At 36.4% G+C, this 72089-nt stretch overlaps 3 protein-coding genes across 6 annotated transcripts; 2 read left to right on the forward strand and 1 right to left on the reverse strand.

Moving 5' to 3' along the window:
- The first annotated feature begins 3568 nt into the window (after positions 1-3568).
- Positions 3569-7811, forward strand: LOC131642577 (uncharacterized). Of its 2 annotated transcripts, none has more exons than XM_058912809.1 (3): positions 3569-4241; positions 5305-5436; positions 5874-7811. In XM_058912809.1, exons 1-3 carry the CDS (start codon positions 3861-3863, stop codon positions 7428-7430), a joined length of 2070 nt encoding a protein of 689 aa, XP_058768792.1. In that variant the 5' UTR covers positions 3569-3860; the 3' UTR covers positions 7431-7811. The 2 variants fall into 2 exon arrangements, with proteins under 2 accessions (XP_058768792.1, XP_058768793.1); XM_058912810.1 differs by having other exon boundaries at positions 3570-4241; positions 5308-5436.
- Positions 7812-21717: 13906 nt separating this feature from the next.
- LOC131642579 (protein MAIN-LIKE 1-like) lies at positions 21718-22677 on the forward strand. Its single transcript, XM_058912814.1, has 2 exons — positions 21718-22391; positions 22480-22677. The coding sequence occupies exons 1-2, from the start codon at positions 21801-21803 to the stop codon at positions 22675-22677; spliced, it is 789 nt and encodes a 262-aa protein (XP_058768797.1). The 5' UTR covers positions 21718-21800.
- Positions 22678-31132: 8455 nt separating this feature from the next.
- On the reverse strand, positions 31133-37058 carry LOC131642578 (uncharacterized). 3 transcript variants are annotated; one of them, XM_058912812.1, is made up of 19 exons: positions 36768-37058; positions 36223-36410; positions 35820-35927; positions 35640-35711; positions 35373-35520; positions 35086-35168; positions 34662-34717; positions 34326-34462; positions 34130-34223; positions 33973-34038; positions 33584-33806; positions 33351-33452; positions 33165-33250; positions 32222-32344; positions 32057-32126; positions 31872-31963; positions 31688-31792; positions 31486-31602; positions 31133-31256 (listed from the first exon to the last, which is right to left on the reverse strand). In XM_058912812.1, the coding sequence occupies exons 1-18, from the start codon at positions 36917-36919 to the stop codon at positions 31489-31491; spliced, it is 2019 nt and encodes a 672-aa protein (XP_058768795.1). In that variant the 5' UTR covers positions 36920-37058; the 3' UTR covers positions 31133-31256; positions 31486-31488. The 3 variants fall into 3 exon arrangements, with proteins under 3 accessions (XP_058768795.1, XP_058768794.1, XP_058768796.1); XM_058912811.1 differs by having other exon boundaries at positions 31133-31401; positions 36768-37057; XM_058912813.1 differs by having other exon boundaries at positions 31133-31401; positions 35820-35924; positions 36768-37056.
- Positions 37059-72089: the final 35031 nt, after the last annotated feature.

Genomic DNA, 72089 nt, shown 5'->3' on the forward strand with positions numbered 1-72089 from the left:
CCTGAGGGGCCATGTTGTGTTAAATTTTCAAAGAGGCTCTCCTAGGACGATGCCCTTGGACTGCCCTAGAAAAGGTGACGATGAAAGGTTGTTTGAAGGGATGCATCACTTGCCATGTAATCTTCCCTCGCTCTTATGTGAGAAACGAGACATAAGACATTTCTTGGGTGGAGAGAAAGTCAACGTCAATAACTGAATCACAACTCCCTTGGAAATAGGGATTCAACTCTCCATTGTTGACTAAGTGTGTGGAAGCCCTTTTCGAGAAAACCCTAGGCCATAGAGACCCCTATAAATACATAGTCTCTCAAGGAGAATACGTTCCCCAATTAATACACACTCTCACACCCTAAGGAGCACAACACTCACTACGGTGTTAACACACTACCGCCAAAGATTGTACGTTTGGTGCCAAGCATCACTGGCCATTAACAGAAGTTCTCACCTCACGTAAGCAGCTCTTCTATATCACCTAAAAACACCACCGTACAGAGCTTTTTGCCGTCATGGACAAGCCCTCACTATATAAATATATTATAAACTTACCAAGGCCTCTGAGTCTCTCTGTCCTTGCAGGGAGAACACACACTTGTACTTTTTGACCGATAATATATAGTGAGAATGTGTAAGTTATATGAGAATGAATAAAAATCATCGTATTTAAAAGAAAAAGTGGAGATTAAACTGTGATTTTTATTGAATCATATGCCAGAAATTTTAAAAATTTTATGAGAAAAGAAAAATCACATTTAAACTTAATTTTTCAAAATAGTATCTAAAATAATATTTCAAAAAAACATTTAAACTAATAATAACTTAATTTTTTTTATAATACTATATATATCATTTAGAAAAAACACTCTATAAATTTAAATCTTAACAAATAAGCTTTTCAAAGTCTTTAATTTTAATATTTTATTTAATAAATAAAATCAAGTTAAATTTTAAGTAGATCATACCATAATTTATTTGTTAGAGGGCTTGACTTATACTACCTCTGTTCCTTTATATAAGAGACAATTCACTTTTCTAGATTCATTAAATAATTAATGTATCTAGTCAATATACATACCAGATACATTGATTATTCAATGAACCTAAAAAGGTGAATTGTCTCTTATATAAAGGAACGAAGGTAGTACCACTTATTAATTATCTATAATATAAGAAAATTAATGGTTGTGGAAAAGTCAAAAATACCCTTATTTGATTTTTTGCCACCACATTAAAATTGTGGTTTTTTGGTCTTTGCACCATAAAGTTCTTAATTTTATTATTAAAATAATACAACTCTTATATTTTATCAAACTTATCAAATCTTTTTCCATTCTCTATTTCTTTTCTCTATCATCACTTTCTCACTTCTTTCTTCAAAAAAAAAATCTATTATTGATATATATTTTTTATATATGAAAAATGGTATTTATGATCGAAATATTTTTAGTCAAAAATGATATACGGAAAAAATTTATTCAAAAAATCTATTATTGATCTAAATATTTTTATATACGAAAATTTAATATTGATCCAAATATTTTTGTAAATGATACCTAAATAAAAATAATATTTGTATACGGAAAAACTCTATTATTTACGAAAAATGGTATTTATGATCCAAGTATTTTTTACTCAAAAAATGATATACGGGAAAAATTTTACTATTGATCTAAATATTTTTATATACGAAATTTATTATTAATCCAAATATTTTTGTAAATGATACCTAAACAAAAATGAAATTTGTATACGGGAAAAAATCTATTATTGATCTAAATATTTTTATATACGAAAAATGTTATTTATGACCCAATTATTTTTAATTCAAAAATGGAATAGGCCAAAAATATATTATTGATCTAAATATTTTTATATACGAAAATTTGATATTGATCCAAATATTTTTGTAAATGACACCTAAACAAAAATAATATTTGTATATGGAAAAAATCTATTATTTACGAACAATTGTATTTATGATCCAAATATTCTTATTCCAAAATGGTATACGGGAAAATAATCTACTATTGATCTAAATATTTTTATATACGAAATTTACTATTGATACAAATATTTTTGTAAATGATACCAAAACAAAAATGAAATTTGTAAACGGGAAAAAATCTATTATTGATCTAAATATTTTTATATACGAAAAATGTTATTTATGACCCAATTATTTTTAATTCAATAATGGAATAGGCCAAAAAATATATTATTGATCTAAATATTTTTATATACGAAAATTTGATATTGATCCAAATATTTATGTAAATGACACCTAAACAAAAATAATATTTGTATATGGAAAAAATCTATTATTTACGAGAAAAATGGTATTTATGATCCAAATATTCTTATTCCAAAATGGTATACGGGAAAATAATCTACTATTGATCTAAATATTTTTATATACGGAATTTACTATTGATCCAAATATTTTTGTAAATGATACCTAAACAAAAATGAGGTCTGTATACGGGAAAAAAAACTATTATTTATCTAAATATTTTTATACACGAGAAATGGTATTTAATATTAAATATTTTTGATCAAAAAATGGTATACAGGAAAAAATCTATTATTTATCTAAATATTTTTTATACGAAAATTTAATATTGATCCAAATATTTTTGTAAATGATACCTAAATAAAAATAATATTTGTATTATTATTTACGAAACATGTTATTTATGATTCAAATATTTTTATTCAAAAATGGTGTACGGGTAAAAATATACTATTAATGTAAATATTTTTATATACCAAATTTACTATTGATCCAAATATTTTTGTAAATCATACCTAAACAAAAATGAAGTTTGTATACGGGAAAAAACCTATTATTGACCTAAATATTTTTATATACGAGAAATGGTATTTATGATCAAATATTTTTGATCCAAAAATGGTATACGTGAAGAAATATATTATTGATTTAAATAATTTAATATACGAAAATTTAATGTTGATCCAAATATTTTTGCAAATGATACCTAAATAAAAATAATATTTTTATACAAAAAAAAATTATTATTTACGAAAAATGGTATTTATGACCGAAATATATTTTATTCACAAAATGGTATACGGTAAAAAAATTATTATTGATCTAAATATTTTTATATACGAAATTTACTATTGATCCAAATATTTTTGTAAATGATACCTAAACAAAAATGAAGTTTGTATATGAAAAAAAATCTATTATTGATCTAAATATTTTATATACGAGAAATGGTATTTATGATTAAATAATTTTAATCCAAAGATAGCATACGGGAAAAAAAATCTATTATTGATCTAAATATTTTTATATACGAAGTAATCAATTATTTATTTTTTTTTCTTTTTTAAGATTTTTATTTAAAATAAATTATGTATTCAAATTCACGTAACCGAACAGAACCCGTGCGTATGCACGGGTTTGTTACTAGTTATCTCAAAGACGTCAATTTCTTGTATTTTCAGCCAGAAAAAAAATACAGTTTTCAATAAAATAACACCGGTAAAAAAAGAAAAAGAGAAAACTAACACAGCTCTAAAAAAGTTAAAACGATAGTAGTAGCATCACGTTGACCGTACACAAACAACTTTTTCTTCTCTATCTCTTGTTAACAACAGTTCCAAAAAAAATCTTAGAATCTCTGCGCCTCATTTTCTCTTTCACACTAACAATCTCTTCGGATTCCATTTTTTTCTAACTTATTTCCACATACACAACACACTTCATAAACTCTACCACACTTTTACACTCAGAATTTTCTTTATTTCTGTTATTCCTCTTTCAAGCATTTCATCAAACAGAAAACGCTCCTACTAGGCTTATTACTATTTCTTAAAATGGCTGATACTCGGCGGCGATGATGAAGATCTCCGGCGACTCTCACCGACAGCTACCGCATTTCACGGCGAGCATTGCTCCCAGCCACTCTCCCGATTCAGATCTTCGACCTTATTGGAAAACCTCACGTAAGAAGTTTAAGACGCCGGGGAATCGTGTGAGGAGAAGCGGTTCGTCGACGGGGAGACGGAGCAGGCCTGAATCTCCTTCGTTGAAGTTGAAGATCCCTAATGGTGGTGTCGGTGGTGGCGGTGATCCAGTGGAGGAGGTTTGTCGGAAAAGGGAGAAGATGCAGGGGGCTGTGTCGGCGAGGAAGCTTGCTGCTGGACTTTGGCGGATGCAGTTGCCGGAAGTGGAGGCGACCGGTGATTGTGGAACTCGAGGTGGTTTGAGACTTCAGGTAATTAAACTCTCTTTTGTTGAAGTTTATTTTTTAATAGAAATTTCCTTTTGCTTGCATTTTTTCTATATCTGTTTGAAATTTTTTCTATATCTGTTTGAAGTTTTTATTTTTGATTCAAAATTGTGTTTTCTTTCTAGTTTAGCTGGTTTTTTATCTTTAGATTTTGCTTGAATAAATAATTTAATTAAGTGCTTATGAATAAGCTATTTCTATATAAAAATTTCATATATAAATTGTTTTTATACTCAAGTGTTTAGTCCAATAGATAAACTCAAAAAAAAAAAAAAAACACTGAATGAGTCAATTGAAAAAACCCTTTTTTGTTAAAGCTGTTTTGTTTGTATGTTTTATGCTTATTGGTGTTGCTTGATTTTGAAGTTTAAGTTTGACCTTTGTGATTCAGTTCCTTTTTTCAAGTTTTCATTATTCTGCATATTCCATTTCTGTGTTTTTATTAAGCTTTCACTTTCCATGATATGATATATCCCTTTTATAGGGTACTATTTATCTTTTGATTTTTGTTGGTTGGTTTTTTCTTCTATGTTAAGTTAGAAGCAAATGATTGATTGGTAATGAGTAAATATGCAAGAATGAAATGCGGGTGCTGGAGTAATAGTGATCCATGATCTTCAATTAAAGGGAAAAATAAAAGCATATATATGAACTGAGGCCTAAAAAATGCTGCGTTGTTGGTTGGTTCGTGATTGATTTTGGTCTATTGCAGAAGCCGTTGTTGTTTTTGGTAATAAGTAAAGAAATGAACAAGGGTTTGTCTTTTGAGATATTGAATTTGTGTTATAAATGCTGTTAATTATATCTATAGTGTAAACGTATTTGCATACTGAACTTATTCTGTTAATGCTTAAACTTAACTGAGCTGTCCACGGTTGAATCGTATCCCTTATTTACTAGATTCCTTAATAGAGCAATGCAAGTCTATTAGGTATGTATGCCAATGTCATGTAATTATCGTCATTATTTTCAGATCCTGGCAGTTTGTTTCTTTTGAAAATTTAATAGCTTTTCACTTCTAGTTTTTAACTGCAAAACTTGTATGCAGCAGAATGGAATTGGCTATGCAGACCACCCATATCTTAGTAATCAAAATGGTGTTATGCATGGATCTGGCATGAAGAATCCATCACAAAGGCGCCGTTCCATTCCTGAGACAAAAGATGGACATTTTTGTGAGGTATTACGTTCCCTATTTATTAACTAGAGATTATTGAGTGAAAGTCATACCAAGATAAAGAAAAACTTTAGACTGAATTAAAATTGCGCTGTTGCATGATAAGATAAGAGAATAATCCTACGAAAAAAACTAAAACACTCTATCCAAATATTTGTTATCCCAGTTCTATTTTATCCCAATATTTTCAATCAAGGTCTAATTACTGTTATAGTGTGTGTCTGCTGCTGGGCAAGCATTATCTTGATAGTGACACTTGACAGTCTAACTTAAGGAACTTTGCGTTATTGTGACTCTGAAACATACTGTTAAGATATTATAAAATATTTTCTTATAGTCTAACAAGCTCTTTAATGAACTTTTCAATTCTGGATGTTTTATGATTTCCAAAAGTATCACCTTTTAAGTGTTAGTCTTAAACCTTTTTTGTTCTTCTGCAGCTCGACCCTTCTTTCCAGTTTTCTTCAGCTGCAATGGAGGGAATGACAAAGTGGGATCCTGTTAGTTTAGAAACATCAGATGAGGGGCAGCATATTTACAGCCAGATGAAACTTATAGACCAAAAGGATAGCACTGTTTCTGCACTTGAAGCAGAATTAGAGCAGGCACATGTGCGGATTCAGGAGCTTGAGACTGAGCGTCATTCCTCCAAAAAGAAACTTGAGCATTTCTTAAAGAAAGTCAGTGAAGAAAGGGCCTCATGGAGAAGCAAAGAGCATGAGAAAATCTGTGCATATGTTGATGATATTAAATCAGATTTGAACCGAGAAAGGAAAAGTCGCCAAAGGATTGAAATTGTCAATTCCAGGCTGGTTAATGAGTTGGCTGATGCTAAGTTGTTAGCAAAACGTTGCATGCAGGACTATGAGAAAGAAAGGAAGGCCAGAGAATTGATCGAGGAAGTTTGTGACGAGCTTGCTAAGGAAATTGGAGAAGACAAGGCTGAAGTTGAAGCATTAAAGAGAGAATCTATGACAATTAGGGAAGAAATGGAGGAGGAGAGAAGGATGTTACAGATGGCTGAAGTGTGGCGCGAAGAACGTGTTCATATGAAATTGATAGATGCAAAAGTTGCTCTTGACGAAAAGTATTCACAGATGAATGAACTTGTAGCATATCTTGAAACCTTTCTCAAGTCAGTTAATATAAACTCAAATGCTAAGGAGATCAGAGAGGCACAATCACTTCAACAGGCTACAGCTGCTGTGAACATCCAAGACATCAAGGGATTTTCATATGAGCCATCCAATCCAGACGATATATTTGCCATTTTCGAAGATGTAAATTCTGGTGAACCCAACGAGAGAGACACCGAGTCATGCATTGCTTACTCTCCGGTGAGTCATGCTTCAAAGATTCACACGGTTAGTCCTGAAGCCAACTTGATAAGTAAGAATGGTCTTCAGAGACGTTCTGACATATATATTGATAACAACTGTGATATAGAAGAAGATGAAAGTGGATGGGAAACGGCGAGCCATGTTGAAGATCAAGGATCAAGTTGTTCACCCGAAGGGAGTGCCCCTTCGGTGACTAAGAAAGGTCGAAAGAGCAATGCCTCGGGGATAAGTGTGATAGAATGGGAAGGAAATGCAGGTGAGGAGACCCCATTAACTGAAATAAGTGAAGTCTGTTCAGTTCCAACTAAGCCATCAAAGAGGATATCATCCATAGCAAGGCTTTGGAGGTCAGGACTGACAAACGAGGACAATTTTAAGATTATCTCTATGGAGGGAATGAACGGGAGGCTTTCAAATGGAAAGGTATCTAATGGGGGAGTCATGTCTCCTGAATGGGGACTTGATAAAAGTGGACTAAGCCCCCAAGACATTATATGCCAATTAAGTTCTCCTGAGTCAGGAAGCGTGCATAATCGAGGCATGAAAGGCTGCATTCCGCGTACTGGACCAAAGGGTAGTTTGAAGTCAAGACTAATGGAAGCTAGGATGGAAAGCAACAAGGTTCAGCTGCGCCATGTTCTGAAACAGAAGATTTAGATCTGAGCTTAGCCATGTTCTGAAGAATGACACACATGCAGCATTTTGTTTTGAATTGTGGAAGTATAAATCTGCTGCTTTATAGAAAAATTGCTCAGAAATGATGGGTGGTCATAAATAAATTCAACTTTCCTGCCTCGGGTTAACCATGTTTTAATTCTTCATTTCACTCATTAAACAGATAGTATTTTCCTCCCACTAAGCCAATGCCTCAATAATCTCTTAGAAATAGCCAGTTTTGTAATATGCTTCATTTTGTGTAGGATCTTATGAAAATCATGAGAAGCATGTTGCTTTTGTTGTATCATAAAGTGTGAGAACAAATTTGCACTGAAACTAGATCAGCATAAAGTATAAATGATAGCATTTTCCTTTTCACAATTTTATTTTATTCTCTTTCTTTCTGACAAGGTTCTTCACTTAGATAATTCTCTGTGAGTTGTGTTGGAAATTAAATACCTGTCTCGGGCTCTCGGCCATGATTTAATGTTTGGTTTGTTATGTTGTACTGTAACACAAATGTGTAGATGTAGCTTAGAACGTGTCATAGATCTTTTAGGAGATTAGGTATGAAACCTACCTGAACAATGAGATAAGGGACCACTTACCCTTGTACGTCTCATTGTCATTTGGAATGATGAGGACTGTTTACTGATATAAATAATTAAAATAATAGTAGTTTCTTTTTCCTATTTATTCCCGTTTAATAACTAGAGTATGGTATTATACTGTGTATCTGCAGTACCTTTAGGTATCTAAATCTTCATATTCATTTTTAAGAAAGTTATTACAAAGCTGTAGAGGATCCACATCCCTCTTAGATGGAGTTAAATTCTAACTTGTATGTTCAACCATATCCGAGAAATACTAGCAACACTCTCTTTTGAACACTCTCTCAAACACTCACTTTTTTAGAAAATTTCTTTACCAACCTCTCAACCTTCTAGTTCACCTCTGGTGAAAAACCCAAACTACCCCTGACTTCGGAAATGAACTTCCGAAATGCAAGAAAAAGGTGTTTTCGGAGATGCATCTCCGAAAGCGCCTTTTATTTTAAAAAAATTTGACTTATTTCGGAAGTTCATTTCCGAAAACAGCATTTCGGAAGTTCATTTCCGAAATACTGCGCGTTTTGCAGATTAAGCAAAACGGCCCCCTCCCCCAAATCATTTACCCTAATCTTCTTCAAACTCAACCCCAAAGAGATTTTTGTGCAAACCAGTTCCAAGCTACCTCAAAGGCTCCATCTAGTTGCTCTATTACATTCTAAAGTCCTCCAATCTATTCAATAGGTAAGCATTTTGATTTTAAGATCTATGATTAAAATGTATATTAGGGTGTTTACAAATAGCAAAAAATGTATTAGGTTAGGTTTATACTGATATTTAGGATGTTTAGAATGTGTATACATAGGTTTGAATTTTGATTTTGGGGTCTGCCATTGAAGGTTGAAGAAAAGCTCTGCGCAGGGGTGTTTCGGAAGTTCATTTCCAAAAACACCTCCATCCCAGTTTCGGAAATGAACTTCCGAACTGTATCAGAAGTGCAATTTTTTTTTGTTTTTTCATTTGTCTCGCATATTAATCGATTTCAATTTCGATTGTTTACAGGAACATGACAGGCAACCAGCCAGCACGCATCAGACAGGGCAGGGAGTCCCAGACTGCGTCGGCTAGACGCGAGCGGGCGGCGGCGCAGCTGGCGTCGACACGCGGGCGGGGCCGGGTGTCGCACGCTTGCGAAAATAAACAGAGTCGCCACCAATATATTTATCCCAAAGAGGGAAAGGAATATCAGAAAACCTAAGATGAATAAGAACGAGGTCTTTCGACCAGAGATAGGGTACGGGAGTCGGTTACGCAAGGGGAAGGTACTAGCACCCCTCACGCCCATCGTACTCGATGGTATCCACCTATGTTTGTTGCTATCTAAAGGGTGTATAAATCTAAAGCTTAATTACTAAGGGAATGCATGCCAAAGAAAGAAAAAGAAACACGGGGAAAATAAGGTTTATAAATAGTTGTGCTCGCTTAGGCCCCACGACCTAATGCCTACGTATCCTTTTCAGGAATCAGAGCGCCGTAGTTCGGCTCCATATTTTTGTTTGTTTTTGTGTTTTTTAGTGGACGAAGTTACATTCGCACTCCGCTGCTCGACCTCTGGAGTCTTAAGCTGGGAATGGAGCGGAAATAACGTGTCCGATTAAAGAATGCCTCGGAGGCAAGGGAGAAAAGAGATTGGTTTGTGTCTTTTATGTGTGATTTCATGATGGACGAAAACCTACTACAAGGCATCGCATCACTTCCTCACTTTGATTAGCTCTGAGCCTTTATTAGATATTTTGAAGTGTTTTTGTTTAGGTGTCTTTTAAGGGAAATTAATTTGTGATTTAGATCATACCAAAAAGAGTTTTGTTTTGCATATTTAGAGAACACACATCGAGGCCTACGCCACAATCGTTTCTCTAAATAACGGTTAAGAAATACATCGAGGTTTCACACCTCAATCATTTCTTCTCCGCTAAGTAAAGGAGATACAAAAAGAGTTCTTTTGTGAATATTTAGAGAATGCACATCGAGGCCTACACCACGATCGTTTCTCTAAACAACGGTTAAGAAATACATCGAGGCTTCACACCTCAATCATTTCTTCTCCGCTAAGTAGGAAAGAACATACATCGAGGCCTACGCCTCAATCATTTCTTTCTTACTATGAAATATAGTAACGGTATGATCTTCATCGATATTTATTAAGTATTTTAAAAGTTGAAAAGAAAGGAAGGAAGACTAGCCTAAAATGAATAAATAGCCTAATGTCATGATTATACCCAATTGTTAGGATTTTAAGGGAAAAGACTAACCTAAAGGTTATGGAGATTACAGGTCCTAAAATCTAAGGAAACACACAAGTGAAACCACAAATACAAGTAAAAATTACAAGTAAACAATGGTACAAAATTAGTACAAAAATGACTAAAAGGATGACTTGAAAGTATAGCACAACATGAAAACAAATGGTTCAAAACAATTCACAATATAATGCAAAATTAGTACAAAAACATGAAACTAAACAAGTCAAAATGGATTAAAAGACTAATTATTTTCTATGATTTTTATATAACAAAGGCAAGAATTCTAATCAAGAAAAAGAATTAAAATAAAAGCCTAAACTAATATTTTTTGTGATCGTTTTTTATGTCAAAAATTATGTTAAAGTCTCAAAATTCATAGGAAAAAATTAGCTTTTATTTACTCAAAGAAATGGTAAAAAATCTAATTAGAACCTAACAATATCAATTGAAACTGGGGGTGTAAACTGAAATATATGGTGTGAAGAGTAAATGGGCGCAGGGCCCAGGGAACCGGCCCACACAAATTGTTTTTGTTCAGATTTTCTTATGTCAGAAAAAGATATGGGCTCAGAGGGGGTGCAGATTCTGAAATTCATAGGCCCGGTGCAAAGTGATCCATCAGATTTCAATCTCTATTACCTAATTTTGATATTAATTAAAATAATTGGATTAAATTTAATAAAAAAACTAAAAGGGAAATTGGGGGAAATTAGGGTTTATTGGTAACGATTCAGCTTTTCTCTTACTCAGACTCTCTCATCTCACTCTCTTCACAAACGGCGCCTCCGGCGGCCAACCACTCCGGCGAGCGTTTTGAACGCCGCCGCGAACCAAAAGACATCTCCTTTCGTGAAATCAGACTCCCCACCTCTCCATCGTCTCTTATCTCTCGCCTAAGAATCTAACAAGAGTGAACCCTAAGTCTAAGAGAGCAGATTCAAGCCTGAGCTTCAACGAATTCAAGCATCATAGAGAGAGTAATGAACGACACAGGGAAAGGATGAGTGATTCGAGAACTTACTGACCGGGGCAGCTTCCGGTGGCTCTTCGCACTGACGGCGCCGGAGAGGTGTCTTCGTGAAATCCAGGTAATAGCTATCGTCTTCCGCTTCGAATTCAATTGCTTGAGATTCTTTTTCTGTTACGCTTTTCTACTTCTTTAATTTCTGTTATCGATGCTCTATATCATTACCAGTAAATTGAATGGAGAAGGAGAAAGATACTGATGATATATTGAGGATGATGAAGAGAATTCTTGAAGTGGTGGTGAAGATGATGATGATTGACGGTTGAGAAGATGAAGACGGTTGGGGAGAGTGATAAGGATCAATGAAGAGAAAATGGTGGAGAAGTTTGATGAAGATTGAAGAGATTGAAGATGATGGAGATGATGATGGAAGGTGAGAAGTGAATCGGGAGAGAGATTGAAGGATGATGTGTATGGAGATGAGAGAATGGTTGAGAGGCTGAGAATTTGGAAGAATGGTAGAGGAATTGTGGTGAAGAAGCTGAATGAAGGTGGAGGTCCTGATTTTATAGCAATGAAGGTTAGTTAGCTCCTGATTTTGCAGTTAGCAGTTTGTTATATTTCTGTTTTGGTAGTTATAGAATCGGTTAGAGGTTGGTTTTTCTGTTAGGTTGCAGTTGGAAATCTGTTTGACAGTTAGTTGTATGGTTAGAGGCAGTTAATTGATTAACTGTTAGAAGGGGTTAGGGGCTGATAGTTAAAATTGGTTAGGAAAGGCTGTTATAACTGTTATGAGGTGGTTAAGTTATGTGTACAGGGACAGTTAGGAAGGTTAGAGAATTGTTTAGGGAATTTTGTTATGGTTGAATGTATGGATGCAGGACTGACTTGTTGTATTTCTTCACTTCTATTTTGTAGGGTTAATGGCTGCATTTTTTTCTCGTCTATTGGTGAGTTGTTGAAGGGCTGGTTCGGACATGAAGAAGTGAAGATGGATGCAGGTTTTATGATGAATACAGGGGCTGTTTTGGTATGGATGTGAAGATGTGATGCTGTTGTAGGAGAACTAGGATTTGTAGTAGAATATGCTATTTGAACTATGAAGTGTATAATGCCATGACTTTCATAAAACGTATCTCTTTGATTCTTGAAGTTGTAATAAACTTCTCTTTTTTTCTCTTTTTTTTGATTTGTTTGAGACACCGTCTTGTAGCGATTCTTGGGCTTGAGATCATGAATGATGTGGATTTGTAATAAAAATAATATCAGCATTTGTTGTAATGAAGTTTGGCAATTTGTAATGAATGGACCTTGTGGAATTTGGAGGATGTGGTATTGGCATTTGATTTGAATTTTGTATGATGACTTTTCCCTCCATTGGCCTTTTTTGAATTTTAATTTTCTAGCTTTATCAATTCTTGTAACCTTGAGTGCATGTTCATATGATGGGATAACTCCAAAATATAATATAGACTTGCTTAAAAGTCTCGGCCAAACACTTCCACTCTTGATAGGATTCATAATATACCAAGTGAACTCTAACTCTCATAAGGTCCAAAACATACGTAACTTGTGATCCAAGTAACCCAATATATTATACTTTTGTTGATGAGATGAAACCATAATCCAAGCTCCTTGAAATAGAATGACTTTGTATGATGATGACACGACATACCATGGATCCGAGCCTTAATCCCATAGTCCCATATTCAAATAAGAACCAAATGAATCAAGCTTGAGTGAGGTAGAACTCTTAATCTCCAAGACCCTTGATCTCATGCTAAGTTTTACGGATTAATGAAATATGGTGCATTGGATGACCTAATGAATGTATGCATGGAATGCGAATCTTAAGCCAGTTAAAATAAAATTAGGTGGGCAAATTTTGGGGTGCAACAGCTGCCCCTATTTAATCGTCTTAAACCTGAAAGTGAGATTGGCGCTAGCCTTTCGAACATTCAAGGTAGAAGAAGATTAAATATCAAGAGAACCCGAAAATTTGCCCGATGAGAGATAAGATCCACTGGGGAAGAAATGGCGTCAACTCCACTGAGGAAAAGTGTATCAATTCTGGATTGATTAAAGTAACTCTGGGTTAAAATGGAATAAAATTCAACTCTGGGTTGAAGAAGAATAGCGGGTCAACTCTGGGTCGAAGAATAAAGGGGAAGTCAACTCTGGGTTGGACGAGATGTAAACATCAACTCTGGGTTGAGAATAGAAAGGGAAATCAGTATTAATGGGACAAGATATAGGCATCAACTCTGGGTTGAGAAAGAAGGAAAGAAAATCAACTCTGGGTTGAAAACAAGAGATAGACATCAACTCTGGGTTGAGAGAAAGTAATTTAACTTTGGGTTAGAAATGAAATAAACGTCAACTCTGGGTTGAAAAAGCAAACGTGGGTCAACTCTGGGTTGAAGGATAAAGGGAAATCAACTCTAGGTTGAGGATAATGGGTAGACATCAACTCTGGGTTGAGAGAGGGTAATCCAACTCTGGGTTGAAAGAGGAAAGATGATCGATTAGGAATAACCATCAACTCTGGGTTGGATGGGAGAGAAAGAAGGTAACCGTCAACTCTGGGTTGAGCGGGAAAGGAGGAGTCAATTCTGGATTGAACAAGGGATAAACATTAACTGTGGGTTGAGAGGGAAAGAGAAATCAATTCTGGATTGAATAAGGGATAACCATCAACTCTGGGTTGAGAGGGGAAGAGAAATCAATTCTGGATTAAATAAGGGATAACTATCAACTCTGGGTTGAGAAGGGAAGAAAGAAAAGGGTCAACTCTGGGTTGAATAAAAGACAATCGTCAACTCTGGGTTGAGCGGGAAAAGACAAGAGATAACCGTCAACTCTGGGTTGAATGGGAGAGAGATCATTAACTCGGGGTCAAAATATGGAGGGAAAGTCAACTCTGGGTTGAACTCACAGACATCAACTCTGGGTTGAAGAAAGATGAACATGATTGACTTTGGGAGATGACACCACAATGGTAACTCCGAGTGATCCAGTGGAATATCAATTGAATGCTTGTAGAGAACCCATCTGATGAGTAACTTGGCTTATGCTTCACATGCAAATGTTTGACTTACTTAATGCACTTCTGATGATGCAATGTTATGGATTCTATATGCAGTGTACTGATTGATTATGATTTCTGCTTTGTGGAATAGATTAGGCGGAGTTCTGAAATTCTGTTTGAGAGTCAAGGTAGGGTAGATGCCCCTGCTTTATTGATGATTGGATCATGTGGAAAAAATGATAATGAGAATGCAATGATATGCATGATGCATGTATGACTATGGATGGAATGATTGTCTCCAAGATACAAGGAGTGGATGGAGGAATCCTTGCAGGAAGGTTGTTGCTTGAAGGATAGCCCTTGTGAAGGTGAGGTGTTTGGCTTGACTCCTCGACACTTGTCTCGATATCTGACACTTGATTGAAGATGAAGAGATGAATTGTTACTAGCTTGCCCCAGCTTGTATGATCTCTTGAGATAGAACTTTGATAATGCTTGAATCATGGAGATTTGCGATGGACTGCCCCAGTGTCGATCATGGAATGGATGCCCCATATTGAAAGGAACTCTTCCACCAAATGGATGTTTAAGATATTTGCTCGGTGGATGACCAACCTTTGCCTTTGTAAGATTATTCGATGGAATTTCAATGTTGAACTATCCTTGGTATCAAGTACTTACTTTCAAGTTAGAGACAATTCTGTTTTGAAAAGGATAATGAGAATGCAATGCACATGTTAATCTCAAAGAAAAGTTTTATTTGTCAAAATGTTGTACTGATACGAACACAAATGACACAGCAACATTAGGAGTCAGTTTGACATGATTTTACAGTTTGTATGCTTTCGGAACGAACCCTGCTTCAATTAGGACTTTTGAGGGTTGTAACGTGGCCGGGTTCACGGTTTGAGAAACAAAGGATAAAGGCTCAAGTTCTACTTAACCCACCCCTTCTTCGTGATGTTCTCCAGTCCTACGTTCAGCTAGTTCGACACGAGTATTCACTTTTCAGGAAGGATTGTGATGGATGAGGATCCTTTATGGCTTTGGCGGAGGTGGCAGCCACCCTTTGATTCTTTTGTTGATGGTCACAACAACTTGTCCCTTGGAGGATTTTTCTTTTGCTTTGTTTTTTTACTTTCCCTAACTTTTGCCTGGACAAAGAGTTTCTTTTGAATTTGGTTTTCGTTGTCCAGCGGGATATGCCCTAATTTTTGCCTAAGTCATTTGCTTCAAAGCTCTTCCTTTATTTTTGACTTAGCGGGCTATTATTTCTTTTTTGATTCATAACTTTTTTCATTCTTTTTTGTCTCGTTCGGGAACAAGTTGTATGACTTTTGTGACTGACTTGATGAAAAGGTTATGACTGCCTTATTCTCAGTGAATGAGAGACATCCGTTGTGGATTGTGCTCTTCTTCTTTGTTGTGAGAGATAGAATATGATTGATCCTCTGATGGAATACCTGAAATTTGAACGCTCGGTCGCACTAACTGAAGACTACCCTGCCCCTGGTTAATATTGAGGGTTTTGAATTTTTTTTGAAAAGAAACTACTACTCCTTAGGCTCAAAGGGGTTGACGAAGGTTTCACTCCCTTATAACTCCGGTGTTTAGGAATTGAAACAATGCCTGTACATCGTCAGCAGGATCTTGTTCCAAAAGCATACAATTAGTAGTTCGTGTGTTTTTGATTTTCATCATTCTCCTTTTTTGGTTGCTTAAGACAAGTGAGTTGAATATCAATGAACATAATGACAAGAATGGAATGATTTGAGAAAAACATGTATATTGCATTATTTTTATTTATTCAAACAGAATGAGTTTCTTACAATGAGAAGTACTTGATAACAACAAAAGTAATACAGTTGAAAATGCTTGAGAAGTCTAAACAATGGCAAGATTGGCCTTATTCTAATGCAAATGAGATGTTCTCTGACAAACATAAAGTCTTTAGGCTCCTTTGGTGGAAGGTGCCCCCTTTAGGGGGCATGGAGTTTTCTGATGGTAGCTTGATCTTATTTGTAATTCTCCATGATTCTTCTTCTGTGAGCTCTTGTCAGATATCGGTGTGGAGGAATCGTCTTGACTGATCTGATGGAGAGAAATAGGTAAGAGTATTGGTAGCCATGAATGCACATGCATGAATGCAAAATGTTAATGATGATGCAAATGCAACATAAATCAGGATCAAGGATCAAGGCCTCTTGGATAACAACTTCTCATGGTCAATAAGATATGGTCGAATCCTCCAGATTCAGAGGTTCGACGTTGCTTTCTGGATAAACAGCTTGTGCATAAGTCAAAGATGGTCGAACCCTCCAGATTCAGAGGTTCGACGTTGATTCTGATAGATAGCTTTTGCATAAGTCATATAAGGTCAAACCTCCATATTCAGAGGTTCGACGTTGATTCTGATAGATAACTGATGTAGAACTTCTGTATAAGTCAAATGTCCCAGGATCAAAGGTTCGACGCCTTTTTGAATGCCAGGAAAACCAATAGTCACCAACATAACATGTACCTGCACCTGTATAGAGTATGATTCCCTCCCCACTCACAGGTGTAGTCTAGGTCAGGGTAAGGTCATGAAACGCAGTATACGGTCCGCCCGAAGGTAAGCATCGTCACAGCGCGGATGCGGGTGACGATAATACCTCCGTTTGAAACCACTACTCTGCTCGTGGTCACATAATCCATCCCGAGACGTACACCTCGAGACAAACTATGCTCCCACTCTATCCTAGGGTCCCTAGAGTGCACTCATAGCCTGTGTATTGGGCCTTTTACCTCATAGAACATCCCACCCAACCTGCAAACAGAGAAAATATGTGGTCCCCACGGGGACCCATAATATAGTCCAGATGCATGCGGAAAGTAAATACGATATGCAAACAGAAATAAACATGATACGGAAACATATATACACAGGATGTAAGCATATAAATAAACAAATAAAAACACCCAAAGAAAAGAAACAAACAAAGGCTAGGATCGACTCGCTAAGAATGGACCAGCACAGGTCTATCACATCCCCAGCAGAGTCGCCAGCTGGCGCACGCTTGCGAAAATAAACAGAGTCGCCACCAATATATTTATCCCAAAGAGGGAAAGGAATATCAGAAAACCTAAGATGAATAAGAACGAGGTCTTTCGACCAGAGATAGGGTACGGGAGTCGGTTACGCAAGGGGAAGGTACTAGCACCCCTCACGCCCATCGTACTCGATGGTATCCACCTATGTTTGTTTCTATCTAAAGGGTGTATAAATCTAAAGCTTAATTACTAAGGGAATGCATGCCAAAGAAAGAAAAAGAAACACGGGGAAAATAAGGTTTATAAATAGTTGTGCTCGCTTAGGCCCCACGACCTAATGCCTACGTATCCTTTTCAGGAATCAGAGCGCCGTAGTTCGGCTCCATATTTTTGTTTGTTTTTGTGTTTTTTAGTGGACGAAGTTACATTCGCACTCCGCTGCTCGACCTCTGGAGTCTTAAGCTGGGAATGGAGCGGAAATAACGTGTCCGATTAAAGAATGCCTCGGAGGCAAGGGAGAAAAGAGATTGGTTTGTGTCTTTTATGTGTGATTTCATGATGGACGAAAACCTACTACAAGGCATCGCATCACTTCCTCACTTTGATTAGCTCTGAGCCTTTATTAGATATTTTGAAGTGTTTTTGTTTAGGTGTCTTTTAAGGGAAATTAATTTGTGATTTAGATCATACCAAAAAGAGTTTTGTTTTGCATATTTAGAGAACACACATCGAGGCCTACGCCACAATCGTTTCTCTAAATAACGGTTAAGAAATACATCGAGGTTTCACACCTCAATCATTTCTTCTCCGCTAAGTAAAGGAGATACAAAAAGAGTTCTTTTGTGAATATTTAGAGAATGCACATCGAGGCCTACACCACGATCGTTTCTCTAAACAACGGTTAAGAAATACATCGAGGCTTCACACCTCAATCATTTCTTCTCCGCTAAGTAGGAAAGAACATACATCGAGGCCTACGCCTCAATCATTTCTTTCTTACTATGAAATATAGTAACGGTATGATCTTCATCGATATTTATTAAGTATTTTAAAAGTTGAAAAGAAAGGAAGGAAGACTAGCCTAAAATGAATAAATAGCCTAATGTCATGATTATACCCAATTGTTAGGATTTTAAGGGAAAAGACTAACCTAAAGGTTATGGAGATTACAGGTCCTAAAATCTAAGGAAACACACAAGTGAAACCACAAATACAAGTAAAAATTACAAGTAAACAATGGTACAAAATTAGTACAAAAATGACTAAAAGGATGACTTGAAAGTATAGCACAACATGAAAACAAATGGTTCAAAACAATTCACAATATAATGCAAAATTAGTACAAAAACATGAAACTAAACAAGTCAAAATGGATTAAAAGACTAATTATTTTCTATGATTTTTATATAACAAAGGCAAGAATTCTAATCAAGAAAAAGAATTAAAATAAAAGCCTAAACTAATATTTTTTGTGATCGTTTTTTATGTCAAAAATTATGTTAAAGTCTCAAAATTCATAGGAAAAAATTAGCTTTTATTTACTCAAAGAAATGGTAAAAAATCTAATTAGAACCTAACAATATCAATTGAAACTGGGGGTGTAAACTGAAATATATGGTGTGAAGAGTAAATGGGCGCAGGGCCCAGGGAACCGGCCCACACAAATTGTTTTTGTTCAGATTTTCTTATGTCAGAAAAAGATATGGGCTCAGAGGGGGTGCAGATTCTGAAATTCATAGGCCCGGTGCAAAGTGATCCATCAGATTTCAATCTCTATTACCTAATTTTGATATTAATTAAAATAATTGGATTAAATTTAATAAAAAAACTAAAAGGGAAATTGGGGGAAATTAGGGTTTATTGGTAACGATTCAGCTTTTCTCTTACTCAGACTCTCTCATCTCACTCTCTTCACAAACGGCGCCTCCGGCGGCCAACCACTCCGGCGAGCGTTTTGAACGCCGCCGCGAACCAAAAGACATCTCCTTTCGTGAAATCAGACTCCCCACCTCTCCATCGTCTCTTATCTCTCGCCTAAGAATCTAACAAGAGTGAACCCTAAGTCTAAGAGAGCAGATTCAAGCCTGAGCTTCAACGAATTCAAGCATCATAGAGAGAGTAATGAACGACACAGGGAAAGGATGAGTGATTCGAGAACTTACTGACCGGGGCAGCTTCCGGTGGCTCTTCGCACTGACGGCGCCGGAGAGGTGTCTTCGTGAAATCCAGGTAATAGCTATCGTCTTCCGCTTCGAATTCAATTGCTTGAGATTCTTTTTCTGTTACGCTTTTCTACTTCTTTAATTTCTGTTATCGATGCTCTATATCATTACCAGTAAATTGAATGGAGAAGGAGAAAGATACTGATGATATATTGAGGATGATGAAGAGAATTCTTGAAGTGGTGGTGAAGATGATGATGATTGACGGTTGAGAAGATGAAGACGGTTGGGGAGAGTGATAAGGATCAATGAAGAGAAAATGGTGGAGAAGTTTGATGAAGATTGAAGAGATTGAAGATGATGGAGATGATGATGGAAGGTGAGAAGTGAATCGGGAGAGAGATTGAAGGATGATGTGTATGGAGATGAGAGAATGGTTGAGAGGCTGAGAATTTGGAAGAATGGTAGAGGAATTGTGGTGAAGAAGCTGAATGAAGGTGGAGGTCCTGATTTTATAGCAATGAAGGTTAGTTAGCTCCTGATTTTGCAGTTAGCAGTTTGTTATATTTCTGTTTTGGTAGTTATAGAATCGGTTAGAGGTTGGTTTTTCTGTTAGGTTGCAGTTGGAAATCTGTTTGACAGTTAGTTGTATGGTTAGAGGCAGTTAATTGATTAACTGTTAGAAGGGGTTAGGGGCTGATAGTTAAAATTGGTTAGGAAAGGCTGTTATAACTGTTATGAGGTGGTTAAGTTATGTGTACAGGGACAGTTAGGAAGGTTAGAGAATTGTTTAGGGAATTTTGTTATGGTTGAATGTATGGATGCAGGACTGACTTGTTGTATTTCTTCACTTCTATTTTGTAGGGTTAATGGCTGCATTTTTTTCTCGTCTATTGGTGAGTTGTTGAAGGGCTGGTTCGGACATGAAGAAGTGAAGATGGATGCAGGTTTTATGATGAATACAGGGGCTGTTTTGGTATGGATGTGAAGATGTGATGCTGTTGTAGGAGAACTAGGATTTGTAGTAGAATATGCTATTTGAACTATGAAGTGTATAATGCCATGACTTTCATAAAACGTATCTCTTTGATTCTTGAAGTTGTAATAAACTTCTCTTTTTTTCTCTTTTTTTTGATTTGTTTGAGACACCGTCTTGTAGCGATTCTTGGGCTTGAGATCATGAATGATGTGGATTTGTAATAAAAATAATATCAGCATTTGTTGTAATGAAGTTTGGCAATTTGTAATGAATGGACCTTGTGGAATTTGGAGGATGTGGTATTGGCATTTGATTTGAATTTTGTATGATGACTTTTCCCTCCATTGGCCTTTTTTGAATTTTAATTTTCTAGCTTTATCAATTCTTGTAACCTTGAGTGCATGTTCATATGATGGGATAACTCCAAAATATAATATAGACTTGCTTAAAAGTCTCGGCCAAACACTTCCACTCTTGATAGGATTCATAATATACCAAGTGAACTCTAACTCTCATAAGGTCCAAAACATACGTAACTTGTGATCCAAGTAACCCAATATATTATACTTTTGTTGATGAGATGAAACCATAATCCAAGCTCCTTGAAATAGAATGACTTTGTATGATGATGACACGACATACCATGGATCCGAGCCTTAATCCCATAGTCCCATATTCAAATAAGAACCAAATGAATCAAGCTTGAGTGAGGTAGAACTCTTAATCTCCAAGACCCTTGATCTCATGCTAAGTTTTACGGATTAATGAAATATGGTGCATTGGATGACCTAATGAATGTATGCATGGAATGCGAATCTTAAGCCAGTTAAAATAAAATTAGGTGGGCAAATTTTGGGGTGCAACACCGGGGACGCCGTGTGCGCGTTACACAGGACTTGGTGGAGAGTTCTTCTCCTTCAGGCTATAGGAGTAGGCTGGCTCGGGTATCTTCTTCCCGCCAGCGAGAGGAGGAGGATGATGATGAGGAGGAGGAGGAGGAGGAGGTCATACCGGATGTTGACCCTCCAGTCGGGGAGGAGGAGGAGCAGGAGGAGCAGGAGGTGGATAGCTATCCGGGAGGGCCTTTTGACACTTCCCTGCTGATTCACTACCAGGATCACGTCGCTCGGCGGATCTGGGAGGGAGAGGTATTTTTTTTAACTTAGCCGTTTATTTGTCACCATTTTTTATAATTTTACCGTTTATTTCTCGCTTATTTGTTTTTTTTTGTAACAGGAGAGAGAGCCATTGAAAATGGTGAACCACTCCAGGAAGATTTTCGGTCTGTTTAAACCAGCAGCTCAGTGGTTTAACGACCATGTGCGAGGTTCAGGGCTTAGCGGGCTCTGCATGACCGGGTACACCACCATCAGCACCGGCATGCAGGGGGCATTTGTGGAGCGCTGGCACAAGGAGACGTCATCTTTCCACCTGCCGGTTGGGGAGATGACGATCACCTTGCATGACGTCCAGTGTCTTCTCCACCTGCCTATTAGGGGGCCGCTGTTGACCCACTCCAAGATCCAGAGGGTGGAGGCCATTGAGTGGATGACGCTCTATCTGGGCATGGAGGAGGAGGTTGCTCACTTTGAGTGCGCCACGACTTGTGGGCCTCATGTCCGGTTCACTACACTGAAGATCTATTTTGAGTTCCACCTGGACGCGGCGGCCGAGGCCGAGCAGGAGGATAACGACCTGTTCACACAGTATCACCGCGACTGCGCTCTCCGGTGCTGGTACATGCATGTGGTAGGCGCTGCATGCTTTGTGGACAAGAGCGCCAGGTACGTCGACGTGACCTACCTCCGCTATTTCATGGACCTGGATACCGTTCACCAGTGGAACTGGGGGGCAGCTACTCTGGCATATCTCTACCAGAAGCTGAATGAGGCCTCCAACTGGAGGACGAGGCAGCTGGTCGGATCCTGCACTCTGCTTACGGTACGTTTGATTTTAACACATTCTCGTATTTATTTATTTATTTATGTTTCGTATTTAATTTTAATACATTATCTTGTTTCTGTTTCAGAGCTGGATCATCTCCTACTTCTCCCGCATCCACGGCTTCCACATCGATCCTGAGTATGTGGACCCCATGCCCAGGGCCGCCAGATACGTTCTCCAGAGGGGGAACGATGCGGTGGGACCATACCGCCTGTACCTGGACCGCACGATGCACGACGACGTCACCTGGAGGCTGTTCGCCGACTGTAATACGGTGAACTGACTTTTATTTTTATAAGCAACAATGTTGCGGTGTGCAAGAGTCGCCACCGACTTTTATTTTATCCAATTAGGAAAGGTATAAAAGAACAGGAAAGACCTTAAGTAAAGATTTGAGTTCGGGGGGTAGGTTATGAAAAGGGAAGGTGTAAGCACCCTTTTCATCTGTAGTTATCTACGGGCTCTTAGTTGCTTGGCTCACTTTTATTTGAAATGTTTGATTTGTTTGAAAGAGTAGTGTGTGTTTAGAAAAAAACACTTTCGTTTTGAAAATGTCTAAAAAGACAATGTTAAAAAAACATGGTGTGAAAAGTATCTGTTTTTATTTGAATTGATTGTGAGCAAGCACTTAAGAGTTCCTACCCTAAGTTTGTAAGGTCTTTCCTATTCATTAAGGCTTTCCTTGGGCGATAGTACTATCCATACCATTTTAGGGCAGGTAGTCCTATACAATGGATGTGCGGGTCATCGAAGGGTCATCGAATCGTCATAGGGGCTATCCATACCATAGTGAGGGTAGGTAGCCCTATGAGATATGAATAGTCATAAAGGCAACCAGTAAAGACTCCTTAGCATACGAAGGGACAATCATCATTTATCGAGGCAACATCGAGGGACGAGATCATGTTTATCGTAGGCAACTCGAAGGGACTATGATCTTTATATTGAGGGACTATGATGATTTTATCGAAGGCAACAGGCTAAGGAGTCCCTACGCTCGAAGGGACTTGACTATTGTTTTCCGAAAGGCAACGTAAGAGAGGGTTACCCTAGAGGTGAGTGAGTGCAAGTATGTTGTATTCAGCTATCTTATTTATCTTGGAATTAGAAGTGATCTAACGATTGATTTTATCTTTCCATACAATCCTAAGGCATACATCTAAGCAGTTAATATATACAGAAAAATAAAGGTGCGGAAATTAAAATGTCCTACGCTATTACATGGCTTTGGGGCAGTTACATTATTTATAAAAAATGCGAATACATAGTAAATGTATAAAGAGGGAATTTGCGAATGTCCACAATGCTCCAAAGGCTCAAGATAGTACCTCATAAAAACACAAAATGTTAGTAACAATAAAATAATAGAGGAGGAAATACCAAAAATATTAACAAAACTAAGCATATTAAACTCTGAAAGAAAATGACTAATTAAAATATTTTTGGTGTTTTATATTTTAATATTTTTTTTGTTTTTATTTTTTAAGTGATTTTATGTACAGGTATGGAATTATTTACAAGTTAAATTAATCGGAGAAAGATCTAAAAAAAACCATACACAAATTAATAATTTATCTTGATTAAAAAAAAAACTAATCTAATTAACTATACAAGTTAAAATATTTTTTGCATTTTTATATCTTTTAGGTGTTTTTAATAAACAGGAATAATTAAATTAAGTGAAAAATAATCTAATTAACTGGAATAATATTAACCTGATTAAAATAAAATTAAACAATTGAAAAAGAGTTGATTAAAATGAAGTAGTGAACTTAATAATAATATTAATAAAACTAGACTAAAGATGATGAACAAGGGCGCCACTTTTTATATTAAGGTGGAATTTTTATTCATTTTTTTTAAATTCAAATCAATAACCAATCCTAAGTTGACACATGGATGTAGTTTTTTCGATTAAAAAAAGGAGAATATACAATATCATGTTGCAACACAACACCACCATTCTCTCTCACATAATGTAGTTTTATATTTATTCATCTCATAGAAACATTGCAGGCAACAGACACCAAACCATATATATATATATATTTTTTTTGACTAAACCATATATCTTCTTTTAAACCTCAATAAAAACACAAACTATGAAAACAAAGAGAGAGTAATTACCCGCCATAAAGAGATCTTCGTTGCATTTTTCCGGTGTGCGTTCGGCAGAGCTCAAAAGCGAATGAGCGGAAGATCCACCGCTGCTATTTGATGGGAGGTCGAACAGGAGTATTGCCGTTGTTCGTGCGTCGACGGTATGAGTTCGTCGAAGGCGGCGCTGCTCCTTAATGGTGAGGCTGCCTTTGCGGGTTGCGACGCGACGGTCCTCGAGTGGTCCCGATCTGTTTTAATTTGTGTTTCTTCAACCTGTGAGCAAAACAGAAAAAAGACAAACAATACTGGGATATGGAAAACATTAGTGTAATCAATTTATAGAATAACTCATGTATTGTTTGTGATGCTTCTTTTTGTTGTTGTTCTTCCTCCTATATTATAGGAGAGGTGGTTAAGGTTTTGTATGGCTGAGATTTAGTGAATGGATTATGAGAATGGTAGATGAAAAATATATATAAACGTTATTACTAGTTGGTGGTGTAATGGTTGAGAAAAAGGATTTACAGTGCTATCATGTGGGGTATTTTTACAGAATGAATGGTTTATTGTGTATGAAAGCGGTATGTGTGAGGGAGAAAATAAGGATTAGGAAGTTCCTGTACGTGAAAGTGGGTTTGTTAGTGTCGATTAGGATTAGTGTCCAATGGCCTCTCCCTATTGTGTAAAAATGTTCTACATTTATAAGGTGGAATTAGGTTAAATGAAAATGGAAAGAAATCATTTAGTCAGTCAAAATAATAAAATCCAAAAGAATCAAATATTATTTAATTTTGAGGATTAAGATTATTTTAAATAACTATAATGATTTTTCCCTAATATACTAATTTCTACCTAAAATGAGAACCAAAATTAAATCTTTTTAAATCTTTTTATTTTTATGATTTTTTTGTTATTTTTTTGGATTAAAATGGAAAAAAGTTAAAAAAAGTATTTTTTAAATAATAAATAAATAAAATACGAAAATAATTTTTAAATAATAAAAAGAACTCTTTTTTTTTTTTTTAATATAAAATAAAAATAAAATTAAGACTGTTAGAAACAAATAAAAGGAAAAAAATGTTAGAGGTGGGATTTGAACCCGGGACCTTACACTTGCAAACCTTACTTTCTTACCGACGGGGCTATGTCAATTATTTGAAATAAAATGACATATGAGAATATATGCGGGCAAATTTTGGGGTATGACACCGACTACGCTCAGGTTGTCCCCTTCGACGGGGTTGCTCTATATTCAGGCTGGTTGGCATGCGGGACCGGCATCATGGTTCGGTATCTCCCGGAGCGGTGCATGCGTCAGTTCGGATTCGTGCAGATCATACCCAGGTCACCCTTCGAGGCTGCTCCTGACACAGTGACCAGAGTGCAGCTCACTGCCATATGGGAGCATTGGGAGGATCATGTGGTACCGGAGGAGTACCGTCGCATGCGGGTCACCCAGGACTGGCACAGTGTGGAGGGGTACGTCACATGGTTCTACCGGGTGTCCCATCCTCTCTTGAGACCCGACGTTCCCGGCGCTCCTAGGCCAGCACACGAGGAGATCCTGGAGAACCAGCAGGCCGAGGATGATCACGCCATTGATCTCATGCCGATCTGTCAGCGGATATCGATGATTGGGCGGGACGCGTTGGATCGAGGTATCGTGGAGCGAGGCGGTCCGGAGGCAGTCGCGGTGATGGAGATGATCGTCCTTGATGCGGACCGTGCGGCGACATACAGGCGGCAGAGGAGGGCCCAGGGCGAGAGGGTTAGGCACACCCAATAGTGGTCGGGTTTATTTATTTTTTGTTTTCGGATTGTATCTTTAGCACACTATTTTTATTTGTTTCGGTTTGTATATATTATTTTCATCGGATTAGTATTTTTTTTTGTTTATTTATCATATTAGTGTTTTCAGTCTATCTATTGTTTATTTTATTTGCCGGTAACGTTTAATTAAAATGCGGTTGCGTTTAAGAAAAAACATAAAAAAAAACACAGTTTCTGCATAATTCGGAAATGAACTTCCGAATTCACCCCCCATGAGGTATTTTCGGATGTTCATCTCCGAACGCACCCCCCATGAGGTGTTTTCGGAGATGAACTTCCGAAGCAAGGAAATTTTTTTTAAAAAAAAAGCGCTTCGGAAGTTCATTTCCGAAGCAGGGGTAGTTTGGGAATTTCGCTGGGGGTGACCCCCCATAGGGAGGTGGGTAAAGAAATTTTCCTTTTTTATTGGTTGAAACATGTGTGGGTCTTACTACTTTATGTGGGACCTATTTTCAAAATGAAAGGTCCATACATATTTCAACCAATAAGAAAGTGAGTGCTTGAGAGAGTGTTCAAAAGAGAGTGTTGCTAGCACTCCTCATCCCCATAAAGAGAGAAGGGGGAGATTAAAATATTATGTTTCGTTTAAAGGCAATTTATTTCTTCCACATCTTTTAAATTTTTATTTCAAAGAAAGCTATAGTAGTCTATATATAAATAAAGTGTTTTAATTTATTTGAATCTTTATCTAAATTTTTATAGGTGCGAAATAGCTCATTATAAATAAATTTAAAAATTAGATTATTTATCTTATTTTTTCTGTGGATTATTTTGGGATATGGTAGGTTTCTTCCTTTTTTTTTTTAAAATTTATTGGAGGAGTCCATGTCAATTAGGGGTGACAAATAGACATGTCCGTTTCGTTGGAATCTGTCTTGCAAAATCTAAAAAAAAAAAAAAATAGGGCAGGGCGGGCATAGGGTAAGGTTTGAGCTTAAAATCTTGTCTCGTCCAAAAAGAAATAAGGGTGAGGCGGACACTGCACATTTTTAACCTAAAAATTTCAAAGACATTTTGTAGTTATTTGACATTTCCTTCCACACTAGAAGCAATTTAGAATGACGGTTGATCTTTCTTTACATTGTTTTTAGAAATTTGGAGTTTGTTTTTCGTGCCTTAGAAATGTCAGAAATGTCTTGAGTTTGTGAAACATGAGATCCATATCTTGATCACTTTTATTTTGGTAGTTTTTCTTTACATTGTTTTTAGAAATTTGGAGTTTGTTTTTCGTGCCTTAGAAATTTCTTGAGTTTGTGAAACATGAGATCCATATCTTGATCACTTTTATTTTGGTAGTTTTCATCTTCTGAGTCCAAGTGTTTGGCCTTTGTAACTTTTAGTTCAAGAATTTTTATCCTTTTGTCGCCTTCTTCATTCTTAGCTAGCCTTTTTAGTTATACTTCATGTTCCTGCAACTTTTCAAACAAGGTAACCAAATTCATACAAGACAAGTCTTTAGATTCATAAATCATAGAGTTTTTAGGTTGCCAACTATAGTTTAAGCATCTAAGAAGTTTTATAACTAAATCTTCATTTTGAAATACTTTATCCAGAGTTCTCATATGATTTATAATGTGAATAAATATTTTTCATATCTTAGATGTTTTTCTCAATTTCATTCGAAAAAGCTCGTATTCATGTCATGGGTCACTGTGTTCATCTCAGTCCATTTTACTTCGGCAATACCTTCATGGATAACTTGAATGGTGTCCTACAATTCTTTGGTAGATTCATAGTAAGGAACTCATAAGAAATCATCAATACCTAGAGCGGTAATAATAATGGTTTTTGCTTTCAAATTGTACTGCACTTTTTCCTTATCCCTTTTGGTCAAAATATATTTATCTTTGTTTTCTACAACACCATTAATTAGATGTGTGAGAACAAGTGGACCATTCTTTATAGAAGTCCGAATATCATAATTCATCTTCTCTATAAATATTTTTATTTTTTTCATGAAGCACACCCCTCTTCATTGAAGGATAAATGTATGTTTAGTGACTTATTTGAAGTCATTTTTACCTCCTGAGATGATAGAATGTGGATTAGGCTTGCATACCATTTGTTAACTAAAGAACTTCAAACACAGGAGGGAGGATAATTGTAATATTTGAATTTTAAAAAATATTCATACAAATGCTTTAATTTAAAATAATTAATGCTAGAAGATGAAAAAAACATAAATGAAGCATTATAATAATAAAAAAGAGAAGAGATGGAAAATAAGCAGTTGAATAAAATAAATAGCAAAAATAGAAGAGAAAGGGATAGAAAGATTATTAGAAAAAGAGAAATGCAAAGAGAAATAGAGAGAAAGAGAGTTTGTTATAATCTTGGTAATGAAACTCTAACTGAGTCAGTTACAGGATGAGGTATATATATGTGGCTGCAGTGACAGGTGTCACTGCCAGCTCACTACCAGCACACTATTACATTGTATCACTTAATCTAACTCTATATAATACTATATACTCTAATAAAGATCACATTAGAAATTTATCTTGAGTCGGCCTAAATCATTTGACTTAATCTAGTTCTCAAAAGTCCTCCCTTGAGATTTCTACTAAAACAATCTTGAGTTTTTTTCACATGATCAGTCCAAAAAACCTTACAAAATAATTTGAGCTTTTGCACATGATCAGTCCAAAAACCTTTACAAATAACATAGAGCTTTTACGCTGACTCAACTCAATAATCTTTCACAAACAACTAGAGCTTGTACACAGGCTTAGATCAATAACTTTAAATTAAGTTTTTTACAAGTTTAGCTTGCAACATTTAAATATATTACAAAAGGATCACAAGATAAATACTCCTTTGAATAAACAATTAAAATACAACACTAGTACAACACAACTCTTAGATGAAAATTTCCACTCTATTGACACATAGACAACTATAGTGAAAAATAACTTTATAAAATAATCAAAAACCTTTACTAATGCATTTTGAAACGGGGAGAAACGTCCTTTATATAAAAAAAATGGCTAAAAAACGAAATAATCAAAGAGCTTTTTACCACTTCAATCGATTAAATCCATATCTTAATCTGTTAGCTTAGCCAAGAAAATATAAAAAATTGAATTCTGACGTTACTTATTCGATTAAAAGCCTTCTAAATCAATTAAGAGACGTTTCACTTTGTTTTAATTGATTAGAAGCAATGTTCAATCATTTAACCAATGTATTTTTCATTTCTAATTGATCAACCAAACTTCTTATTAATTCAAGCACTTGCCCATATTGATTTTAAGAAGCTTATTAGAAAGGTGAGAGATTTGAAAATACATATTGCGTGTGTGCGTGAATTGCCTTAGTACCTCAAAACTTACTCTTGTTTTTATTTACAATTAACTAATAAAAAAAGATAAAACACTAAGCGTAAGATCGTACCAGCTTTCACATCTTTAATCTTCAAGTTAACAACTTCAAGATCACCACTTTACACCTTTAAGTTCTTTTGCTTGATTCAATATTGTCTAACACTTTGACTAGAATTTGATAATTTAACTGTCGAGACTTGTGATTAATTATTTATTGTTCAAATGTCATAATCAATAACCATTGGAAGAGTTATCATTATCAAAACCACTTGACGACATAACATGCACATCATATAGAACCACAATAATAAGTAATATAATGACACATGTCATGAGAATAAGGTTTTAGACATCCGAAAAAATGTTATAATTTACCTATAAAAAGAATAAAGTGTCATGATTAAGGTACTCATTCGCAAAAATCTAAAAACATTCTTCTTTGTCTTATTCAGCCATTAACTTGAACGTTAGAGTGTTTTTAGGTAGCACCCCTCTCTTTTTTAATACACCATAGAAATATTAAAGTTAAAACGATATTGGGGACCGTCATAACCATTAAAGTTAAATATATTCTCAACATTTTTTAGGTCCAAATCAGATTAACATTCAAATCTAAGTGAACCATTTTACACCCCAATTAATATTGTGTTATGAAAATAATTACATCTTATAATTATTAACATGATATAAGAGCCTTTCGATCCAATTCTGCTATGATTTAATCGTGTTTCCACCGCCATGCCTCCTCGTGCATCTCCTGTTGATTCAATTATCGATCAATTCATTACAATTTTTTGTTCATACGACGAGACCTTCTCTATCATTGTTATACCCTGATCCTTATTGGCTTCAATTATCACTCTTAGGCATGGTCGCTCTTAGAGAGAATATGAACCTTGAATTCATTGATGGAACCATCGCCATTCTTGTTGATTCTTTTGATCCTATTTGGGGTGCATGGAATAGGTCCAACATGCGCGTGCATTCATGGATCATGAATTATGTTTTGAAACCAATGTATTGTTTTCAAGAAGAATGTTGTCCGCATGGTGATTTGAATTGTATTTCAAAGCTGCAACCAGAGATTATTCCCTCAGACAAGATTCACGATTGATAAGTGAGTTTTTCTTCAATTTGACTTTTTGTTTTGTAGGCATTGGAGACTTATCTTCCAATTCTAGTTTGCACTTGTCGTATGCAGAGTTCTTGTGAAGTTATGAGGAGTGCTCACAACAATCACAACCTGCAGAGTTGTTAGATACCTCAAGCACAATCCTGGTAAAGGTTTGATGTTTTCTAGGGACTCAGAATTTCAAATATTGGAGTATTCAGATTCTGACTAGGAAGGATTTATTGATAGTAGAAGATTAATCTCAAGATATTGTTTCTTCATAGGCACTTAACTCATCCTAGAAAACAAAGAAGCAATTGGCAGTATAAGGCATCCTCTGAGGCAAAATATAAGGTTTTATCAACTGTGACATGTGAACTAATTTGGCTGCTCTTTTTATTGAAGGATCTCAACATCACATACACAAGACCTTGTGTACTTTATTGCGATTCATTACTTTGTCTATGCACAACTGATATTCTAGACGACAAATACATGCTGCATTTCCAGAACAGGTTCAAAATATCATAATCCTAATCATAATTTGATTTGAGAAAATGTAGTAGAAACTCTGCAATGCACACTCTTGGCAGAATCGCTACAAACAGCATCATCAGTGCAACAGTTTCAAGCGGAACCTTACCTGAATTTACAGTATCAGAAGTTATGAACAAAGACTTCTTAGCAATTGTTTCAACAAAAGTATAAAGAAAATCAAGATTATTACCTCTCAATCGAAGTTATCAATTTTGACGGGAATGATGTTATCAGCAACATTGAAGCCTCCAATCACTCGCGCGAAGAAAACCATTTGTTGTTCAAGTGTATACTTAATGTTCTCAGCCTACATCAAACCCGTCAGTTTAGTAACATATAGTCATTATTTCCTTCATTTCCGATAGGAATTAAATCAGGATACAGGTATGTACCTTTCGGAAACCGTGTTGTTCTCCTTCATACTCAACAAGCACAACTGGCACACCCTTTTTCTTCAAGGCCTGGTAAATTAATCGAGCTTGACTTGGCGGCACAACCTGCAATGAGTAGACATTTTTTAACAAACTGAAATTTGTCGACTACTTGCATTGAAGGTTTATTTGCATTGTTACTAACCTTATCTTCCAATCCTTGAAATAAAATAATGGGACAAGAAAATTTATCAACGTGATTGATCGGGGATCTTTCGAACCACACCTCATCAGCTCCTGCAATCGGTTAAAAGATAAAGCAACATGATGCAATAAGTCCAAATGAAACAAATAAATAAAAGTTGTCTCAAGCGATCATGGTTGACTTACCAACTAGATTATATATGTCGTGAGATTCAAATTTATGAGTTTCTTCTACCAATGACTTCAAGTCAGCTACCTGTTTGAGAGACCAATTGGAAAATTAATTACATTGTAAGGACGAAAATTTAATCTGAATTATCTATCCATTGAAGAGTCCGAAGACGAACTTACACCATACAAAGATGAACCGGCTTTAAAAGTATCTTTAAAAGCAAGTGCTGCTAAGGTAGTATATCCACCAGCAGAGCTCCCTGTTATACACAGCCGCTCCCTGTCAACTTTTCCGTTGTTCGCCTAGGAAATAAGAGTAGTTAAAGCAGTTAGTTAGTTGAGGACTCAAGGTTGTTATAAGGCTATTTGTATGTGTTCCAGTTGACCTCAAGTCCGCACCACTGCGGCTACGAGGTATTGTCCACTTTGTGTATGAGGACCCTCACAATTTTGTCTTTTAGAAAAGCCGCCTCATCGGAAGTACAAATCCACCACAGCAAGATACAACTTCTGTTGGTGATTTTAGTATCATCAATGTATTTTGGTAGTAATGTGATTTACTGTAGGCCGATGCAATTATGCGTTAAGCTTGAAACGAGTTAGGGTAGTGCGGAGTGCACGCTCGTAGAACCAAACGTGCAATTGAATACGAATAATAGAAACGGGGTTCCAAAGGGCGGAGCCCCTGGCGGGGTGCGGGGTCGTTCGAAAAATTCGTTTGAATAGTTGCACCCTTTCCCAACCGACATAACCGTTTTACCGAACAGGTGTGTCGTTTCCCAACCAACATAACTGTTTTTACCGAACAGGTGTGTCATTTCGGTTTCTATTATTGATCTCCTATATAAGGAGTCATTTGACCTCGGTTTCGGATACGAAATTATACTTCTTCTCTACATTCTGATCTGTTCTCTATTGTCAGAAACAGATTGTTCTTCGAGAATTATTCCCGCAAAGATTTCGTGAACCCAGACAAGAATAGGGTCGAAATACTTTGTTCGGAAAGTGAACGAACACGATTCTTGAAGATATCCAAGATTATCATACCATTTTTCTAACAACTTCGCTATCTCATCTTTCATTTCTAGTTCCTAACAGAACAGTATGAAACAAAAAAAAATACCAAATATGTAGCACAACTACAAGAGTCATTGACATCCACAATTCCCCAGCGTCCTAAAAGTCGGTCTCTGTACTCTCTGCCATAACCTTCAAAATAATAATGTAGTATATAATTCAGAACATCGCTTTGTAGGCAAAGCAATGTGAGAAACAAACCACCTCGGAAAAAAAAGGGTGAGAAACAAACCAGTGCTGCCACCATAATTAACATCGGCAAATGCCCAACCCCGACTAGTCCAGTACTGAGTGCTCAAATTTAAAACTCCGCGTGTTTCATTCGTTGGCCCTCCTGAAATATTCAAATAAAACATGAGCATCATCTTGCCGCTTATAATGCCCATAATATTCAGAGCCATTGGTACACAGTTTTCTTAAGCCAATGGATTAGAATGCATAATTCCTTACAAGACCAAGAGTTACCATGGCTCTTCAATAATAATGGAGGCTTTTCTTCTTCAATGGCTCGGTATGTAGGATTAGATGGTGGATAAAAGTATGCATAAGCATTTTGCCCAGGAACTTCAGTTGGGAATTCAATATACTCGGGCTTACTGATGTACGAACTATATTTTAAACTATCTGGTGAAGAGGACCAAATAATATTGAAATCGGCTACTTTTGATTTATCGTCATCTAAAGTCACCTGAAAAAGCAACAAAGCCATCAGCGACTTAATTGTCTTATTTGAGTTTATCTACCGGCAAGCACTTGTGAAACTGTTTGGAAGAGTTTACGAAATAGTTTCCTTAACTCTCCAGGATAGCTTAAGTAACTTTAACAGTAGAATGGTGAGCGAAAAAAGTCGTCACCTTGGCGACTGATGATGGATGAACTGCAGATGCTCCTTCCACGAATAGGCAATCAGTACCAGAAGTCTGCAACGGCACGATTGCAAAGTTAAGACTATAATCGTGTGAAGATTTGATTTAGAATCCAAAAAGGTGAGGAAACAGTTATTAAAATTACAATGTTATCGATATCCGTGAAAGGGATATCAAGCACGGTTAGTTTGGAGCCCGGTACATCCTCGATAATACCGAGATATGATTTCCCCTTCTGCCTGCATACACAACCAAACAGTTGAATTGATTATACCAGAATGCATAAGAGAAAAGACGAAAAAGAGACAGATAAGTAGCAGAGTTAGAATCAATCTAATCACCTGTAACTGCAAGCAATTAGTTTTTTCTGTTTGGGACTTTGCACAAATTCATAAGAATTCATACCGAAAACCCATAGTGGCCTTGCAAACTCGGCATCTAAAGAATAAATAGGCACGACCTTATTTTCTGACTCGATCTGTAACAAATAGAAGAAGTTCGAAAAGAAAAATATGATGTAAATAATTAATGAATTTTATAATGGATATTGCAAATGCATAATTTCCAAATGAATGTAAAATTACACGGTAGTAATGAATATTTATCAATACAGAAGAACAAAAGTTAAAAAAATATATATTCATGGCATGCAGGAATGAGCTGTGAAAGAAAATTACCCATTTATGGATATTCCAAAAACCGCTTTCCCTATCCGTGATGAAGAAAAGTTCCCCTGCATAGTTAAATTATAAAACGTGTATAAACAAGAATGCATAGAATGATCATAACAAATGTTCTTGTTGGAATCAATAGTATGCTCTGAATCAATGAAATCAAAAGTAAAATTTGATACTGAATGAATACATCATCTCATACCCTACCGATCAATGCTAATGCACCTATTAGATTTTGCAATCTTCATAACTAACGAATAATGAAATGCTCTAAAAGCATGACAGTAACAACTAGAAAGTCAAAACAAAATTTTATACCGTAGTGGACGGCAGATAATAGCGGATCACCAAAAAAACAATATGAGAAATATCGGATAGAGTAGCGGGCAAATAGTTTGGTGTTATAAAAAAATGTTAAATTAAGTACCATCTGAAGACCACTTGGGCTCAATTGGAGACTCTATAACTGAAGGATCGTACCCGGCTACACAGACACTCTTGTAGATCTCTCTGCCTCGAAACAAAAGATGATTAAGCTTCAAGTTGAAACATGACATTTACATATAATGAGAAACTACAACATAAATTATTATATGGAACTTGAGGCGGGAGGCCTCAACAGAGAGACCTCAACAGGGAGGCCTAAATCTACAAAGTAGGCACACTTTCTTAATTCTTACACAAGTCACAACTAAGGCAAAAAGTTCAGCTCACCCTTTTTCAGAAATATAACCAACCCAAAGTTCTGATTTATCCCATGGCATGTTGGGGTGACTCCATTGTATCCATGCTATTCTCTCACTTTTAGGGTCTAGACGTGGGAAAGCATAGAAATCACTCCCACCAACTAGTACTTCTGGTTCTGAAAGTTGAACAATTCAGTTAGATATGATATTGATTGCAATACCTTATAATGCCAACAAGCATTAAGACAGTGAAAATATAACTTCTGAAAACCCATAACAAACAGCAAATAATTACCCTGAACATCCTTGTTGCCAAGTGCTATACATACAATAGTCGTACTAGGATTTTGACTGCTTTCCCTACGATCTAGACATGATAATACATTAGTGACAAAATAATTGAGTTAAGAAGTAAAATCACAATTGAAGCATTCTAGCATACGCCTCAAAGAAGAACTCGTTCTTAGATGCTTACCTTCCCTTACAGCAATAAAACGGTTAAAGCGAGTATCCAATACTCCATCTGCATAGCTTACGGTCGGTCCACCATAATCTGGAGTGAGAGGGATAGGAGACACATCTGCTATGATCAAAAACCCATACAAGAGCACAAGTCAACAGAATTGCTTGCTTCACACACAACATTCTCATGTTGATATAAATCAATACGTAAGAAAACTACAGAGTGAGTTTGATAAAATCATGGTTGCACTGTGATTTGGTTAAGCTACAAAGTGGTAGCTTTTGCTAAAATCATCGTATGCCAGTGCCACCGCGAGTCAGCTAAACTCACAGTGAATTCAAACATGCACATATCAAAGAGGCACAAATATAAGTGCTAACTAATTCATGGGGAGTAAAAACTGATGCTTGCTCACCAAGAGAAGAGATGGATTGTTTGTATAATCTCTGATCCTTGTAGTTAGCAAAAAAGACAACATCTCCTGAAACAGTGAAAGCACCACCCCCATATTCCTGAGCCAATGTTCTCACTCCAAATTCCTTCGGAGTAATATCTACAGCCTCGCCCCCTGGATTTTGCGGCTCAAGAACAAGAACTGCCCGTCTGAAACAAAAACAAATTTGTGAATTAGGACCGTCTATATTGACTTATTTGAGTTATCTAGTGACATAACATAACCACTTCTTCCAAGAGGTGACAAACACGGCTTAGTACATGTTCATAAATTGTTTTTAGCTTATTTTCATAAACTCTTCAAGAATAGCTTATATCAAAACATGAAAAAAGTTTGACTTTTTTTTTTACAGAAATAACTTAAACATAAACATGATAACATTGATAAGTGCTTAATTAAGTTGTTTATCCGGTCAAAAGACTATATTTTTCATCCTTTCTCACTTCCACCTCATCCAAAAGCACTTATTTTTAAGCTAAACAACACAAAGGGTCAATGAAACTAACCCCGATTCAGTCGGACGCAACTCAAGCAAAATGAGCCGACCACTGCCATCCACCGCGGTTCCACCAAGCCTCTTGGAAGCACCGGAGACGACATCAGCAGTGATGGGTGATTTCCAAGAGCCATAAGGGGCAGTGATTGTATCAGAAACCATTGTTACCTTAGCGGAGGTATTGAAGTAGTGTAAACAACATCGTTGATGGGGTTGGAAGAGAGAAAGTTTTGATTGTGTTGCTTCGTCATGCTTACAGGTTTTTCTTTGTTACATATAAAATATACAAACACACCTTTTGACTTCAACACAAAACTTATTATTTTTAAGTCTGAAATTAAATTGACTTTGTGTACCATTATATGCACTCTGAATTAGTTTTTAACTTCAACACAAGAAATCTATCTATAATCTATAATATAAAATTACCCATCTTTACTTTTTTTACACCTATTAAAATTGTTGGTTTTTTTGTTTATCCACAAAATTGTCTATTATAATCTTAATATTTTATTCAACTATATTATAACTTATTTTCACCATTCTTTCTCTCTCTTCACCTTTTTAGTTTTCTACCTTAATCTCTCTATACTTCATTTACTCTTTATAAAAAAAATGGTATTTATGATCCAAATATTTTTTTTTTTAAAAAGTATACGGAAAAAAATTATTATTGATCTAAATGTTTTTTGTATACAAAAATTTACTATTCATTCATATATTTTCATAAATGATACCTAAACATAAATAATATTTGTATACGGAAAAATCAATTATTGATCTAAATATTTTTATATACGAAAAATAGTATTTATGATCCAAAAAATTTTTATTCAAAAATAGTATACGGGAAAAAAATCTATTATTGATCTAAATATTTTTATATACGAAAATTTACTATTGATCTAGATATTTTTGTAAACAATACTGAAACATAAATAATATTTGTATACGGGAAAAAAAAATTATAATTGATCTAAATATTTTTCTATATGAAAAATGGTATTTATGATCCAAAAAAATTTAATTCAAAAATGGTATACGGAAAAAAATCTATTATTGATGTAAATATTTTTATATACGAAAATTTACTATTGATCCAGATATTTTGGTAAACGATACCTAAACATAAATAATATTTGTATACGGGAAAAAATTTATAGTTAATCTAAATATTTTTCTATATGAAAAATGGTATTTATGGTTCAAAAAAATTTAATTAAAAAATGGTATACGGGAAAAAAAATCTATTATTGATCTAAATATTTTTATATATGAAAATTTACTATTGATCTAGATATTTTTGTAAATGATACCTAAACATAAATAATATTTGTATACGGGAAAAAAAATCTTTTATTGATCTAAATATTTTTTCTATATGGAAAATGGTATTTATGATCCAAAAATTTTAATTAAAAAATGGTATACGGGAAAAAAACTATTATTAATTTTAATATTTTTATATATGAAAATTTACTATTGATTCAAATATTTTTATAAATGATACCTAAACATAAATAATATTTAAATACGGGAAAAATCTATTATTGATCTAAATATTTTTACATACGAAAAATGATATTTATGATCCAAAAAATTTTGATTCAAAAATGGTATACGGGGAAAAATCTATTATTGATCTAAATATTTTTTTATACGAAAATTTACTATTCATTCAAATATTTTTATAAATGATATCTAAATAAAAATGGTATTTGTATACGAAAAAATTTATTATTGATCTATATATTTTTATATACGAAAAATGGTTTTTATGATCCAAATATTTTTATTCAAAAATAGTATACGGAAAAAATCTATTATTGATCTAAATATATTTATATATGAAAATTTACTATTGATCCAAATATTTTTATAAATGATACCTAAACAAAAATAATATTTGTATATGGAAAAAATTCTATTATTTATCTAAATATTTTTATATACGAAAATTTACTATTGATCCAAATTATTTTGAAAATGATACCTAAACAAAATAATATTTGTATACGGGAATTAATCTATTACTGATCTAAATATTTTTAATCTATTATTGATCTAATATTTGACGCTCAATCCACCCCCGATCATCCAAATGCAACCTCTTGTTAGACGCTGGCCTAAGGATCTAGAGGGGGGGGTGAATAGATCTCTCTAAGTTTTTAAGGATTTTTCTACTGACTCGAGCGAAAGCGGTTCTGAATCGACTTGCGTCTATTCTGGACCGCTATTGCAAAGATCGTACGTGTTTCAAAACCAAAGAATAAGTGGAATTGATGGTGAAGTAATATGATAGCTAACCAATACGTTTAACAACTGAAATCCAACTAACTTCTAGATTGACAACTTTGATTTGCAATGCAGTAAGATTGGATCAAGCAAAAACACAAACACTTGGTGCTTATAACCAATTATGAACAGAAAGTAAAAGAGAAAGTAAAAGCGACAAGAACACGATATTTGTTTAGGCAGTTCGTCGATCGTCCTCGCTACGACTACGTCTGCCCCCAATTCCAAATTGAAATTGGGTAATCTTTCATTAATGTTGAAAGTAGTATATACAAAGAAGATAACAAAGCGATAAACGATAAACCAATTATGTCGATCCTTTGAATCTTCTTCCCCCTTAATCTTGAGCCAGATCAAGGTTATCCAAGAGCTTCACTTTGATTCCCTTCTGCAGTGTCTTGATTCCTTGAACTCCCCGTTCCTCAATCGTTACACTCAGTCGAATCCTCAATGAACGCCTCTTGATAAAAACCCCCAAGAACCACCCGTCGTGGAGGACAAAACCCGCAGATTTTATTCACCAACAAACCCCACAGACCTTCACCCACTAGGAATCTTCAATTCCGTTCCATGGACGTTATCGAACTCATCACTAACCCGCAACGCAAGAATGATTATGTGTAATTGTGTTGGAGATGATGAAGAACGAAGATGAGAAGCGTTTGTGTATCTTTCAGTCGTTGGTGTTGATTGAATAATTACCCTTGCACAATATATATGATTGCATAACAGTTAGAACCAAGAAAAAACTGATTTTTGAACTTTCTTGATCAGTTAGGTCGACCACTTGTAGTGCTTAGGTCGACCTAACAGAGCTTGCAGAGTTTTTCTCCCAGTTAGGTCGACCTGTTGAAGGAGTAGGTCGACCAGAATCCTTTTCTGATGCATTCTGGAGACTTTTTCACAGATCAGGTCGACCTAGTTGCCATGTAGGTCGACCTAACAGACTGATGTGAAGATTTCTTCATTTTGAGTCGACCTAAATGGTCTGTGAGTCGACCTAGCAGAGGTATATGGATTTTCCTTCATTTTAGGTCGACCTAGGTTGATAGTAGGTCGACCTAACTGCTGATTTTCTGCATTTTTCATGTCCAGCTTGTGTTGAGTCGACTTATATGCCAAGTGGATCACCTTGTGCTTGCTTTCATGAGTGATCAAATTTCTCCTTGTTATTTGAATGCTCATTTGAGTTTGCCATAAATCAAAAACATCTTTGAGTGTAATCTTGTATTCACAAACTCCCCCTTTTTGATGATGGCAAACCAATACTCAAGAGCTTTGGTAGTAAGTGGTAAGGACTCAAAAGACTCCCCCGTACATCCAGCATCTCTCTCAACAAAGCTCCCCCGTACACTCAGCAGCTATCTCCCCCTTTGTCAACATCAAAAAGAGAAAACAGGAGAGCAGAGTAGAAGAGAAACAAGAAAAAATAAAGAATATCGGTAGTCATAGAGATAGATAACACATAAAAGGTGAAATCATAAGGGCTAATCATGTTTTAAAGCAAGCCAACAACATACATAGTAGTTCAAGAGAATTATAAAAGAGAACATAGAGTGCTACATCATATTAATGTTTTTAACAACAGAACAAAACAACAGAAACTTAATGGCATGAAATGCAATGAAATGATGATATGATGAACGATATGTCCTAACGCCTGCCCCTTCTTCCTCTTCCTCTTTGAAATGTGTGAGGTCGATCTTCTTCAACCTGTTCCAACAAATCCAGCACCGACATGTTAAGAGTGTTGAAGCTTTGGCTGATGTTAGCATGACGATGCAATGCCGTTTCCTCAAACTGATTCTGCCTCAATATGGAGTTGGATGCAAACGTCTCAAAATCGTTCCTTTGTTCCTGAACCAAGCCGTACAGAGATTGGTATTGCCGTTGTTGTTCCTCATATCTATCTTGTTGAAGCTGTTGCATGGTTTGAAATTGAAGCTGTTGAGTTTCAAAGTTCTGCTGTTGTTGAAGTTGCATAGCTTCAAGCATAGATATTATGTTGGATTGATCAGGAGGAGGTGGAGCAGTGTATCCCCAAGGGATATCCTCTTGTTGTGGCGGAACATATCTCCAATTTGCATCTGTGTCATGAGCTGCGTCTTCCATGGTATGATCCTCCATGGTATGATCCTCCTCATTTGCTATTTCTTGATCGTTTCCCTCTTCCTCATTTCCTACATTGTTTCCAAACTCCGTAGGATCGTCATAGTTGTAGATAACCTTCCCTGTTCCTTTTTGAATGAGATAATAAGTCTTCCTCACAGGATTCCAATGATATCCCATAAGAGTCAAGGTGGTTTGTGAGAATTCCTGGGATTGATGTACGCGAGTGTAGTGTAAGTGATCAAGTCGCATACCAAAGTGATTGACAATTGTTTGAATGATTGAACCATAACATAGGGCTGTAGTTTTCTGTTTGACTTCATGAAACTTAGCAGCAAGGAAGTGAGGCCAGTGTAAACGCGTTCTGTTTTGCAGCAGATACATGAGCACCACTTCATTTCTTTCAATTCTCGAATATCCTCCAGCCCTTGGTCTAATGATTCTTGAGATTACCCAGTTCAAGAGTCTAGGATCTCGCTTCAAATGACCAGCTGTTATTGTTTCATTTGGTCTATCAAATACGGAAGGATCTTTGAGGATTGACTTCATGTAGGCCTCATGATCATAGTTTCCCGGTACATCCCCGTCTACCATACGGAGTTCATCACCAACGATTGTCAGACCAAAAATACTAATCCAAACCCGTTTGTCAACAACATGCGATCTAGATCCCATTTTGAAACGGAAGTTACAACCGTCTCCTTTTGTAAATCCTGCATAGAAAGCCCTAACGGTATCCTCACAGTACGGGGTATCACATTGCAATAAGGGATGAATATTTTGATGTTCAATTAACGCAGCGACATCAGGGATATTCATGTTTTCGACAAGATTTGGATCATAAGTGTATTGCTTAACAACTTTCCTTTTCATCTGCCACTTCTCAAAGTTTTCTCTACAATCAGGGTGAACAAGAGCACTTACCGGTTGAGATGATGAACTGGAAGCAATTTCCTTTCCTTTTCTTGATTTTGGAGGCATGATTGGAGATGCTTTGAGTGAGAGAGGGAAGATTTTTGACAGTTTAGAGTTTGAGAAATTAGGGTTAGCCGTACCAAAAGGGATGAGAATGAGAGGGAATGCAAGAATGGAATGCTTTGAATGCATGACATTGGGTCGGGTCGACCTAACAGGCCCAAATATGGAAAAGTTTACGCAGTAGGTCGACCTAAAGTGAAGCTGGGTCGACCTAACAGAAGTAACAATACAAATAACCAAATTAGGTCGACCTAATTTGTGAGTAGGTCGACGCAACTGGCCCTTTTTGGTTTTTCTAAAGAACCTTCTTATGTAGGTCGACTCAAATACAGGGTAGGTCGACCTAAGTTGCTTTCAATGATGAAAATGCCTTGGAAATGTTTCTATATGATGTATTTTTGTTTTATCATTTGCTTGAAAGCACAACCATTGTATGTTATGAATGAAATGATGAACACATATACATAAGTATTTGAGAAGAGTAGATAAGAACACATGAAGTCACTATAAGCATGTTAATTGATAGCATATTATAGAATCAATGAAATTTTTTTGGAAGTGAACAATGTGCATGTTACCGCTTTCTTAATATGTAGGTATTCTGTCTTCATTGTGTGACACCCTCTTGTTAAGTGTCGATCTTTTGGTTTTCAGTCTTCATAGATGACATATCAAGAGAGATATGCCTTCTTTTATGTGTCTTGAACATCCTTTATCAATGGAATCGTCAACTATCAATGATGTCAAGACACTTTTCCTGCAAAATTAATTTAGAGTGGAAGGTCCCCAATCTTCATTGGGTCCTGGATGGTGAGTACACAATTTGTTGCACTTAGGCAACCATTGAAATACTCCTTTAGGAACTAAAATTCTCCTAAATTTGCATTTTTCAATGGTATGTCCCTTTTTGCAACAATAATGACAGGTAATATGATGAGAATATGGAGTTTTGCTAGTTGATACTTTTGGTACAAAAGTGTATTTACTATATAAAGGAGTATACGATCTTTTGAACTTGTTTGGATCAACCGCAAAAGTCACTTTTGGTTGTAGAGCCTTGTCTAACTTGGCTTTTAGATCTCTTACTTCTTTTTGCCAAATGTGACATGTCTCACAACCAAACCATGATGTAGGATCTAATTCAACTTTGTCCTTTTGAATGTCTAGCATAGATTGTTTTAAAGCTTCCATATCCCTTTCGGTTTTCTCAACTTTTGATTCAAGATATGAAAATATTTTCTTATTTGAGGCCAAAAGTTTGAAAGCTTTAATTGCATCTCTATGTAATTCTTCAAAAGCAAGTTTTAGTTGAGAATGAGATACTTTATCTACAAGTTCAGGTTTGAGATGACTTACAGCTTTCTTTTTCTTGTTTTGATGAGCCATGAGACATAGGTTTGCTGATTCTTCTTCATCGCTTGACGAGCTTTCACTAGATGAATCACTTTCCCATGCTATGTAAGCTCTTTTAGATTTGTTATGACCTTTGCTTTGGTTCTTCTCCTTTTCTTTCTTAAGGTATGGACAATCCGGTTTGTAGTGACCGGCTTTCCCACAATTGAAGCAAAGACCTTTGATCTTTCCTTTGTTGTCGTCATCTTGTTTGAACATGTTTGATTGCTTTCTATAGTTGATCAATCCTTTGTCGGAATGTTTTGCTCCATTTTTCTTTAGATATTTGTTGTATCTTCGCACAAACAGTCCCATTTCCTCATCATCGGAGTCTTCGTCATCACTTGTGTCACTATCCTTTGGCTCTCGTTTTGAGGTCTTGGAGCTCGAAGCTTTTAGAGCTATTGACTTCTTCTCTACCTCTTTCTCCATGTTCTTTTCTTTCTTTGTCCTCTTCTCATGCATGTCAAGGCATTTAAGATGCTGTTCATGTTCCTCTAGTTTACCAAAGAGAGTGGTAATGTCTAAAGTGTTGAGATCATTTGCTTCCTTAATTGCTGTAACTTTGGGCTGCCATTCCCTGTTCAAACACCTTAAGATTTTGTTAGTAGCAACTGCATTGGAAACCGGTCTATCAAGAGAATTTAATCGATTTTTCAGGTGAACGAATCTTTTCTGCATGCTTTCGATGGTTTCACCATCTTCCATGTGGAAAAGTTCGAACTCTTGAGTTAACGTATTGATCCTAGCTAGTTTGACATCATCCGTTCCCTCGTGGGCAACTTGCAATGTGTCCCACATAGCTTTAGCTGATCTACAATGGGAAACGCGATAGTATTCATCAACTCCTAGAGCTGAGATTAGAATGTTTCTCGCTTTCCAATCGTATGCATATTTCTTTTCATCTTCAGCATTCCAAGTATCTTCTGGTTTTGGAACAACTGCACCAGCTGCATTTGTCATAGTGATCTGAAATGGACCATTGACAATAGCTGTCCAGATGTTCCTATCAATTGCATTGATATGGACACACATACAATCCTTCCAATAGCCGTAGTTTTCTCCGTTGAAAACTGGAGCTCTATTATGAGCCCCTTTAGGTCCAGAAGCCATCTTTCCAATAAGTGTTTCACGTAGCACGGAATAAACCAGAGCTCTTGATGCCACTTGTTAGACGCTGGCCTAAGGATCTAGAGGGGGGGGTGAATAGATCTCTCTAAGTTTTTAAGGATTTTTCTACTGACTCGAGCGAAAGCGGTTCTGAATCGACTTGCGTCTATTCTGGACCGCTATTGCAAAGATCGTACGTGTTTCAAAACCAAAGAATAAGTGGAATTGATGGTGAAGTAATATGATAGCTAACCAATACGTTTAACAACTGAAATCCAACTAACTTCTAGATTGACAACTTTGATTTGCAATGCAGTAAGATTGGATCAAGCAAAAACACAAACACTTGGTGCTTATAACCAATTATGAACAGAAAGTAAAAGAGAAAGTAAAAGCGACAAGAACACGATATTTGTTTAGGCAGTTCGTCGATCGTCCTCGCTACGACTACGTCTGCCCCCAATTCCAAATTGAAATTGGGTAATCTTTCATTAATGTTGAAAGTAGTATATACAAAGAAGATAACAAAGCGATAAACGATAAACCAATTATGTCGATCCTTTGAATCTTCTTCCCCCTTAATCTTGAGCCAGATCAAGGTTATCCAAGAGCTTCACTTTGATTCCCTTCTGCAGTGTCTTGATTCCTTGAACTCCCCGTTCCTCAATCGTTACACTCAGTCGAATCCTCAATGAACGCCTCTTGATAAAAACCCCCAAGAACCACCCGTCGTGGAGGACAAAACCCGCAGATTTTATTCACCAACAAACCCCACAGACCTTCACCCACTAGGAATCTTCAATTCCGTTCCATGGACGTTATCGAACTCATCACTAACCCGCAACGCAAGAATGATTATGTGTAATTGTGTTGGAGATGATGAAGAACGAAGATGAGAAGCGTTTGTGTATCTTTCAGTCGTTGGTGTTGATTGAATAATTACCCTTGCACAATATATATGATTGCATAACAGTTAGAACCAAGAAAAAACTGATTTTTGAACTTTCTTGATCAGTTAGGTCGACCACTTGTAGTGCTTAGGTCGACCTAACAGAGCTTGCAGAGTTTTTCTCCCAGTTAGGTCGACCTGTTGAAGGAGTAGGTCGACCAGAATCCTTTTCTGATGCATTCTGGAGACTTTTTCACAGATCAGGTCGACCTAGTTGCCATGTAGGTCGACCTAACAGACTGATGTGAAGATTTCTTCATTTTGAGTCGACCTAAATGGTCTGTGAGTCGACCTAGCAGAGGTATATGGATTTTCCTTCATTTTAGGTCGACCTAGGTTGATAGTAGGTCGACCTAACTGCTGATTTTCTGCATTTTTCATGTCCAGCTTGTGTTGAGTCGACTTATATGCCAAGTGGATCACCTTGTGCTTGCTTTCATGAGTGATCAAATTTCTCCTTGTTATTTGAATGCTCATTTGAGTTTGCCATAAATCAAAAACATCTTTGAGTGTAATCTTGTATTCACACCTCTGAAGTTGTTTTCTAAGCTAATCTATCCAAAAAATAAAGGTTGATGGAGTTGGGAACAAATACCCCAAAACCATAACCTAAAAATGTGATTTTTACCCCTATTTAACGAGCTGCTATCTGTCATGTCCGCTTAGCGAGCTCTGTTCCGCTTAGCGGATGACAGCAAAAGTGAAATCTTGTTTTCGCCATAAGTTGAGAACCGTAACTCCGAATTGCGCCTGGTTCGAAGCGTTGGAAAGCTTATTCAATGCTCTATCCAATAATGAATGAGTGGAATCCAAAGTTATGATTTTGGTCATCATTATTTTGAGCCTATGGAAGTCCGCTTGACGGTGGCTAAGCGGGCTTGCACCAAAACTGCGAAATCGAAGTCGTGTCTTTGACACTTTATTCCTCAAGGCTCCAATAAGCATGAATACCTATAAAAACAAAGGAAAAACTATCAAATGGTATAAAAGTATATGAAAATACAATTATTCACAAAGTATACATATTTATACACAAAACGGGGAATTATTCAAATTGTATTAACAAAAGTATCGATGAGTGCCACTATTTACATACACAAAATAAGTACATTTTGGCACTTATCAATATACTATACTTTTCCCAAATATCAATTGATCACACTTATATAAGCTGCCATTATACTTTCTATAGACTATCATTATAAATTCCAAAAACTAATTGGTTACTACGTCATAGACAAATGGGGATCACCCATTGATTTATCCCGAACACCTGGACCATTTGTTGGGCAAAGATTTTGCTTTTTACGCTAAGTACCAGCCGTATTACAAACAAGCTTCTATTGTAAGGCTAACTCAAGATCGCGAGGTGATGTGACAGATAGAAGAAGTTTTTACACCAGTTCATGTATGCAAATCTGAAACACATGTTAACCTCAGTTGGCTTAGTCTTCATTTTAACGTATTGCATCTATGATAATAGGCCCGTCTTACTATTACCACTAAAGAAGAATGTCAAAAAGGAAAGGATGTGCTCTACCTTGAAGACAACAAGGTTGAAGACACACCAACTATGGATACTCTTTCCAAAGTAAGACTTTGTCGAATCTATTTTAATCTAACGATATAGGATCATTATATTAGTACTATACTATCAAATAATAATGACATTGCAAATTTTTTTCAGCCTGCTACTTCACGAGCACAAAATTGGAGCCCTGAAGACAGGGTTGACAACACCCCATCAAAGAGGGAAAATCCAGGTGATCCTACCCAAGATCAACATGATTTTGAAGTCTTAACACCAAAGCTGTCCGCAACAAAAGCGGCAAGGACCAAGTCTGGCAGGAGCACCAAGATCAAATTAACATAGTAGCTGAACATCAAATGCTGCATTTTTTGTGATCATTAATGCTATATCTTATGTTTTGCAGCTGAAAGTTATTAGCAGATTTCATGTATTTGTTGAACAATCCTTTCATGTCAATTATGTTTTTAACAATGTTGTAATTTGTTTTACTTTTTGTGACAATTAAGGCAGAAGTCTTAAAAACATCTAATGGGTAGTTTGACCCTTAACTTAATGAATTATTTGCTTCCTTTTATACTCCTGTTGTTTTCCAATACTCTAGGAATATCATATATTTAATTTCAACCATCTTTGCTCAATAATTGATTATGATTGGATTGTCAATAAACAAGGTTATACTATTTTTTCTATTGTATATCTGTATGTATAAGTGTGATCAAAATATGAATGATTATAACCAGGTTATACCCATTGTTTCCATTGTAAATATTGCTGATTCGATTGTCAATAAAGAAGATTATAACCATTGTTTCCATTGTAGATCTGATTGTCAATAAAAAAAGGTTATACCATTGTTTCCATTATAAATATTGCTGATTGATAAAAGTGTAGCTCTGTTCCATTGTATACAGTTGGTGCAGACATTGCGACACGATGACGGGGTTAGATATCTGCTGAAACTTAAATTCATGGTTTATTCATTCCCTCAGTATGTGTTTCCTCCTGTTTTTCATATAAAACCTGATTGTTTGCTTTTGTTTCATTGACCATTCAACATCTACAGCATAAATAAGCCTCGTGCATAGTCATTTAGTCATTACTTTTCTATCTTGATTATAAGCCAAAAAACTAACTTCACATTTATTAATAAAACTAATTAGGGGCAAATAAATTTTTGTGATATCATAAATAAAATATGGGTATTTTCGAATGTACCTGTCATACGAATTTGTTCCATTGCAAGTAAAAGAGTCATTAGAAAAAAAACTCATTGATTGAGGGCTATTTTAGGAATGACATTATTAAATATAGTAAAAGTAGTTAGATTTGCTAATATTTGAAGCAAAAAAATAAGTTCTATATTATGATCTCTAATAACTGATGTAAAAGTTGAAATAGGACCATACCAATATTTTGATCTCTTTTTTGTTGTTGAGATTTGATCAGTGCATTTTTATGCACGTCCTTTCATGTTTGTACTCAAGCATTTCTTTGGTTTGTTTTGATTATTTTTATGTTTTAATGTGTTTTTATATTTTATTTTATTTTTAGCTTTATTTAATTTTCGCACTTTATTTTTCAGCTTTAACAGTCTGCACGGAAACGATCATAACTGGAGCTACGAGAATCCAATCGACGCGTTCTAGTAATCGTCGGAAAGCTAAGAAAAAGAGCTACAATTCTCGTGTTGGAGTCGAAGTCATATTCGGAACGCATATTTTCCAGAATTGTGTTTGAAGTTGCAACAATAGTTTTTTATTTAGTTTGGGTCATTTGTATTGGGCTGGGTTATGTATTTGACCCAGTTGGGCTGTAAACCGTTTGGTTCTCTCTAGTACCTAGGTTTGGCCGTACAGTGGAGAATTCATGTTTGATTATTCACGAAATTATTTCAAGCTTTTGTACGATCGTGTAATGGAGAACTAATCCGAAGGTGAAATCTGCCGGAGTCGAGTTCCAAATACTTTGAGGTTTTTTATCAATTCCAATTAAATTATTCATTCCTTTCAATATCGTGCTCTGTGTCTTGTTTGCTTAATTCAAGTTCCATAGAATATATATTGATTTGATTCGATGATTGTTCTTCCTACAATTTAATCGCGTTCGATCATATTGTGTTTGCTTAATTCACAATAGCTTTTAATCCGTTTACTTTATCCGGAATTCAGGGACAGACTTTGTATAATTGCTATTGCGCTTGTCAGTAGTTTTTGTAGTCGAATAGGATCAGACCCGTTTAGGGAATTGGAATTTTATAGGGATCAATGATAAGTCGGAAGTTGATACAGTGGGTTGATTCGTTTCAGCTTATTCAGATAATCACTTTTTCATAATAACTTATTTTCGGCATTTTTATAATTGAACACGAAACAAACCCCCCTTAATTCAAATTTCAGTCGGTTAGTAATAACTAACAATCCTTGTGAGACGATAATCCGAGTTGTCGTTACCGTTACACTACAGTTTTTACAAAACACTCATTTTTTGATCCGTGCGCGACAGCGGACCAAAAATAACTGGAGCTACGAGAATCCGATCGACGCATTCTAGTAATCTTCGGAAAGCTAAGAAAAAGATCTACGACTTTTGTTCAGAAGTCAGAAGCAAATTCGGACTCTAACAAGGCCAGAAAACTCTTTGAAGCTGCTGCATTATTTTTTGTATTTTGTTTGGGTTAGTTGTATTGGGCCTGGATCGCACATTTGAACCGGTTAAGTTGTGAAACGGGTTTAGTACCTAGGTTTTGCCGTACAATAAAGAATTCATGTTTGATTATTCACGAAATTATTTCAAGCTTTTGTACGATCGTATAATGGAGAACTAATCCGAAGGTGAAATCTGTCGGAGTCGAGTTCCAAATACTTTGAGGTTTTTTATCAATTCCAATTAAATTATTCATTCCTTTCAATATCGTGCTTTGTGTCTTGTTTGCTTAATTCAAGTTCCATAGAATATATATTGATTTGATTCGATAATTGTTCTTCCTACAATTTAATCGAGTTTGCTTTATCCGCGCAATTGTGTTTGCTTAATTCACAATACTTTAATCCGTTTGCTTAATCCGGACATTAGGAATTTACAATCTTGTAGTATGAATTACGCTTGTTAATTCGACATTACAATCGAATAGGAATTGAAATCATTTAGGGACTGAAATTATATTGATCGATGATAAGTTGGATATCGAACCGGCAGATTAACCTGTTTTAATCACTTATTTCAAAACAGCTTATTTTCATAATCACTTATTTTAAGCGCTTTATTTTCTAAATCGAGCCCAAACCAACCCCCCCCCCCCCCCAATTTCGACTTTGCTTTTAGTTAATAAAATCAAGAATCCTTGCGATACGACTCGAGCCATTGTCGATGTACTACGTTTTACAAAATACTCATTTTTGATCTGCGCGCGACAGCGGATCAAATTGGCGCCGTTGCCGGGGATTCTTGTCGTTATTAATTGATTTTAGAATCTTAGGTTTAGTGTTTTTGCGTTTAGGCCACAGGTTCCTCGCGGTTTCGGCCATAACGCCTTTTAGAGTCGAAAAATCTGGTTTTTGGAAAAATTGTGTTCGATTGTGAAACATTTTTGCCTACTGGGAGAAGAAAAATCGTGCGATCAATACTCCCTTACTCTAGAAGAGTAAGGGAATTCGACCCCAAATCGCCAAATTCCTCTTTTTTCTATTTTTAATTAATGTTTTACTGTTTTTGAAGTTTCGAAAAAATCCAAAAAAAAATTCAAAATTCTTATTTCATCTAATTAGATTAAATTTTGTGTTTTTATATTTTTCTGAACTTATTTTAATCGTGTTCCTTCATTCTATTTGTTTATGGCTGTTATAGGATATTGTTGGCATTTTCGCATTTGTTGCTGCATTGCTTAATTGATTTTGATTATGAACTTGATTTTGATAACATGGTTGATCAAAGAACACTAAGGCAGCTAGCTGCGCTTGATGTTAATTATAATGGTTTAGGTATTGAATATGCTGATGTTGTTGTTCCATTTGAATTAAAATCTGGTTTAATACACTTGTTGCCAAGGTTTAGTGGTCTTGCAGGTGAGGATCCACATATGCATCTGAAGGAATTCCAGATTGTTTGTTCTACACCATTGAGACCTAAAGGAATAAAAGAAGACCATATCAAGTTGAGAGTCTTTCCGTTCTCACTTCAAGGTGCTGCAAAGGATTGGTTATACTACCTTGAGCCGAATTCTATTACAAGCTGGAATGATCTCAAAAAAGTGTTCTTAGAAAGATTCTTCCTTCCCCAAGTTACAACTTTTGCATCTTCCGGACCATCCTTAGAGGATCTTGTTAAACAAATGGCCGTGAACAACCTCCAGTTCCAACAAAGGACCGATGCTAGCATTCATACCTTGAACACACAGATGGGAAAACTTGCTACTCAAATAAATAACATGCAAGCTCAAGGTTTGAACCAACTTCCAGCCCAAACAGTTGTCAATCCGAATGGTCCTAATGCTAATGTAAGTGCGATTTCCTCGAGTTTCAAAAAGAGTGTTGAACCGGTTGAACTAGCACCAGAAAAAAATAAAGAGGTGGTTAAGTCCATTCCTAAACTTGATTCTGAAATTGTTGATGACACTTATAATGATTTGTTTGTAGCTGTCAATTTTCCATCTTTTTCTAGTTTTGATGATGTTTACTCATGTTCTGATTGTACTAACTCTAACCTTTGTGTTGTTTTTGCTGAGATTATTGATGCCTTGCAGGGTGACATTTTTCCTACAGGTGAAGTTGTCGATGAAGTTGTTTATGCAGTTGAACTTGAAATCTCGGCTGCCCAAAACACACCATCCATTGAACAACTACCTTCTTTAGAGTCTGAATTACTTCCTGAAGATTTTAATTATTCATCAAAGACTGAATTTGAGAATGAAGAGAAATCATTGAAGAAACATAAGAATGGAATTGGATGGACTTTGATTGACATTCTTGATATTATTCTATCAAGTAATGGGCATAAGATCTCACTTTCAGATGAAGAAAAATTAGTGAGACAGCCCTTTCAACCATTGATCTTTGATGTTGTGATAAATGACACCACTTTCACGTGCGCATTCGACACTTTTACTTTTCGGAGATTGTTCTTTGATCCTGGAATAAAAGGCGAAGGCACTAAAATAAATTTCAAGGTCAATGTACACCGTATTAGGCTATTCCATGAGAGCCCTACTTTGGAAGGAGAGATTGTAAAAGAGCCTTCACTAGCAAAGTTTGTTTATGCGATCACATATCCTCCTTGAATACTCGGGCGTGTTCTTTCCTTTCTCTCACTCTTACTTTATAATTGAGTTCTTTTCATTGAGGACAATGTTTGTTTTAGTGTGGGGGGGGATTCTTTGTTTTATTTTCTATTGTTTTCTTATTTTGTTTTCAGTTTAAAAAAATAAATAAATATGCATCGTTTTGAAAGTTTTAGGTTATAGACTGATTTGAGTCGAGTTTGCGGAGACCTGAGAAAAATTCACAAGATTGGTATCGTTTTAACACCGTAAGTCTCCTTCATATGGAAATTGATTTGAATTTTTTTTATTATGTTTTAGCCTTAAATTTTCATTCTCTGAAAGCTCTTGAATAGTTTATTTCAGCAGTCAGCACCATCTCTCACACACTTTACGCAGGGAAGCCGATGAATATAAGTGAGTGTTCCGGAAAAAAAAAGAGAGAAAAAAAAAGAAAAAGGGAATGCACCTTCTAAGTTTGGTGACCCTCACCCGGTCACTTAACCCAACGGTTGTGGAACCTTCAAAAATTGAAAACAAGACTCTTTGTTAGTTGGTTCAGCGGTTTCTGGTGCTGAACTTGGTAGGGAGGATTACGGTCCGATCCCCCACAGCTACAACTGAGTAAACAAAGGGTTATGCCACGTAAGTACCAGAACCCCGTGCAGAAAAGGATCAGAGTCACTAACCGGTCATCTTGCTATAAGTGTGTGGAGATAACGGGCTTAATCAGATTGCACCTGAATGAAAAAGAGCAAAAAGGATGAGTAAGTTAGGCTATGGTATAATAATATGATTTGAATTGGTTTGTGTATTTAGGAGACTTATGTCTGCACAATTGTGGATTAGTGTTCCTACGATATCCTTAGTGTGCAAGATTAGTACCAGTCGATGCAAACTTACCCGAAGAAGATTTGTAGCCAAGGATGAGTAACTAATGATGAATTTGTGCTTTCTTTGTTTTGTTGTTCATTTTGCTCGGAGTGCAAATGTTCAAGTGTGGGGGAATTTGATCAGTGCATTTTTATGCACGTCCTTTCATGTTTGTACTCAAGCATTTCCTTGGTTTGTTTTGATTATTTGTATGTTTTAATGTGTTTTTATATTTTATTTTATTTTTAGCTTTATTTAATTTTCGCACTTTATTTTTCAGCTTTATCAGTCTGCACGGAAACAATCATAACTGGATCTACAAGAATCCGATCGACGCGTTCTAGTAATCGTCGGAAAGCTAAGAAAAAGAGCTACGACTTTTGTTCAGAAGTCAGAAGCAAATTCGGACTCTAAAAGGCCAGAAAACTCGTTGAAGCTGCTGCATTATTTTTTGTATTTTGTTTGGGTTAGTTGTATTGGGCCTGGATCGCACATTTGACCCGGTTAAGTTGTGGAATGGGTTTGGCACCTAGGTTAGGCAGCCGAAACACTATTCACGAATTTCATTATTGACATTTGAGAAAAAAACACATTTTGGTTGTGGAGATCATGAGGAACTAATTTTCCAAGAACCAATCTACTGTATTCGAATTCAGCTTTGAGGTCTCTTTATAAATTTCATTTTAATTCGTTTTCCTTTGAATTCTTCCTATAATTTCAATTGATTGCTTAATTTGATTGTTGCTATAGGATAGATTTCTTAAATTCGATTGTTTGTTTGGTCTTGAATCATAATCGCGGTAACGTAGCTTTTGCATTATCGCGTTCGATCGAAATTGCGTTTGCTTTATTCGTAATAGTATTAATCCGTTTGCTTAATCCGGAATTCAAGAGCATACATAATATAATAGCTATTACGCTTGTTAGTGGTTATTATAGTTGAATAGGAACGAACCGTTTTGGGAGTGAAATTTTGTAGGGATCGATGATAAGCCGGAAGTCGATATAGTAGGTTGGCTCGTTTTAGCTTATTTATTAATCACTTTTTCATAATAACTTATTTTTGTTTAATCGAAACTTAAACCCCCTCAATTCGATTTCAGTTAGTAATAACTAAGAATCCTTGAGAGACGATATTCGAGTTAAATTGTCGTTGTAATACGGTTTTGAAAAACAACTCGTTTTGATCCGCGCGCGACAGTGGATCAAGATTCTATGTGAAAGAGAAATAGAACATAGTTGAATCTGAAGCAGATTTCATTGATTCATTGTCAGAACCACCTTACAACAAACATATGCAACATAATAACTGATTGATAAAAGTGTAGCTCTGTTCCATTGTATACAATTTGTGACAAAATGAGCATTAGTTTTTTTACACAAACGTATGCAAAATAGTCTTGATTTAACAAATTATATTTTATGTTTCAAGTAAATAAGGTTCTACCAAGCAGCACCTTTTTGAAATCTTCAATAAAGCTACTTTTTAAAAACTATCATAATTTGTAAAGCAACTATTACACTCTATAATGTAAGTATCAATGTAATCTTTTAAAATCAAGTTTACACTCTAAACCTGACAATCAATACTATTATGTTATCATTAAACCTACAAATACTACTTTTAATTGTTACTTTATTCAACACAAAGTACGCCCAGCTTTCCCTACTCGCAAGTATTAAAATTTTAATTTATAGTACAATATTTGTATTATTTTGTATGTTATTACTATATGATTTGTTAATAATATTTTTAACTTGATATTATTTTTAATTTAAGATACAATATTTTTTTGGGTTAAATATTCAAAACCCCCTGTAATGTTAGCGAGTTTTAGTTTTAGCCCCTGTAAAAAAAATTTATTGATCCCCCCTGATCTTATTTAGATTCCATCAACAAACCCCCCAATTTCCTAGTGGCACGAAAGATTCTATGTTTTTTTTCCTATGTGGCTTTATTGTTTATTTGAAATCATGGTTTTATGGCCACTGGATATATAGTTTTCAAAAAGCCCCTTGAAATTCTTAGGGTTCATCAGTGTTTGAAGTTTCTTCATCTGGGCATTGCGAAGACAAAGGCGTATGCTGTGAAGACGAAGCAAAGGAGCATCGAAGCCCTAGAAGACGAAGTAAAGGTTGCGAATACGATTGATAGTCTCAGGTAAGTTTTTCGTACACTCCTTCCAAGTTTTTCGTCTGGGTATGGTTTTTGGGGAAATCTAAACAGGGGTCGGAACATTTTAACTTCACCTGTCACCATGGGGGTGAATTTGTTAGGGACAGTCGAAATGAACTCGTATATAGAGGGGGTGTTGAAACAAAGGTAACTGGGGTACATGCTGTGAGTTTTACAATGGAGGATCTTATGAAGTTGATTAGTAAGCTGGGATATAAGGATGGTAGAGTTAGGGTTTGGACAAAAGTACTAGAGATTCAAGATGGATTTATTCATATAAGAAAAGATGGTGATGCTTTAGACTTTGCTTCTTACTTCAGTTCAACGGGTATTGATGGGGATATATTTGTGGATCATGGACAGGAAAATAGGGAAGATGATATATCCAATGGTCCAGGAATGTTAGAAGAGGAGTTTATTGATAGGTTAGATGATAGTGAAGATGAAAGAGCCACGGCTATTCATGATGGCTTTGAATTAATTGATGTTACTTTGCCCATCAGAGTAGATGCAAATGGTAGTGGGCTTTTTGATAGGTCCAATAAGAACATGGATGAGGATGAATACTTTAGTGATGAGTTGAATAGTTCTGACCCAGATGATCCAGGTGATGAAAAAAGGCCCAAGTTTGAGAGATTTAAGAAAGAGCTTCTTAACAAAGACTATAAATTTAAGTGGGGTATGGAGTTTAATTCACTTGTTGACTTCAAAAATGCTATTCGTGAGTGGTCAATGGGAGGGAAATTACTTTTGTGAAAAATGAGAGCTATAGAGTAAGGGTAGAGTGTAAGGTTAAATGTGGTTTTTTTGGTTTTATGCTCTAAAGTGGGCCACAAACACACCTTTGCTATAAAAACACTTAAAGACACCCACACATGTGCTAGGGTCTTGAACAATAGATCTGCCAACTCTAAATGGCTGGCCAAGCATGTGGTGAAGATGCTGCAAACATCTGAAACTGTCAGGATTAGTGACATAATACAAGAGATAAGGCAAAAAATTTCCATTGGTATAAGTGTTGCAAGAGCTTGGAAGGCTAAGATGATAGCCAAGAAGGTGATTGAAGGAGATGCTGGTTCTCAGTATGCATCCATATGGAGGTATGCAGCTGAGTTAACAAGGGTAAATCCTGACAACACAGTCAAGATTAATGTTGAAAGACCTAGCCCAACCATACAACCAAGGTTTGGCTCCTTTTATTTTTGTTTTGATGGCTGTAAGAAAGGCTTTATAAATGGATGTAGACCTTTTGTGGGGGTTGATGGGTGTCACTTGAAGACCAAATATGGTGGGCAACTACTAATTGTTATGGATAGGGATGCTAATGATCAATACTTCCCTTTAGTATTTTGTGTGGTTGAGACTGAAACTAAAGAGAGTTGGAGATGGTTCTTACAACTATTAATGGAAGATATTGGACAAGAGAGGAGATATGTTTTTATATCCGATCAACAAAAGGTACACTTCTTCATCATGTTCACTTCTTCATTGTACACTTATTTGAGAATGTTGTTTTTTTGTTTTTCAAGGACTTGTCGCAGTATTTGATGAAATGTTTGATAGAATTGAGCATAGAGTGTGCCTTAGACATTTGTATGCTAATTTCAAGAAACGGTTTGGTGGTGGAACCTTGATTAGAGATTTGATGATGGGAGCAGCTAAGGCTACATACTATCAGGCATGGGTCCAAAAGATGGATGAATTGAAGAAGGTTGACACCAATGCTTGGAGTTGGTTGATGGTTGTCCCTACAAGAAGTTGGTGTAAGCATGCATTCTCTTTTTACCCTAAATGTGATGTTCTGATGAATAACATTTCTGAATCCTTTAATGCTACAAAACTAGTTGAAAAACCCCTTCCACCTGCATACAAAACTGGTCCAGGTAGGCCTAGGAAGTTGAGGATAAGAGAAAGTGGGGAGGATGGTGCTAGGAAGAGAAGGCTTGGAGATGCATATAAATGCACCAAGTGTGATAAGTTTGGTCATAATGCCATGACATGTAAGAGCAAGACACAAGACACCAATGCACTAAAAAGAAAGGTAAGTAATTTGTGACAATGCTTAACATTTTTTGGTTAGTAACATAGTTTGTGCATGCTTCTGATTATAAATCACATTTATGCAGAGAAAAGTAAAGAGTGAGCCTTCTGGAACTGCTGCCAACACTGAGACTGTTAATGCCAACATTGCCACTGAGTCTTCTTGTGTTGCTGATGATGCCAATATTCAGACTGCAACATCTGATTCTGAGACTCTAATACCTGGTGATGCCAACACTGAGCCTACTGTGGAGCCAGACCAATTACCAACAGTTCAGAGTCAAAGTGGATCATATGTTGTAGAGTCAAGCAAGCATAAACCAATGCCCAAGAAACCAATAGTTAAGAGAAGGAAGAGTGAGAGGATTAAGTTGAATTGGTTTAAAAAGCCAATTATAGGCCAGGGATCTACTAATGAAGAACCAATTACTATAACAGATGCTGAAGAAAAGACATGTGCCAAAGACTCAAAGCTTGGTGTGGCTACTAGGTTTATGAAGTCGTGGAAGAACAAGAAAACTAGAGATTAGGGATGTTGTAAAACTATGTACTTAGACTAAGTTTCTGTTATTTTGTGTTTGTGGCATTTTGTGTTTATGTACTAAGACTAAGTTTGTGATAGGAAAATAGCAAGTGTACTATTTTTGCCTATTGTAGTGATAAAAGGAGTTTTCTCCGAATGTCGATCTCAAGGACTGCTTGAGGATATAGAGTTTGAATATGATTTCAATTAAACAAAAGGTCACTGGTAAATGGTTTGGTTTATAAGAAAACGAGTAAAATATGCAATTTAGAAATAACGAATAAATTAGTTAAACGAATAACAGATATGAGTAGTATGCTAAAGGTAGGTGAATGATTCTGCCTGCAATAATTTCGACTTATCAATGCAATAATATACTTCACAGCAATTGATTACCGGTTCTCTAGAGCATCTAAGCCTAAATCCTTAGTCAGAAGATCTTTGAACACAAACCCTAACTTCTATGTCCATAGTCAATTACGGTAATGATCAAGCATTCAAATATCGAGAATTTTCCGGTCAAGATAAAATATTTCTAGTCCTAGATAATATTTATTATCCCATGTTCTTATTCAGGTCGATAAACAATAGCTGTCCAGCTTAATATTTATAAAAACTCATAATCCGTTTTTCCGACGGTTTATGCATTAAGAACGATAACAAGAACAAATCAATTTAACCATGAATAACAAAATTACTGCATTGACAAATACGAATTCATTACATTCAGAATCAGGGTCACCCCCTTTTAGCAAAAGGGGGTTTAGCTACTCATAATAAAAAACAAAGCAATGAAAAGAATTGTTGTCATTACAAAATCTGTGGAGGAATCAATCTTCAATTGTGTAAACTCTTGAATGATGTGAAACCCTTGCCAAATTCTGAGTTCTCCAGCGCTCTGAACGTGTCTTTGCAGTCAAAAATCATCCAACCCGGTGAAATTCGCAGTACTGGTTTATATAGGTCTGAGATGGGCAACATTTTGGGCCTCATACGCGTATGATACACCCTATACGCGTATGGGCAGAGTCAATTTTGCACATGATCTCAACAAAACGCGTATGAGACGCGTACAGGATGGGGGGCATACGCGTATGACATTCTGTTGAAAGTATTTGTGGGTAAATATTTTCGGTAATATATCGTATCCACAGGGATTGGTTAATATCACTGCCGTTCTATAGTTGTTTATTTTGAGTTGGGAAAATTGAGTTGGTTTGTTTTATGATCCTAATAATATCAAAAGTAAACAATAAATTAAAAGCGAGTAATGAACTATTGTTAACGATTAGAGAAATATGTTGAACCTTAGGGTTCATCAACCTACTCCTATACAATTATTACTTAATTCACAATTGAACAATCTTTTAAATCATTATCTTCACTTATCCTCAAATAAGATTCCATGTCTGCAAATCAAATTAGATAACTTTTACCGGTATGAGATTCGATCTCTCCAAATATCAATAACGATAATAGTAATTAAGAACGATAATTATGAAAACCCAATTACAATTCCATCTCTGCAAATTGCAATTGAATCAATATAGTAACCTAGGGCAAAAGTTAAATCCTTTCTTTCGATCAAAGATTCAACGATAATTTAAGAATAAAAACAAGATTTCTTATTGATAATGAATTCAAACAATTGTTCACAGGAATTAATTAATGGTATTGTATATTCATAGGTTAACTACTACCTTAGATTCAACAAGAGGGGTTTAGCTCTCCATAGACATGAAGAACACACAAGAATTAATGGAGGGATTCATCTTCATCAATGGAATGTCTTCGATTGGTAAAGAATTGGCCTTCAATTGTTGTTCTTGACTGCAAACTCAGAATGCTCTCCTAATTTCGCTCACCCAAAAGTCTCCTTTTCTCTTGGAAGCTAGGGCTTTTAAATAGAAGTTTTGGGCTTTTAACGCCGAGGCCGCGGCGCGGCATCGGACTGGCGCGGCGCGCTTCAAAACAGAGATATTTTCGCGGCGCGCTCTAGGACTCTCGCGGCGCGCTCTTTGCAATTTCCATCTTTTTCTTCTGCCTTTGAGACTTCCAGCTCTCTTTCCTCCTCATGTTCTTCTCAAGCTTCAATTCAGCTCTAAACCTGCAACAATAACACCCACAAGTGATTCGATTTGCTTTACGCACGAACTAAACTTGTTCAGTTCAATTCTTAATAAAAACCTATGGATTTATCACAATTTGCATTAGTTTAGAGAAGAAATCACTTATATTAACACATGAATTTACCATTAATTTACTCCTAACAAACTCTCCCCAACTTAGAGTTTTGTTTGTCCCTAAACAAAATTACTTACCTCCAGCCAAGTTTACCGACAATCAAGCAACAAGTTTTTCAAAAAGGTTTTCTCAAGTGGTTCAATCCAGTAACTAAGTCAAATACTCCTCTTCTACCTGCAAACTCAGAATATACACATGAAACAAACTTTGAAAGCAAATTACCTCCAGAAGTTCAAGACACTACACAATTGTAATTGAATCAGCACTAATCACTCTCATCAAAAAGTATGATGAATAAAAGAGGGGTTAAACATTCATCCAAACAATTAAATCAACAAAGATCCATATCATACGTTCACCAAATTGCTAGCATCAAGTACTGTGGAATCTGAGAATCAGAAGGTCTTTCTAGGGTTGTAATGCGGTTTAGATTCAAAGAAAAGAAGATAATCAAGGGTTGTTCCTAATCTAGGGAAGCATCCAAATCATAACTCATTCCTCCTTCTCTATAACTTTCGCTTTCTCACCCGGTCATCTTTTCTCATTCGTAGCTCGGTTTTTCTTTTTCACTCTTTTTTTTTCCAACAACCGTTATATTCACACGTTGTTCTTCTTTTTTTTCATATACAAATAAGTTTTTTTTTTTTCGAGCTACGAATTTCTTTTGTCCTTCACCGCTTACCACTTGTACTTACTCTTCTTTGGATTGTGACTCTCCCCAACTTGGAGATCAACCTGTACTTAGATTATATGAATGCTCCCCTACTTTCTAAAAAGGTCAAAGAGAAAACACATCACCAAATTTTATGGTTGATGGTCCAAAACAAAACTTTTTATTGAGATCAAAACTCACCAGGTATTTTCCTTGGTGCATATTATGATGCTTATCTTGACCTCAGGCTCAAAGAATGGTTAGCAAAAAGATCACACTCTCACAGAAGCAAATAAGTTTTATATTAGAATAGGCTAAAAGAACTCTCAGATTCAAACAAGCGCCTAAATCACTTTCACAGATTTCCACAAACGATGCAACAACCGGTTTAGCATGATACAAACAAGTCAAAATAATTGATGGTCTCCTGCATATAGTAAACAATGGAAAGCTTTCCTCACAATGGTTAAGGCTAAACCAATCCAATACAATAGTGTACCATAAAGAACTTCTGTTAAGAATTTACTAACAACCTAAATTTCATGCACACATTAGGAGTTTGAGTTCAAAAATTCATACCTGCTTTGTCACTTTATTGAAAAAGAAAGTGAAAATTTAATTTTCTCAAAAAAATTTCACTCACTACCACTTTCACGCATGTTGCTCCATTGTTGGTACTTTGCTTGCGATTTTCATTATGCTATGGGACTACTCACTCTAAATCGAAACAGAGAAGAAACAGCTAATTGCAATACTTAGCAGAAATTTTAAAGCAATAAACAAGTCATAGTGACCCTAAGGTTCACCAGAGTACAGGTCAGATAAAAACAAATAAAACAGCAGCAGTATTATCATCAACTCAGTTACCAGAAATAAACTCTTATCACTCCTCTCTTACATCACCTCACACAAACATCGCATCAATATCAGCCTCAATATCCGCCTCATTCTCCTGGTCCTGGTTATCAGCCCCAGCAGTGCCACCTGCATCTGCACCTGTATCAGTACCTGCATCCCCCCCAACAGGAAAAGGGTTGGTCTCCGGCCAACCACAGTAAGTGAAGTAGCTTTCCCTGGTTGGGAAAGTTCTCTCTTCAGGAGCTACAGACATGTTCCTGAATTGTTGCTGCATAGCATCGTGCAGAAAGATCTGGGACCTCTGATTTGCTTCAAACATAGCGGAATAGTAATGATGGGCTACCAGAGGGTCAAAAGGAGCTGCATTACCCTGAGGGGGTGCTGCAGAAACAGAAGGTCCAGCTGGAGTAGGATCGGTTGCTTGATCCCTGTAGTATGGCTTTGCACAAAACCTGTCAATATAAACATCATCAATAAAAGTGTTAATAACGTGATGTCCCTGTCCAGGAATATCCACTCCGGCTTCTTTACAAAGCCCCATAATCAATCCAGGTAGTGGCAACACACATTTGGCATTAATGCCATGTTGTGTGTCACTCAATGCAGCTCGTCGCAATTCATTCGAGAGAATGAAGGCGACATCAACAGTATTTTCCGTCATGATCGTGGTTATTAAGAAAGCCACATCAAGAGGAATGGTGGTGACATGAGTCCTTGGCCGGATGTTGTAGAGGATCACCGATAGAATTCCCCTTGCTTGAATACTCAGATCCTTCCTGTTGTAATGGGTTGGGTTCCCTTGCCGACTAAGCTCTGGTCCTCGCCCCCTAGTACAAATTGTCTCCGTCATCATCTCCACCATGTTGGCACAATTGTTGACATTCTGCCGGTAGAAGCATTTTTCATCCTCACCCAATTGGAGTGGTTCCCCCAAGAATTCACTGATTGACTCTCTGTCGAACGCCACAGTTTTGCCTCTCACATAGGACTGATATGAATAAGCGACAGATTCATCAGTAGTCTTGATGGCATTGGCATAAAATTCCTTGACTATGTCGTAGTCAATTACAGTGTGTGGTTCAAACACCTTTTCCCAATTCCTATTTTCCAGAAAACCCCACATATTAGCATAAGGGCCATCTTCATCTCCTCGAGGTACAACAACTTTCTCAGCCAAAATGGTTCTGGATCCCAGAATCTTGAACCTGTCGGCTTGAGCCCGACCTAAAAACTTTTCGGATTGGTTGCCCGTAGCACGCGATCCGCGAGGACCTGAGCTTGTTGACTTTGAACCACAGAACCACAAATTGAAGTTGTCTACCCTAGGGTTTGCAAAGAAAACATCATTGGATTCCTAATATTGAAGATTTGAGATTACCTATTGAGAGGTTATCATTACCAGAACATAATACCGAAGAGGGAGATACATACCTTGCCGCCGAATGAGTAACGATGAAAAATAGCGAACTAGGTGAGTGATTGGAGCTCTGAACCAGAAGTTGCGTTTTTGGGCTTGGAAGTTGTAAAAGATAGAATGAGGGGGAAGTGAGGGTTTTCAAAATAAAACCTATTTTTAACCCTGCACCGCGGCGCGCAAGTTTACCCTCCGCGGCGCGCATATATTTCTGTTTGGCGTCGCGGCGCGCACTCAACGCCCGCGGCGCGGTCTTTTAAAAAAAATTTCCTTTTGTTGCTTGTTCCCCCACTTCACTCTTTTGCAACTTCCCTTGTGCTGATGGCACTGATTGATGATAACTGCTATAAAAATAAAAGACAAAAATAAAGGAAAATTGCTTAAAATGAAAGATGCTTACTCTGTTGGGTTGCCTCCCAACAAGCGCTTCGTTTAACGTCGCATGGCTCGACGGTTAAACTCCTTTGACTAGGAGTTCAACAGTGATATCGTGCACACTTCTCTATCAAACTCTCCCCCAAGGTAGATTTTCAACCGTTCTCCATTAACGGTCCAACTGTCTTTAGTCTTACCATCTTCGATAGTAATGGCACCGTAAGGTTTAATTTCCTTGATTATGAACGGGCCTGACCACTTAGACTTCAATTTGCCTGGGAAGAGCCTGAGCCTAGAGTTGAATAGTAACACAAGGTCGCCCACCTTAAACTCTTTCTTTTTGATTCTCTTATCATGGTACCTTTTCATATTTTCCTTATACATTTTATTAGATTCATATGCTAGGTACCTGAATTCCTCAAGTTCATGGAGTTGATTCTTCCTCTTCTTATACGCTAAACTATCATCTCTATTGAAGAAACGTAAGGCCCATAGTGCTTTGTGCTCCACCTCCACCGGTAAATGACATGCCTTACCATAAACCATTTGAAAAGGTGATGCACCAGTTGGCGCTTTGTATGCTGTCCTATATGCCCACAAGGCATCGTCTATCCTTACCGACCAGTCTTTACGGGACTCTGACACCGTCTTCTCGAGAATGTTCTTGATTGCCCGGTTTGAAATTTCTGCTTGCCCATTGGTTTGGGGATGATAAGGTGAAGCTATCTTGTGGTTGATATGATATTTGTCCAACACCTTTGCCACCTGTTCATTAACAAAATGAGATCCACCATCGCTTATGATCACTCTAGGCATGCCAAAACGTGTGAATATGTTACGGTTTAAAAATTTTAGCACCGTTTTGGCATCCGCCTTTGGTGTAGCGATGGCTTCAACCCACTTGGAAACATAATCCACTGCAACTAAAATATATTCGTTAGTAAAAGAAGGAAGAAATGGCCCCATAAAATCGATGCCCCAGCAATCAAAAACTTCTACTTCAATGATGGTTTGAAGTGGCATCTCATCCCGTTTACTTATCCCACCAACTCTTTGACATTTGTCACAACTCTTTGCATGGTGATGGGCGTCTTTGAAAATAGTTGGCCAGAAAAATCCGGATTGGAGGACCTTTGTTGGTGTCCTCCATCCATTAAAATGACCACCACTCGGTGAATTATGACAATGCCACAAGATTTGTTGGGCTTCTTCTTCAGTAACACATCTCCTTAGAATTCCATCCTTACCTATCTTGAACAAGTATGGGTCGTCCCACACATAGTACTTTGCATCGGCTAACAACTTTTTCTTTTTGTTCCAATCAAAGTCCTCCGGTATCATACCGGTTGCTTTATGATTAGCCAAGTCGGCGAACCATGGTCTTGTTTGTATTTCAAAAAGTTGTTCATCCGGGAATGTCTCATTTATTTCAGCTTCTTGGTTGGTGACATTTACATTGACCAAACGGGATAAATGATCTGCTACCACATTTTCTGACCCTTTTTTATCCCGGATTTCTATGTCAAATTCTTGTAAAAGAAGGACCCAACGAATGAGTCTTTGCTTCGAATCCGGTTTGGTGAGCAAATATTTTATGGCCGCATGGTCTGTGTAAATCACCACTTTTGACCCAATGAGATAGGATCTGAATTTTTCAAGAGCATACACTATAGCTAAAAATTCTTTTTCTGTGGTAGCATAATTGACTTGAGCGTCATTTAGCACCTTGCTTGCATAGTGTATGACATGAAAAACTTTTCCTTTCCGTTGGCCTAACACCGCACCTATGGCATAGTCGCTAGCATCACACATAAGTTCAAAATGGTTTTTCCAATCTGGTGCTACTATCACAGGTGCGGTAGCTAGCCGTTCTTTCAGGTCATTGAAGGCTTTAACACAAGATTCATCAAAATTAAAACACGTACCTTGGTTGAGTAGATTACTCAAAGGCTTGGCAATCTTGGAAAAATCTTTAACAAACCTTCTGTAGAATCCTGCATGACCTAAAAAGCTTCGTACTCCTTTGACATTTATTGGAGGTGGGAGCTTTGAAATTACCTCCACCTTGGCTTGGTCTACTTCAAGTCCTCTTGAAGATACTTTGTGTCCGAGTACAATTCCTTCTGTTACCATAAAATGGCACTTCTCCCAATTAAGGATCAAATTGGTCTCAATACACCTTTCAAGTGCCACGTCCAGATTGTTCAAGCATGTATCAAACGTCTTTCCGAACACTGAAAAGTCATCCATGAATACCTCAATACTCTTTTCAATAAGGTCAGAGAATATGGCCTGCATGCATCGTTGAAAAGTTGCTGGGGCATTGCAAAGTCCAAATGGCATCCTCCTATACGCGAAAATTCCAAATGGACATGTAAATGCTGTCTTCTCATGATCCTCTGGGTTGACTACGATTTGATTGTATCCGGAATATCCATCCAGAAAGCAATAGTAATTCTGCCCCGATAATCTCTCAAGCATTTGATCCATGAATGGTAATGGAAAGTGGTCTTTTCTCGTTGCTTTGTTGAGTCTCCGGTAATCTATGCACATGCGCCACCCGGTCACAGTTCTAGTTGGTATGAGTTCATTCTTGTCATTCCGGATTACCGTCATGCCTCCCTTCTTTGGAACAACTTGTACCGGACTTACCCATGCACTATCAGAAATTGGGTAAATCATTCCTGCTTCTAGGAGTTTGATCACCTCTTTCCTTACTACCTCTTTCATTGTTGGATTTAGTCTTCTTTGTGGTTGGGCCACTGGTTTGAAGTCTTCTTCTAACATAATCTTGTGCATGCAATATGCGGGGCTGATACCTTTCAAATCTGCCAATACCCATCCGATTGCTGCTTTATTCTTTTGAAGGATTTGTATGAGTCTTGCCTCTTCTGTAGCATTTAACTTTGAGCTAATAACGACCGGTTTACTTCCCTCTTCATCTAAAAATACATACTTCAAATGAGTTGGGAGCAATTTTAATTCTAGCTTCGACTCTTTCACTTCTTTTTTGAGCCCCAAATCCTCCACTTTGTCTTCTTTGTTGGATGTGTTGCCACCTTTCTCTAATTCTTTTAGAAACAACTCAATTTCTTTTTCTTCTTCTTGAGTGAGTACATTAAAAGAATCAACAAGAGATCTCTCTAAAGGGTTAGAAAGATGAATTTGGCTTGCTACTTCTTCAACACTTGCTTCAGTTACATCCATGCGAAAGCAATCATTCTTGTCTTTGGGTTGTTTCATGGCATCAAAGAGGTTAAAACATACTTCTTCATCTTGGACTCTTAGCTTCATTATACCGTCATCGATGTCAATCATCATCCGGGCTGTTTTCATGAATGGTCTTCCAAGGATGATAGGTGAATCTTTATCTTCTTCCATATCAATCACCACAAAATCTACCGGAAACAGAAATTTGTCAACTTTCACTAACATGTCTTGTGCAATTCCATACGGGAGAGTGGTAGATTTGTCAGCTAGTTGCAAAGTCATTCTTGTTGCTTTCATCTCAATGTTTCCCAGCCGCTTTACTATTGATAAGGGAATTAAATTTATGCTGGACCCGAGATCAATCAATCCATTCCCAATATTTTGATTTCCTATTGTAACCGGTAAGGTGACTCTTCCAGGATCTCTCACCTTTTGAGGAAGGCGCGATATGATAGCACTACATTGTGCATCAAGTATAACAACCTCTTCTTCTTCCGGTCTTTTCTTCTTTGTCAAGATATCTTTCATAAATTTCGCATATTTTGGCATTTGGGCAATAGCTTCAGAGAATGGAATATTAATTTGTAGTTGCTTAAAAATTTCCATAAACCTGGCATATTGTCTAGCATTGTCTTTCTTTGAAGGAGCATGAGGATATGGCAAATGTTGACTTGGAATCGTGTTGTTCACCATCTTATCTTTAGCACTCCTTCTTTTTAATTTCTCCTTCTTGACTTCTCTACTCATATCTTCCTCTTCAGCCCCCTTGTTAATAATTTCATATTCTTCGTCTTCTCCATCATGTTTTTCATCTTCCTTTTCTTTATCGTCTTCAACCTCATTAGTTTCCGTCTCATTCTTGCCACCTTTTTGTCCAGACCTTGTTACCACTGCTTTGCAATGTTCCCTTGGGTTCTCTTGAGTGTTGGCCGAGAAAGTTGCATTTGATTGATTAGTTGCAATCTGCTTAGCAAGTTGGCCCACTTGCGTTTCTAAACTCTTTATAGCTGCTTCTTGATTCTTTTGATTTGTCATGGACATTTGCATAAATTGTGTCATAGTTTCTTCTAGCTTTGATTGTCCTCCTTGTTGTGGTGGTGGTTGAGTGTACGGTTGGAAGGCTTGTTGTTGATACCCTTGATTCGGTGGCCTTTGTTGGTACCCTTGATTGTTATATCTTGGTGGATAACCTTGTTGGTATGGCTGATTTTGATATTGATTCTGCCTTTGTCCTTGGTTATTATTCATGTAATTCACTTCTTCTTCTAGCACTGGTGGACAGAATCCTGTTTGATGATCTCCCTTGCACAATTCGCACTCAGCAACTTGATATGAATTAGATACCCCGTTCAGCTCCTTGATCTGTTGTGGTAATTTAGACATTTGTTGTGTCAAAAGTTCCACTTGTGAAGTTAGCAATTTGTTCTGAGCAAGTAGAGCATCACTGTTGTTCAACTCCAACATTCCGGGTTTCTTATCTCTTACCGTTCGATCATGATTGCCTTGACGGTCATTTAGAGCCATTCGCTCTATTATCTGAGTAGCTTCCGCAGGTGTTTTGGACATGAGTGAACCACCAGCTGTGGCGTCCAAGAGTGTCTTGTTTGTAGCTGTGAGACCGTTACGGAACATATGGATTTGATCAACGTCTGTAAAACCGTGTCCTTTGCACTTTCTCAACATAGCTTTATACCTTTCCCATGCTTCATTCAAAGATTCATTACTACCTTGAGAAAAGACTGCTATTGCTGTTTTTGCTTCGAAGAATCGGTTTTGAGAGTAAAACCTTTCCAGAAATTTTTCTTCCAATGTGTTCCAATTAGTCATCACTGCTTCGGGTTGATCCAGATACCAATCTTTTGCCTTAGATAACAAAGAGTGTGGGAACAACCTCTTAAATAATGCTTCCTCATCATCTTGAGCGACACCCGTGGTACCCGCTAACTCATAGAATCGAGTAAGATGCGTGTACGGGTCTTCATGGTCCAATCCGGCGAAAGGACTTGCACAAATCAGTTGTATGATACCGGTCTTCAGTTCTGTCGGTCGCCCGTTGGCGGCAGTTCTAGCGAACTGAGGATTGAGTCTTAGACTATTAGCACATGGACCATTAGCCGCCATGTTGCCAACAGTAGGTTGTAAAATAACTTCCGGTTCTTCTTCCGTGAATAGTTCGTGAAAGAAGAGTCCTTCTTGTGACTCGTCAATGGTTTCAAGTTGTTGTGACGATGTCGCGGTTGTGTTGTCTCTTGCTTTTGCTATGTTTGCTCTTCTTCGTGCTTTGCTATTTAGCCTCCTAGCGGTCCTTTCGATCTCGGGATCAAAAAGAAGTTGGTCACTGGGAACTTTGCTGCGCATACACGAATTTCTGCACAAACTAACAAATACGTGAAACAACCAAAATAAAGAAAATAAAATTTAAAACTCAAAATAAGAACTATTGCAATGCGTGCAATATTGACACCAATCCCCGGCAACGGCGCCAATTTGTTGAAAGTATTTGTGGGTAAATATTTTCGGTAATATATCGTATCCACAGGGATTGGTTAATATCACTGCCGTTCTATAGTTGTTTATTTTGAGTTGGGAAAATTGAGTTGGTTTGTTTTATGATCCTAATAATATCAAAAGTAAACAATAAATTAAAAGCGAGTAATGAACTATTGTTAACGATTAGAGAAATATGTTGAACCTTAGGGTTCATCAACCTACTCCTATACAATTATTACTTAATTCACAATTGAACAATCTTTTAAATCATTATCTTCACTTATCCTCAAATAAGATTCCATGTCTGCAAATCAAATTAGATAACTTTTACCGGTATGAGATTCGATCTCTCCAAATATCAATAACGATAATAGTAATTAAGAACGATAATTATGAAAACCCAATTACAATTCCATCTCTGCAAATTGCAATTGAATCAATATAGTAACCTAGGGCAAAAGTTAAATCCTTTCTTTTGATCAAAGATTCAACGATAATTTAAGAATAAAAACAAGATTTCTTATTGATAATGAATTCAAACAATTGTTCACAGGAATTAATTAATGGTATTGTATATTCATAGGTTAACTACTACCTTAGATTCAACAAGAGGGGTTTAGCTCTCCATAGACATGAAGAACACACAAGAATTAATGGAGGGATTCATCTTCATCAATGGAATGTCTTCGATTGGTAAAGAATTGGCCTTCAATTGTTGTTCTTGACTGCAAACTCAGAATGCTCTCCTAATTTCGCTCACCCAAAAGTCTCCTTTTCTCTTGGAAGCTAGGGCTTTTAAATAGAAGTTTTGGGCTTTTAACGCCGAGGCCGCGGCGCGGCATCGGACTGGCGCGGCGCGCTTCAAAACAGAGATATTTTCGCGGCGCGCTCTAGGACTCTCGCGGCGCGCTCTTTGCAATTTCCATCTTTTTCTTCTGCCTTTGAGACTTCCAGCTCTCTTTCCTCCTCATGTTCTTCTCAAGCTTCAATTCAGCTCTAAACCTGCAACAATAACACCCACAAGTGATTCGATTTGCTTTACGCACGAACTAAACTTGTTTAGTTCAATTCTTAATAAAAACCTATGGATTTATCACAATTTGCATTAGTTTAGAGAAGAAATCACTTATATTAACACATGAATTTACCATTAATTTACTCCTAACACATTCCCATACGCGTATGAGCAGACTTGTTTTTTGCCTTGGAGTTTAAGGAACGCGTATGGGACTGGTGGCTGATCAAGGCATACGCGTATCAGAAGGGCCATACGCGTATGGGCTGCCTTGACTTGGATTTTCTTCTTTTCTTGCTTGTCCCCGCTTTTGTGCTCCTGATCTTGGACATCCATGCTCATAAACCTGAAACCACTAATTATACCACAAAGAGCGTAAAAAGGAACTAGACAGTGGTTACCTTAAGCAAAATACTTTTTATTGAAAAGAACATAAATAACTTAAAATCGCGTGTTAAATCAAACAGTTTACCTGAATTCTTACTTTTTAAATGGTGAAATACTAACAAAAATGGTGACTGATCAGTTTGTAAGGGTGTCATGTCATTTTGGGTATCATGTTATAAGGTTGTAACAAGTGTTGTAACATACCTTTTAGAAGTTAACTTATGATGGAACATGTTTTGTAACAGACCTATTTCAAGTTATGATAAGTTATGTTAAGTTATACACAAGCTGTTCAATTACAATACATTATAAGCTATAGAAGGTAAACATAATATTACTTTCATTGATAAACCAAATCAATTACAAATATCAGAACAAGGTTTTCCATTGATAGACCAAACCAATTACATAGAAACCATGAAAGTTACAGGAACCTTCCATTAAAACACAACTACATTAACTTAAACAATTTTTAGTACAAGGAAATTACATTAGCTTAAACACTAAAGCAAAAAACATCCATGACAGACTAAGTACAACAATTAGAACAAGATTTTTTCTCTTCTGCATTTCAAGCTTCTTCTTCAATTTGTCTAATTTCTTTGAGTCTTCCCAGCTTCCCAATCAATATCCTTAACAATTTCCTTCGCAAACTCAGGCAACGTAACTTTGGTGATTTCACATTGACAGCATCTTGAAGGATTAAGTTCGTTCACCAAATTGTCCTACATAAACAGACCACAGCCATTCTACAAAATCCAATTCAAAATTCATCAACTTCTAGAAAAATTGTACATTAAAAGGAATAGAAATACTTACCATTGAATTTCTACATTTCTAGAATTTCCTATTGGGGTTATCAATTGTGTTTGAAATCCACAACTTCATCGTTTCATTGCACCCACATGTTGGCAATCCTTTACCAAAATTACCAGCTGACGATGACGATGACTTGCTACCACCCATGCTTGAAAAAAAACGAAGACGAATCAAGATGAAGAAGGAAGAGAAGAACAGAAACGAAGAAGAATCAAGATGAAGAAGGAAGAGCAGAACAGAAACGAGGAAAAGCATAAAGAGGGTTAAATTGTACAAATAGTAACCCTAGATTTTGAACCTTCCAAAATTTGGCCATGCTGTACTGCACATGTGGCATAAAACCATGATTTAAAATAAATAATAAAGTCATATAGAAAAAAACATAGAATCTTTCATGCCACTAGGCAATTGGGGGGTTTGTTGATGGAATCTAAATAAGATCAGGGGGGATCAATAATTTTTTTTTTACAGGGGCTAAAACTAAAACTCGCTAACATTACGAGGGGTTTTGAATATTTAACCCAAAAAAATATTGTACCTTAAATTAAAAATAATATCAAGTTAAAAATATTATTAACAAATCATATAGTAATAACATACAAAATAATACAAATATTGTACTATAAATTAAAATTTTAATA

Source organism: Vicia villosa, unplaced genomic scaffold (assembly GCF_029867415.1).
Source record: "Vicia villosa cultivar HV-30 ecotype Madison, WI unplaced genomic scaffold, Vvil1.0 ctg.005345F_1_1, whole genome shotgun sequence".
Lineage (NCBI taxonomy): Eukaryota > Viridiplantae > Streptophyta > Magnoliopsida > Fabales > Fabaceae > Vicia > Vicia villosa.

Coding starts and splice junctions, on each gene's coding strand:
- LOC131642579 (XM_058912814.1), top strand. CDS start 21,801: ATGACCGGGTACACCACCATCAGCACCGGCATGCAGGGGGCATTTGTG. Junction 22,392..22,479: donor GATCCTGCACTCTGCTTACG/GTACGTTTGATT, acceptor TTTCTGTTTCAG/AGCTGGATCATCTCCTACTT.
- LOC131642577 (XM_058912809.1), top strand. CDS start 3,861: ATGATGAAGATCTCCGGCGACTCTCACCGACAGCTACCGCATTTCACG. Junction 4,242..5,304: donor GAGGTGGTTTGAGACTTCAG/GTAATTAAACTC, acceptor ACTTGTATGCAG/CAGAATGGAATTGGCTATGC. Junction 5,437..5,873: donor AAGATGGACATTTTTGTGAG/GTATTACGTTCC, acceptor GTTCTTCTGCAG/CTCGACCCTTCTTTCCAGTT.
- LOC131642578 (XM_058912812.1), bottom strand. CDS start 36,919: ATGGTTTCTGATACAATCACTGCCCCTTATGGCTCTTGGAAATCACCC. Junction 35,928..36,222: donor ACAATCCATCTCTTCTCTTG/GTGAGCAAGCAT, acceptor TTTTGATCATAG/CAGATGTGTCTCCTATCCCT. Junction 35,169..35,372: donor GGTTATATTTCTGAAAAAGG/GTGAGCTGAACT, acceptor GTTTCGAGGCAG/AGAGATCTACAAGAGTGTCT.